Source organism: Ambystoma mexicanum, chromosome 12 (genome assembly GCF_040938575.1).
Source record: "Ambystoma mexicanum isolate Mex_15411 chromosome 12, UKY_AmexF1_1, whole genome shotgun sequence".
Classification (NCBI taxonomy): domain Eukaryota; kingdom Metazoa; phylum Chordata; class Amphibia; order Caudata; family Ambystomatidae; genus Ambystoma; species Ambystoma mexicanum.
Genome location: NC_090936.1, coordinates 1,199,531,627 through 1,199,603,715, shown reverse-complemented (window position 1 = coordinate 1,199,603,715; position 72,089 = coordinate 1,199,531,627).

Sequence of the window (72,089 nt, the reverse complement as noted above, 5' to 3'; positions counted from 1 at the left end):
ACTCAAGCCCCCATCCTGGCCCAACCCGACATTAATCGGCCATTCCTACTGGAGACGGATGCCTCTAACTATGCAATAGGAGCAGTGTTGAAGCAAGAATTTGAGGACAAATTGGAACACCCCATTGCTTACCTTTCATGATCTCTGACTCCCAGTGCGACACATTATTCCGTCTTGGAAAAGGAACTGTTAGCCATCCCCCAAGCCTTCACAGAATGGTGACATCTACTCCTGGGAGCTATACATCCAGTCCAGGTCCGCACAGACCATCAAAATCTTCAAGTTCTACAATCCTTGGAGTGTAGGAACAGTCGTCAGGCCCATTAGGCCTTCTTCTTTGCCCAGTACCAGTTCCACATCAGTCATGTCCCAGGATCACAAAACATACTTGCTGACGCCTTATCTCGACATCCTGATTACGAAACTATTGAAGATCAGGCCTATCCTAAGATGTTTCCCCCACATGATTTTTGTAGCTCAAGCAGTCAGTCTTCTGGAAGATGTTTGGATGCAAACCCAATCCTCTGAGCTCTGGAAGGATACTTCAAGGAAGAATCAATGGAATCTGAGAACCAAGGACAGATCTTTGTTCAAGGATAATGCTCTAGTCATCCCCACACAGAAATTACAACAAAGGATAATACACCTCTGCCACAATACCCTTCACTCCGGACATTGTGGCATCACGATACCCTTCACTCCGGACATCGTGGCATCACCAACACCCTCCGTCTTACACAAAGACAATTTTGGTGGCCTAGAATGAAGACTGACGTACAACTGTACATCCAAGCCTGTTCTATCTGTAGTCAAAACAAACACAATAACAAGAGACCAGCGGGTCTCTTACTGCAACCTACACTACCAACAAGGCCATGGGAATTTATCGCTACAGACTTCATTGTGGAATTGCTACCTTCCAGGGGATACACGACTATCATGGTCGCCATTGACTTGTTCACTCATATGGCTCATTTTACACCTCTGTATAAACTATCATCCTCATCAGAACTTGCTGGAATCTTCCTGGAACACATTTTCCGCCTTCATGGACTTCCTTCCAAGATCATATCAGACCGAGGACCCCAATACGTCTCACAATTCTGGAAACATCTCTGTCACATTCTAGGACTCCAATGTGCTCTATCATCAGGTTATAATTCAAAAACCAACGGAGCTACGGAATGTGTAAACCAGACCCTGGAAGAATACCTTTGTTGTTTCGCCACCAAGGTGCAGGATGACTGGTCGCTCCTAATACCCGTGGCTGAATTCGCCTACAACGATTCCGATCACTCAGCAATTAAGACCAGCCCCTTTTATTGCAGTCAAGGATTCCATCCATCAGTTTTACCCTCTGTTCTTCCACATCCCACACCAGTACCTACTGTCGACTCATGGATTGAAACACTCATCAACATACAGAAGAAAGCCAAAGAACACTTAGAGAAGGCCAGAATACATACTAAGCTATATGCGGATACCAATAGAAGACCAGGGCCTTCTTATGCAGTTGGTGATCAAGTCTGGTTGTCCTCGAAACTACTACTCCGACATTTACGGCCAAACAAATTGGCCCCCCGGTACTATGGTCTATTTTCCATCAAGGAAATCATAAATCCAGTCTCATACCGGCTCAAGCTACCAGACCCCTGGAAGAAAATTCACACAGTTTTTCACACTTCTTTAGTAAAACCCTACATCCGATCCTCCCGGAAATCCTGCAGACCCACTCCTGGGGTGGTGGATGACCAACTGGAATATGAAGTGTCCCGAAACTGCGACTCCAGGTATAAACAGGGTCAGCTTCAACACTTAGTTGAATGGAAAGGATATCCTCCTAGTGAAAGAACCTGGGAACCAATTTCTAATCTGAATACCCCTCGATTGCTCAGAAGATACCATCTCATACACCCAGGCAAACCTGGTGGAACAGGTTTTCGGAGGAGGCATGCTGTCATGACCCACAGAACGCGCCCCTTTTGGGCTTCATGGTCCCTATCACAACGGGTCTTGCACTCCTTGGTACTTCCAACATGGCTGTCTAATGTGAAACGCCTTCCTCGGTCTTCACGTCGGACGTAGCGTAATCTACAAATAGACTGTGCCCCTGCGGCCCCGCGTGTCTCAATGCTGTTGCAAGTAGCGACTAGACGTGTGCTCCGTAGTTCGCTGAACTGTCATCCTGGTTCCTGGACCCTCTAATTCTATTCCCTTACCCCTCTTCCTTCTTCCTTGCTTCCTGGTCCTGTGTGCCGTGCTTCCGCACCTTCTTTGTTTCCTGGATCCCCGGAGTATCTGAATTCCGGAACTCTAAACGCACGCTGGAGCCAGAAGAGGCTCGCGTGGGCTTATACAAGACCAGGTCTGTGCGTAAGAAGACACCGCCCAAGAAATCCTGCAAGGATCGCTCTCAGGTGAGAAAGGGGGAATTCTGTGACATAGACAGACATGGCATTGCTTTGAAGATCCACATTATCTATGGTTAATTAGTTACTAAACCATCCTAGAATCCTTGTCCTCCGCTGTCATGTGTAGTTCAGCCCACACTTAGTCCTAGAGCACACTCTGTCTGATCCTTACCAGATTCTCATAGTGTGTCCACTTTTGGTCAGTTTGCATGACTACACTTACACTTTCTCTTTTCTTGTAAGTTCAGTGAAAAGCTTATATTTTACTACCTGACAGCTTATGGTTTTTTGATTCTCCAGAAAACCTAAATTGAAACAAATGCTCCTTGTCCGTATAAAAGAACAGCACATTGAACCTGATCAGTGTCTGTCAGGGGGTGGAGACTTCTAGCAAACATCTCCCTTGCGTTCCTGAAGATATCCGGCATTGTTTGCTCTGTTGCCGATGCAACGTACCCCAGAATCTTCCTCATACCCAATCATCTCACAATGTGCTCAGAACAAAGACAGTGTGTTCCACTGATGTCTACACGTGATGGTGCATCTGCATGTCCAGAAGCCGGACTCTTCTTGCAACACAAACAACACATTGGTCATCGCTCTCTTCTCCATTAGACTGCCAGAAATTAAGAATAATCAAAGACACTAGATCATGTTATACTCTATGATGCATTTCTCATAAAGCACAAAGACCTCTAAGGTATTATAGCCCTCAGAAGATTTACCTGGATAGAGCTGTGGGAGACTGCAGCGGGCCAGAAGAACTATTGTCATGTGTCAAGTTACTGATGGAAGAAGACCGTATTTATTTCCCTTTTGAATGATATGTAATTTAGTTGATTTTTAAGTTGTGCTGGGAGCTCATTCCACAATATCTCTCCCTGAACAGATCAACTGTTTCCATCAGCTGTGGGCAAGTTGAATCTAGGAGTGGCTTTGGTAGCCTTATTATGTAAACATGAAGATCTTCAAGGTTTTCAGATGCTACACCTTTGAGCAGGGGGTTCTATGTTATTTCACTGCCTCAATAGTCATAGTGGATGTTTTGACCATGGCAATATCATCGATGTAAACATTGCATTCCTTCTTCTAAAGGGATGTCCCCCAATAAGCTTCTTCCTCCTGCCCTGCCAACCACCCCTCAAGCCCCCAACACACTTTCATTGTCTGGCCCCTGCAGACCGCCTTGCCAGATCAGATAATATATATCAGGCAAGGAGTTAAGAACAAACTGAACTGGTTGTGTGATAAGGTATTGTACAAAATGAATACCATATTATCCGGAATTAACAAACTATGGATAGTTGAGAGCCTAGCATTCTTCAGTCCACTGCTGGCCCAGTATATCTCTGTCCTAAAGACTAAACTCTGTGTAATGTCTGAATTATGTTACTAAAACAGACATGTAACTCACACCCCAAGTTAGTACACCTGTACAAATTCCTTAGCTACTTTCAGACACAAAGTGGAGCTAGACTAAGAATTAATGCTAAAATATGCCAGTGTGTTGTACAATCTGCAGAATGTCTTGCCCATCAAATATATTGTGAAGATGTACCCTTCTATGGGGGAGGTTAATTTTGTTCTAGAATGTACCCCCTCCCGAAATAGAGAAGCCATTTAGGGTCTTCCAAGTCCTTTCTCGATTATTAGTAGGGATCTATGAATAATTATCAGATAAATCTGCCACTATTCAATGGCTGGCAACCAGAAAAAAACCTATACTACTCAATTGGACTATTGATCACTCAAAAGCATTTGAAATACAGGCCCTATGCACAGCCCTTCTGCACGAGGTCAAACATTCAAATGTACAAATGGATTCATTTCTCAGGTAATTATGCGGTGCTAGACCAACTCAATGAGAAAAGTAAAGGCCAACCAGATGCCACTATCTATACCAGACTAATGTCCAGAAGAAGGGAGTCTTTGGGAAATGATGGCCATACCTATTTGGTAGGAACTTCAATGTCCACACAGATAACAAGGCCAAGAATTGGCAGCTGACAAGGAAAGGATAATATGCTGACCTGGCTTATATTACTCGAGGGACTATCTATGACTGTGGAAAAACACAGTGAATACCCAGGCTAACAAATAATGGAAGGATTCCTTCAGATAAGCGCTTGAATCTTCCATATTGCATAGGTTGGGAATGGAATGTGTAGTAAATGATTTGGCCTCCAGTTCCCTGTGCAATTTTCCTGCGGACTACAACACTTTGGACCCTAATGGATGGCCTTAGACCCTGGATATCAGGTGGTCAAGTCCTTATGTGTTTTTAATGCAGAACAAACACATTGAAAATCAATTACCAACATTGGGATCACTCCTGCACTCTCTAGCTTGGCCATAGCACCACAACGTCCCTTAAATTGAAGTGTGCCCTACCATTCCAAAGCATGGAGGAAGAACCATCAAACTCTTTAGACTGGAAAGTATGCTGTGGTATTCAGGATCTATTTCAATGGTGTGTGATTGAGGCTCACACTCACCTTTATATGAGAGAGGAATGTCCCCAACTTCTCTTCCCACGTGACTGATCTATTTTATATCAAAATACATGGGTAACTGCAGTGCCAGCCACAGATCTCCCAGAGCCCTGGGTTTTTGGGTGGCACACCCGCCATCGTTTCAGTGTGTGCATAGTAGGCCTATAATCAGGGTCGGACTGGGACAAGAAATAGGCCCGGACACCCCCAAAAAAATGTCCCACCCCTCTAAAAAAAGTGGCCCACCCTTCGCCTCAAAAAAAGTGGCCCTCAAACCATCATCCGTGAATCGCGTCAATTCATGACTTTACAGAAAATGGTACTCATGGAGGGTTCATGTATCTGTTACATTACAACACATTACCACTGTAACACATTTTCATGCTGCCTGCCTCTTGTCCCAGTTCTGCCCCACCCATGTCACTCTTGCTGAAAACTGCTATCCCTGCTCGAATTCCACCTCATGGCTGCCATTGTATTGCCCATATGAAATTCTATCGCAGGGAGAATGAGATGAATTATTAAATTTGAGTGTAATAACATGTTGGCATACAATGACTTGGATTCACCTAGTAGTAGTTAACATTAATGTGTGCAGGGTGGTTGGGATCGACCTAAAATAAGCATGCACTGGCAAAGCCAAGAGTTTTGGCATGGAATAGGCATTTGGCAGGCATTGCCGTAATGGTACTACCTGGGCATTTGATGTCAGTGCCTGGCAAATGCCTCACCAATACACAAGCCAGCACTGTTGGCTTTGGCACTGCTTGTTTTTAGCAGGACTTCAGATCAAGGAACAATTGCAAGGACAAACATTTTACTTATAAATAGCTAAAGGCACACCTGGTTAAGACATTTTTTTTACAACAGGGGCTCTTTTACAGCAGAAATTGAGTCATTAACTCTCAGCAGACTGCTTAGATAACACTAGCCGGCCAACGTTTGATGTTACTGCTTGATAGAGCTAGCTCAGATCCCAGGATTGAGTTTGGTGGGAATATACATTAGCATGGTTTTGTGCAATCAATGGGTGAGTACAGGCCATTATGCGCTGTAACAGAAAATGCAGATCATACAACGCATTACGCATGCAGCTTTCCCACACCCACCCCAGGCACTAATGGGGCACTATTACTCTCCTGGAATGCAACACCCTTGCCACTGAGAGAGAAACTCAGACAGCAGCAGTCGGGGTGGGCAGTACAAAAAAGAGAATTAACAATTCACCTTTGGTTTTGAATCTTCTCTGCTGGCAGGGATCTAAAGTAATGCGCTGGAAATTCGGTGGCTTAAATGTCTAACATTAGCGACAGCCCTGCAGTAATGAAACAAGTGCTTGGCGTCAAGACACATTCATAATGGTGTATTTGTTTATCACAGTGCTATGAAGCAAAACCAGTTGGAGATGTGTGCTATGCAAATGCCAACTAACATATCAACGGTACACAGAGGTAGAGCAACAACTCACCAGGTCCCTATTAATAAAGGTAGTTAGCATTTGCTGTGCATTATTAAACCAGCAAGCGTACATTTTTTTGCACTGCTGCAAACATTTGCATTGCAAGCAACTGTGTAACGTTCTTGTAATATGTGCATCGAAGTGCAGAATAAAGATCACTAAATACACAGTCCTGCAATGTGAAGCATGATAACTATTGGGCATGCAAATGCATGTCAAATGATGCTTCTATAACACACGGATCACATGGCTAGAATTAGCGAATCTCTTAAATGATGTGAACATGGTTTCTGTCACATGGCGCACATGACAGTGTCTATCGAGGACAGGCTATTTCCATACACATCAATTGGGCCTAGTTTACTGTGCCTTCTCCTAACCACCATCACTCACAGAGAAGCGCAGTGGCAACGTTATATTTTCTACTCTGTGTGGGGCGGCGAGAGACATTCCAATAAGCAGGCACTTGGGCAGGGCAAACTTTGGAGGAGTGGCCCACTTTCTAAATACTACAGCAAAAAAAAAGGTGTTCTTCCTGCAGCTGGCCGAGGGTAGATGCGCTCGAAACCGGGTGGCATGTTGCATCCTCACATATAGTGCCCAAGGCAAGACACACCATTGGTAGGCAGGATAGCAATAAGGGATCAATAGAACATTGCAGTTTCGGGCTACCATGGTCGCCCAGCAGGTTGAGCGACTGTTGCTGAGAGGTTATATGTTGGGAAATTGGTTAATTCTATGACTTTTGATATTAGAACAAGGGGGTATATTAAAAAGAAAAATGCGTTGTCACAGTCCAGGGGATGGGTTGGGTAGGCACCAGCAGCTTGCTTATATTCTGGGTGGAGGTGGGAGGCGGGGGGTTCTCGTCAGCATAACAGAGGCAACTTTTTTATGGTATGAAGCATTGAGTTGACAAGCAGCATATGAAACATCCGAGAGTATCAAGTTGACACTATCGGATGGATCACCCTGATATGCCTTGCACTGCACAATCACATAGCCTATAGGGTGGCTTAAAGGCAGTGTGACTGCTACTGGCAACTTGGCAAGGGGCATGAGCTTGCGAGATCGGGGCACGCACGGCACAGAGGGCTTATGGGGGTATCTGCTGACTCGATAGCGCACGTTGGGCGCCTCACTGGCACTGCCCGCGCAAAGGGCGGTGCTGCTCTGCACCACACACCAACCCTACAGTTCAAAGCATGGGTCCCGTCCAATTACTTTTGCTCACCATATGCATAGCACACTTCCTTCATGGCCTGAAAATATATACAAATGCAGGTTCTAACAATAAAATGCTCTACGTTAATAATTGCCACTGAACGCTGACGAGGGGGACTCTCGGGTCAGAGTAGATGTCTGGATGGCTCACGTTCTGCAACATTAAGGTGGCCACTTGCTTTTTCTTAACTCCCAGCCCATCCATCCATACTTTCCTACCAGGAGGTGTGGGGCCAGACTCAGAGGGTGGGAGTCGAGGACGCAGTCACGCAGATCTGTACATTCTGATGTGATGAGCAGCAGAGATCCCTGGACCATGGGCTGGGCAAGAATAATCGGGGCGCTCTCTGGGGAGGGTTGGAAGGAGGCGGGAGACTAGCGCAATGTGTTTAAGTGGGCGTGGTGATGATAATGTCTGCAGTGCAGCATTGCACATTTATTTTATGATAAACTCGAAGAAATGTTGGTAGATCAGGCCGCCTGCCTATTCACGCGGGATCTAATAAGGAAAAACATGTTAACATGTTAACAGGAACGGCAGGATTGTGTGGCATGGCAGCCTGACTAATTGAATCATTTTCCTTGGACGTTCCCCAACCCATGGAAAGAAACTATGAGGGTCAGGTGCAGAGCAGATCGCATGCAGAGGACAGATGTGGGTTACAATTACAAACAAAGGGCTGGTTCCTGGCTGACAATGTATTGCTTTAGGGGGCAGACGCACATGGGGTCAGAGATCATGGGGGCACGATTATCTTACCTAGTAGTGCCAATCCAGACTGCCTCAGGGGGTCTCTCTCCTTCTCTCTACTGCTGTTGCTGGCTGCCTGTGTGCCTGGGGGCCGGGCCAACCTGAGCGGATGCTGCACTGCACCTCGGACTCAGAGGTGGAGGAGCAAGTGCTGAGCCGGGCGGCTGTCAGGCGGGCCGGTAGAGACTGTGCCTGGCTCTGGCTGGCAGGCCAGCCACACTGCAGTCGGTGCGGTGCCCTGTGTGCCCACTACCAGTGGTGCTGCCTAGTCCTACTGCTGCACACTGCCCAAGGGCCAAGGCCTGCTGCTGCTGTGCTGGACGGCGGGTGTCACAGTCATGACTCGTGTCTTGTGGGTGGCTGCCGCTGGCCAAAATCATGTCAGGGCCAGGAAGAGGCCCAACTTTATCTTCTGGCTCTGTCTGAGAGAGAGAGTCACGTGGTAGTCCACTTGGCGTTGCGTTGGCGGCACAGAGTCTACTCAGCCGTCAGCCGCATCCCTAGCCCCCAGGCACAAGTTGCTTTCAACTTTGTAAAGTGCAAAGTTGAAAGCAACTTGTTATTATATGGCATGAACTTCTTGGTGGGGGAAGGGGGCAGCCCACCCCCAGGGCAGCTCCCAACCCAGCAGCAGGCACAGGAAGCAGCCAAGCCAAGCCAGTAGATGTTAAATATGTAACACTTGAAGCGGGGCAGCCAGCCAGCCCGAGGCGAGTACGGCAGCCCCGGAGTTAAGTGGCTGCAGCCTGAGGCTGCCTGCCACGCCTTAGTCACGGCCGCTGCCGCCCCCTGCAGTGGCGGCATGGCCGCCGCCCGCCGGCCTGGTGGCCCAGGCCCACCGACGCCGTGGCGTGAATGAATTATGCACATGCTTGCATCTGCATCTGCATGCATCATAAATTATGATGCATGCATGATGCAGATGCAATCATCAAAGCAAGGTAACATCTAATGTTACTTTGCTGCTATGATGATTGTGCTGCAGAGTCAGACAGTGCTGCCGGCGCGCGGCGCCTCCCCCTCCTGGCTCCCTGCCATGCCCTGCTGCGCAGCCCAGCCCTGATCCCAGGTGGCTCAACCACCCCTCCCCCTCCAATTCCCTCCCCCTCCCCCCATCCCCCCATCCCCATCTGACTTCCCGCCGGCCGCGAATACTCGCAACGCGAGCTCCACACGGCGCAGCTCAGCAGCGCACACACACTAGGCCGGGGCCGCTGGCCCGGCATGCCAAAAAAAAAAAGACATTTTAAAAAAACAAAAAAAACAAAAAAAAAACGGCCCCAGAGGTGGGACCCCAAAGTTGATCGGCCACGGGCCGAAAGACCGAAAGGGCCAGTCCGACCCTGCCTATAATAAAATGCAATGCCACAATATAAAACAGCTGCAGTGGCTGCATTAAAATGGCAGTCTAGCCAAGTGATAACACATACCGCGCTTGCTTTATCATAGATGCCCAGAAAAAAGAAAAGTTGTGCCACAGTAGGGAAGGGCTCGACTGGCTGCCACAAAATGCCAGCCTGGCCAAGTGATAACACATATTGTGCTTGCTTTATCATGGATGCCCAGAAAAAATGTCATGCCACCGTAAGAAAGGGATAGATTGTCTGCCACACAATTTTTTATTGTTTTTATTTTATTTAAACAGATTGTATGGTTTCCATATTTGAAACCTTTAACCTGATCATGTCCATTCTTCCATGATGTGTCTTCAGTTTGATGTACAGTATCCTGATAGCAGAGCTTGGTAACACCTTATTGTGCCTTTGTCATGTTGTTGATCACCTCTAGTTTCTTGAGAATTAGAATCACTAGTCTTATGAGTGCCAATGTTATTTTCATTTTTTCTCCTTCTACAATAGTCTTCCACCACTCATCAACATTCCTTGTCATGTGACTTCTAATGATGTCCCCCAAGCACTGCTCTCGCTCTTTCCTTAAACCAGTACACTCTAGTGTGAGATGTTTCAGAGATTCTATCTCTCCTTTTATTTTACACATTCTGTAGCTTTCACGGATATCCAACCTTTTTCTTCTTTGTAATATTTCTCCCGTTGGTAAAATGTTCAATCTGAATCTCAGAAAAAGGTCTCGGAAGTACCAGTTAGGGAATAAAGTCAGATAACACAGGATCTGGTTCAGTTTTCGTGGTTGAGCCCAGAAGTTTTCGTAACCTTTGTATTTGCGGTTGTCTTCGATCCAATCTGCCATGTATAGTTTCTTTTTAGTTTTGTCTGGGTTGATCCATAAGTCATCCTCTGATTCACTGAGGTTCACTAGGATCCCTCGACATGTCTTTTGCCAGTCTATTAAGATTATGTCAGATTGGTCTTTTAGGGCTTTTATCAGCACCCCAAATCCTCCCGTGGTGTTTTCTTCAAGACATTTTCGGTAGAAACTTAGCATTTTCCATACCGCAATTGTTTTGAGTGATGTCAATGCCAGCTCTCTCCTTATTTGCTGTATTGGGACAGATTTGGGCAGCTGTAAAGTTTTCTTCCAAAACAGGCCCTCCAGGATTGACCATGTTTGAGCTTGTAGGGGGGTTGGTGATTCTACCCCATATGTTAATATTGGCACCACTTTCATCCTGTAAAAGGATATTAGAGGTGATAAGGTGAATCTGCAGTATCTTTTACGCAGAATTCTCCCTTGGGCAGCTAGGTTGGTTGCTTTCCTTTTTAGCCCCACTATTCTTGGCATGTTGTTTTTCGTATTGTCTATACAGGCTCCAAAGTACGTGAAAGCTTCAACTTCCAAGATTCTTTTGTTTTTCAGAGACCATCCTAGTTCTTTCCCTCTGTTTCTATTACCTCCTGGGCATAGCTTCAGAATTCTCGATTTTTCTGGATTTATTACCAGATCATTTGAGTCTACATACGATTGTAATGTAGTGAGCTGTCTTTGCAAGCCGATTTGGGTTTGGTCCATCAGGACGATATCATCTGCGTAAAGCAATCTCCCAATCGGTGTTCCTGCTATTTTTGGTGGAAAGCAGCGAGAGGACTCAAATGACTCCTCCAGGTCTGATGTGAACAGGTTATACAATTCCGGAGCCAGCGGGCATCCTTGTTTTAGGCCCATTTTTATCTGAATTTCGTCTGTTAATGTACCCGCTGTGTCCAATCTGACTCTGATGCTTGTATCCGTGTACAAGTCTTTGATGTTCTCCACCAGTGACTGTGGACATTCCCAGCGTTCCATTTTCTGCCATAGTCTAGCTCTTTTTATGGTGTTGAAAGCCTTTGACAAATCTACGAACACAATATAGATTCCTTGGTTTTTATTCCTTTGTGTTCTGGCTTTCATTAAGTTAATCAGGAAGATGTTAAGTGCTGTGCCTCTCCCTTTCACAAAACCCGATTGCCAAGGATCATGTCATCCACTTTGCTGTACCCAATGGTCTAATGCTTTCAGAAGTGTAGACGCAAAGACCTTCCCCACCACGTCTAGTAATGCGATTAGTCTGTAATTGTCAGCTGATGTTCTAAGACCCTTTTTAAAAATGGGCACCACTACTACCTTTCGCCAGGAATCCGGAATTTTTTCTGTTGTTAGTATGTAATTAAATAGAAGATGAAGAAATTTAGCCCATTCGCCTGTGTTACTTCTCAGTATTACGTTCGTCAGCCCGTCGAGCCCAGGGGCTCTCGAATCTTTCCGTTTTTTTAGGATGCTCTCAATTGCTTCAATACTGATATCTATAGTTGCCTCATTTAAATTTGTTGTTGGTTTCCGCTTTGGGTCAGTGTGAGTTTCTCCTCGCAGCTGTGTGTAGTGCTTAACCCATGAAGAAGCACTCATTGGGTTCATTTGACTTATTGCTTGAAGCTTCTCCACTTAGTTGATGATTGCCCAGATTTCAGCTGTATTTTTAGTTGTTATTTTTCCCAGCATTCTTTCTGCATCCTGATTTAGCAAGGTCTTCTTGTGTAAATGTAACCAGTTTCTGTATTTTTGTTTTAGCTTATGAATCTCTTTACTCCAGTTGTCGTGTTTAATCTTTTTTAGTCTTCTGATGTCTCTCCTTTATGCTTTTTTCTTTTCTCGTATACGACTGTCGTACTGGTGTTGGTCGGTTGATATTTGATGGTTACTTCCAAGCTTCCTTTCTTTAACAAATGTTCTGAAAAGCGGCGTGTAATCAATCCTTTTTTGGCCTTGTTCGTTTTCAAGCGTCGAGATCATTTGTTTTAGATTATGGTTTAGTTCTCTTGTGTTCTCTGGTCTGATCCTTAGTTTGATACCTTTTTGGTCTGCGACCAACTTCTGGTTATAGGTTCCGGTCTTGTTATTGCTGATGTTTTTGCATGTCAGTTTTAACAAGTTGTGGTCACTTTCTACTGTTGAGATTACTTCCAAGGTCTGGATGTTCTCCGACAAATTACTTGAGATGCAAATATAGTCCAGGATCTCTACTGATTGTGTTCCCTTCCAGGTTGGTTTTTCTGGTTGGTCCCCCTTCACCTTTCCGTTCAGTACTACACAATCCCTTGATTGTACCATACGGTTCCACATTGTACCTCTTTTTTCCTTTATTGAAGCTGTTGTTATGTCATGCTCTGATCGGTCGTCCTTGTTCAGACACAAACAATTTAAGTCTCCTACCAGTATGAACATAGGATCAGTCCACTTTTCTCTCTGTTCATCGATTAATTCTGCTATTTCATCTGGCAGGTTTTCGGGTAGTGAGTTTGCTGGATTCCAATATATGTTGATCAGTGTTAGTACTTTACTGGCTTTTTTATCCAGCTGTAACGCTACCATCTGAATGAGTAAGTTTGGATTAGTCTCCTCCAGCACTTTTGATGGCTACCAATAGACCTGACATAGGTCTACCTTTTGGACCTTTGACTGCTGGGTTTAGCAATACCATGTATCCTTCCAATGTCGGTGGTTGCACCAGCCATGTTTCTTGTAGGCACAACACACTACGTTTCTCTTTTTGAAGCGCTCCATTAGTAAAAAGGTGGTTAGAGCCTCTGGTGTTCCAACTTCCCAGGCTCCATGAACCCACGCTTTTTACTGTTTTATATTATTGGGTGTTTGTTTTGTCATCAATCATGTTTTTCAACCATTTCCACCTTGCTGCTTCGTTTTCTTATTCTTGTTAATTTATTTTTTTTGAGCTTTGTGTATTCTGGGTGCCCCTTCTCGCTGATGTTGTTCTGTTAGTCTTGGCACTACTGGTCTCTCTGTCTTTTCTGTTGATTTGTCTCACCGAGTGTTTCTTTACTCTCTCCTGGGTTTTTAGGACTTCATCACTTTCTTGTAGGTCAAAACCCATTGGTCTTAATTGCGGAGCTTCTTCCAGTAGCAGTTGTCTCACCAGATTTGATCTTGTATGCAAGATTACCTTGTCGGTGCGATCTTCCTCGATGAATTCTACGATCGCCAAGTCGTCTGTTGTAATTAGTCTTAGGGCCGGTATGTGGTGGAGGAGTCTTATTACGTTGGTTCTGTTGAGGATTAATCGGTCCTCATAATGAAGGATCCGTTCCAGAACAAGCCCTGGTTGCTTGGAACTGTCAGCAGCACTTGTTTTGCGTGTGGGTCTGTGCTGTAGATCTCTTCCCCCCTCTTTTGTGTACTGCCGGTCTCTTCTTTCCTCCGTCTCGATTTGCTTGTTGCTGTATCTTGTTTCACTTTCCCGACTGATTCTGTGGTTTTGGGTCACAGACCGTCCCATGAACATTTCTCGACCTTGACGTTCGCTCTTCTGACCTCTTTCACTTGATTCCTGTTTTTTTCTCGGTCCATCCTTTTCTGTATGAGTATTTGGTACTCTTTTGTTTTCTCTCTGTGTCTCATTTGTGTTGACATTATAGATGAGGTGTCACTTTTGCTATAATCTGTGTGATCCTCACTCGCGGAATCATCAGCCCCTGTGTTTACCTCATCGCTGCCTCTTATGCCCTGTTTGTCTTCATCATCTGAGACCTGGTAAGTGGAGAGGTCCAGCAGGTCATCGTCAGAGCAATCAACTTCTTCGATTTCTAAGATCTTTTGTTCTTCAGTCTTTTGGTCTGGTCTCACCTTTTTCTTGTTGTTTCTTAGCTGGTCAATTATACTCAGTTGTTCTTTTGGTATTGTCAGGTTTTTAATGAAAGCTCGGCATTTACTACTGCTGGGGGCTTTTGCTGGTGGTTGATTTTTTTGTTTTCTAGAGGGCCCTATGTTCTTGTGGTGGCCCCCTGATTTGTTATCTGCGGTCCCATTGTTCTTCGTTTTTGTTTGGCTGTCTAGTTTTTTATCTTCTGTGTTTATGTCTCTTGTTTTGAAGATCTCGCACATATTCCCCTTTTTCTTTCCTTTCTCCAGACATTTGTCCGTAGTGATGGAGTCTCCAGGCCTTCTTGTCGGTCTTTTACTAGAAATGGCCTCCACTGTTTCTGTTGAGTTGTTTAGCCCTTCCCTAGCGCTTCTGTTTAGGGGACTTTCTTCCACCTCGATCTCTGATGATTTCATTGACTCATTTCTTGTTCCTGGTTGAGACAATTTGCTCTTTGGTTTTTTTTTTGGAAGAATGTTACTGGTGATATCCTCAGTCGGGGGGGTCTATCTTCGTTTTGTTTTACCTCCCCCTTCTCTTCACTTTGAGTTGCTCGCAGTTCCATAACGGTTACACTTTGGGTTTCTGAGTCCTCTTCTAAATTTACTGGTGTACCCATGCTCCTTTCTCCTTTATTTTCTTGCTCGTTAGATTCAGCATTGTTTTGTTTTTCTACACCTGGAATAACCTCATGTATGGTCATTGTTCCTGAGTCTTTTCTTATAAAGTCCTTGCCTTATTAATTTAACCTCCCTAGTTTTCTTTCTTTTAGTATAGGTTTGATTATGTCATGTAGCAGTTGGGTGATATTGGCGGTGCTGTTGTCCAAATTGTTTTGGATTGCTGAAATGAAACCCTCTACAAATATTGTTTTGGTATGTCCATTGCAAGTATCATAGAATGGTCTCTTAATGTGTCCGCGATGTCCTCATACAGTTTCATGAAGGGTGCTAGGATTCCTGACATAGTTGTGACCATTAGGAAATTGTCTTCCGTTGTTCGACCTGATTTACCCTGGTCTTCATTTCCCACTTGGTTTAATGGCAACGTTTGCGTCAATTTGTCTTCGATGTCAACTTTGTCAGTCATTCCTCTTTCTTTGTCAACGTTTTTGGTGCCTATGGTCTTGTCTTTTAGTGTGTTCTCCATATTCATTGACGTCTCCAACAAAACTGCATCTGATATTTCGACTCATGTCATTTTCTTCATTTGATTAGTGCAGGCGGGGTTCCGTCTGCCAAAGCTGAAGCTTAGTGTCTCCCTAGCATTTGCTGGGGTTACTGTGGTTCCTCCATTTATGGTGTTTGGAGTTTTGGGAGCCCCTGTTGTTAAATTTGTTGGCAATGGTCCTGCCGTAAATGGTTTCCATATGATGCTTCTGGGAGCACCCTCCTTTTGGTTGTTTGGGTATTTCGTCCTCTTAACTATGTATCTAGATGGGGGGCTGAACTGAGTTCTTGGATTAGCCCCCTCACGGCCTTCCGACTGTGCTAACTCGTTCCATGGCATTTCGTCCTCTGCCTCGGAGTTTGAGTTTTTTCTTTTCAGGTTGTTCAGCATATGGCGTTCCCCTGTTGTTGGTAGCTTTGGTTTTTCTATCCAACTAGATACAGTCGCTTGGCTTGCATTGTGACCTGTTCTTGCCTCCTTTGGGCTTACCCAGGGCTCAATAGTAGAGACATTCAATGCTGTTAGAATTGGAGAACTGACCAGATTTTGCATTTGGTCTTCCACTGGCTTGTCTGTGATTTTTTGTGTGGCCTGTTTTGTCGAATGCTCTGCTTCCGTCTGTAGGCTTCCAGCTACAATTTCAATTTCATCTGTGGCGGCTCCCATGGCTTTGGGTGGTTCTCCGGTATTAGCGGCCGCCTGCCCATTGTCTATGTATAGCACAGTGCTAGCTCCAATTTTTACTTGAATATTGATGGGGCAGAAACTTTGATTTAATAAGGGGTCAGGGGTCGCTGGCTGGAGTTCTGCCTCCGCAGCCCAAGAGGGGGTGGAGCAAGTCACATCTGTATCCCTCACTATGCCCTCTGCCCCTTCAGTCTGTTCATTGTCTCTCTTTAAGTGCATTTTGTGTCCTTGCTCCCCTTCATTGAGTCCAAATGGCACGTGCAAATAAAGCTTACCTTCTTTTATGTTCTGCAATTCTTTGGCGGCACTGTGGTCTGGCACTCCGCGCTCCGCCCGCCACCTGACACCGGACACTCTGACACACTCCGCTACGCTTCGCTCGACTTCTGGTTTTTGAAGTAAGCGGGTGTAGGGAGGTGGAGCGTCAGGCAGGTGAGAAGGCAAGTGAAAACAGACTCCTGTTTCTTCAAAGTGAAAGTTAAAAAAAAAATTAAAAAAATAAAAATCAGACTCCACGTAGGTTTTGCTTCAAAAACGTCTTCCAGTCTTCCAGCAGCAATTTCGCAGCAATTTCGGGCAGCAATCCAAAAGTAGTGGCACAGGCTCCACGGCACACCGGACACTCTGACACACTCCTTTTATGGCTAGAAAAACAGCTTAGAAACGAGGCATCTTCGTGGGGAAACGATTCAGCGAAATGGTCTCAAGCTGTAGCGGCTTAGCTTCTTTAATCGCCCCCAGAGTGTGGAACAATGCCAGTCTAGCCAAATAATAACACATACCATGCTTAGTTTATCATAGATGGGAAGAAAAAATATCATACCACGGTAGGCAAAGATAGACTACCTGCCCCTAAATTCCAGACTAGTCAAGTAATAATATATATCATGCTCACTTTATTGTAATTGGTTATTTTTAAGCACTTACTACCCAGACGATTCTAAGCGTGGACGTGGGGATCGAATCAGTGTTGCTCGACATCGTCTTGCTTCCACGATGAGCATATTGCCCCTGATCTTCCTCTTGAGACTTAGCAAAGATGCCCTGAAAAAACATAATGCCATAGTAGGAAAGGGATGGACTGGCTGCCCCAAAATGCCAGTCTAGCCAAGTAATAACACATACCATGCTAAGCCTATTTTAGATGCCAACAGAAAATGTCATGCCACAGTAGGAAAGGGGTAGACTGTTTGCCCCTAAATGCCAGAGTAGTCAAGTAGACTAGTCAAGTAATAACATATATCATGCTCCCTTTCTCAAAGATGCCCAGTAAAAACATCATGCCACAGTAAGAAAGGGTAAGACTGGCTACCCTAAAATGCCAGCCTAGCCATGTAATTATACATATCATGCTTGCTTTATCATAGATGCCCAGAAAAAGTCATTCCACAGTAAGAAAGGGCTAAACTGGCTGCTCCTAAATGGCAGACTAGTCAAGTAATAACACATTTCATGCTTGCTTTACCATGGATGCCCAGAAAAGAAGTCATGCCACTATGGCACCACCCCCATCAACTGAGACCCACCATAATCTGCTCCTCCATAGCTTGCCTAGCATGAACACATGCATGCAACATTCACATGCTCATTTACTCAAACCATTCACTCGCGCACCCACACACCATACACTTGCTCATCACACAGGTACCCAGCCACCCATATATCATACAATCACTCATTCACACACATACATTACATAATATATAACACACCCTTGCATTCATGCATGCATACATGCATACAGACATACATACATACATACATACATAAATACATACATACATACATACATACATACATACATACGTATTAAACACTGAGCACGAATAAACACACACAAAACCTTTTGTCTTTTCTTACCTCCTCCAGACCCAAATCCGTCTTTGGCAGACCACCCCTCTAGCAAACTACCATGCTTGGCTGACCCCCACGCTGTTAGGCCGTTTAGTTCTAAAGTGCGAGAGCATGCACTCTGATTTCAGAAAACTTGATGGGGTGCAGGGCCTGCTTAAGGGAAAATGCAGTGCATGCTTTATTTTTAATGTCCCTTTGTTTGATGTGAACTAGTAACACATATCTCATTTACTTAATGGAGTTTTGGCTATTCCTACAATCCAATCAGAAGCCACAACCAGCCTCTCGAGAGCCCTCAGAATATTAGTCTGCATTGCTAGGTATTTGAGAGATTTCATAATTTTGAGGGGGGAGGTAAATGGTGAGCTAATATACCTACTTTTCATTGCCATCCAAGATTGACATTTCACATTGTCATATATTGGTAAACTATTACAACTACTGAAAGAGACTGAAATTTACCCAGATATTAAAATTATAGTATAAAGTGCGGTAAAAAGTTGCCTTCCACAAATGTATGTAAGGGATTAATAAAGCACACATGAAGGCAGGCAAACTGTCCATTATCTTCCCTTTACATAGTGGTGTTTCACAAGGGCCTGTCCTTGGTCTCCTTCTTGTTTTCTTATATACATCCCCTTTTGTTTCTAGTTCTGTTTCTATTTTTGATTCCTTCCGTCTATCATGACACTTTTATGATGATGACTCCCACAATTTCACTCCCTTTGTCGGTTGGCTGGATGCATTCTCATTTTCTCCACCGTAATGTCTCTAAAATAGAAATTCTATTTTTACTTGGTCTGACTGTTCCTACTATGGTATATTTTCAGCCCAGGAAAATGAACAGTTTGGCTAGGTCAGGCCTCTAATGTTAAATACATTCCCCTTATGAAAAGGCACATTGGCAGAATGAAAAGCCAGCCTGAAACTTTAACTTTTCTAAGGTGCCTAGTGAATGCAGAGTGTGTGTCTTTATGCAAGTGAAACAAGGAGTGTGCTGAAAAAGAAATCCAGATTGCAGAAAGTTATTGATAAAGCACATTGTGAATGACACAATGAACAGCAGGGTTTCACTTTCAGTTGCCACATTGAAAACAAATGCTGTGTGCATGAGCAATTGATTCACAACGGCCTTGCATGTGCATTTCGCAGTGGGAAATAAAGTCATGGGGAAAACGTTGCTAAGAATGAACATATCATGATAAAATGAACAGTGATGTGAGAACATGTTAAAAATAACAGTAAGGAGATCGGCCACCAGGGGCGCACAGATGGCATTACTTTCCGTGTAGGCTCCGTGCAAGGGTCCCGAAAAGTGGATTGAACCCCTACCACGAGACCCCCCCCGGCCACAACTTCGACAGAAATAGGCGTTGGAAGTGTTCAGGACATACTGGGAGAAAACCCGGACTGAAACAGAGTTTTTTTTGTGGAGAAACCCCCTTTGCAAGATTGGGCGTGCGTATGAAGGGCAGGCCTGTGAGATCCCGCTGCTCCCTCCAGCGTTTGCAGAGCCGTGATACGCGTGGAACCAAGGAGAATTCAGTGACGCACACCGCTTCCTGGGCCCAACGACAAATACAGGCACATGGGTAAGCACCCCCTCACCCCTGTGTGCCGGGGACCCGGAGGGAGCCCGACTGGGCACCGGGTGCGCCCGTGGGAAGACTGCTGAGGAGCGGACCCAGTTTACGCGGTCACCGCTGTCGCTTCATGCACGAGCGTGCGCCCAGGTCACACTAGAGGGAGACGACAGGCTCCATCCGCTCGAAGCTGTCCCGGCCCATCACGAGTGGACTCTCCTCCTATGAGCAGGGAAGGTGGCGGGCCCTCTGCCGAGTCGCAACTTGGCTGGGGGGCTGCGCAGGGCACCTTGACCCCGGAAAGAATAAGCAAGCCGATGCGCCTCGGGTCCTATCAAAGGCCCTAGAAGATTTTGACCAGGTCACGCGAGAGGATTGGGCCCCTGACAGTCAGGGCGTGTGCCCTCTTTGGAACCCACGCATACTCCTGAACCTGCAAGATCCGGGGACGGTAGCCGGGGGTGCGCTGCGCAGGCCTCAAACTGAAATCTCTTTTTCTTGGGTACTGCCCCGGAGCCGCGTGCCGTCCTACACCACAGAGAGCTCCCCAGTTGGATAAAGCAAGAAGATCTGAAGGGCAATTAGTTACATAAGTGGGGCTAGCTGTTTTCAGAGCTTTTAATATCATCCCCCCAACACACTTAGCCACTGGAGGACGGAGCCCGCATACACAAGCATATACCTCTCAATAGACCATTCCGAAGGGGCTCTCTGTTTATGGCTGTGACCCACGCACCTCGCCATTGGGGTCCCGCACCGATGGACCATAACGGCAAATTGGCAAAATATAGGTTTCCACTAACCCACGACTCCCTGAGGCCACCCGCCGAGTCCAAGATGTCGACTGTAGGATCTGACGCCGCTGCCACTAAGGCAGATGTTGCTGACCTGCTTTCCGAGATGAGAAGCATGAGAGCAGATATAGGCAGCAAAATCGATCAAATCACACAAAGAATGGACAAAATGGACGACAGGCTGGAACAGGTCGAGCACAACCAAACCTCTCTGAACACGTTGGAGGTACAAATGGATCACTGCATTGCAGAAATAGAACACAGGGAAGAACAAATACGCCTAAAGATTGATTATCTCGAAAATAGGGAGCGCCGTAACAACATTCGTTCGGCGTGCCCGAAAAGGAAGGCGAAACCGATCTTGACCTAAAACAAACCCTACACAACATACTTAAGCTCTTATTTATGGATGAATTAGTGGATGAACCAAAAATTGACCGCATCCATAGGGCTGGAAGCAGACCACGAGGCCCGAGATCAATACTGGCTCGTTTTCACAATTACGCGGACAGAGCTAGGATCCTAGAAAAGGCCAGACACGCACCACAGCTTTCACTGGGCGAAGCAAACATCTCAATCTACAAAGATCTATCATCGCTCACGTTGGCAATGAGGAAGAATTGTTCCCCAATTACACGGATGCTGAAGGACAAAGGTATCAGGTACCGGTGGGGTTATCCGTTCTCACTCACCTTTGATTGGGAGGCCTCGACAATGAAACTAGTTTCAAAAAAGGACATTGCGGACTGTATAGCGGACCTGCTGGATCCCCAGGGAGAAGGGCCCTCCCTTGCTGAATCGAAAGGAGGTGAGGGTGAATGGCGTGTTAAGGGCCTGTGGCGCAAGAGGTTTAAGGTATCCAGAAAATTCTGGAGAATGAACAATTCACAAGACATGGAACACTGACCTGGATTCCAGGCTGTCACATTACGCAGCACATGGCAAATGTACAATGGAGTGATGGTTGAAGCTGAGCGCTCGGGCGCTGCCTGCGAGAAAGCGGAGAGTTTTCAGTATGTTGGTGCGGGGAGCTCACGCGCAGCATGCGCCAGCTGTGCACCCGACCCCGGGGTCAGACTTTAGATCTAACTGTTTGATTTCTGTTACACGTTTGACAAACGGGGGCCTGCATGTTTAGGGTGCTTGGGTGGAAATGTGGGGTAAAATGGACACTGGAACAATGCCTAAGAAGGGGGTCAGAATTGACACTTGTATGTTGCTTTTGCGGTGTATAGATTGCACGGTTGGGGGCTCACTGTTAAATATGGTTACGTTAGGATAGGACCGCTTGTTTCGCAGTTTCCATTGGTGGTCCGAGGCCGACCGGGTGATGTCAACCTGGACGGGTCGGACGCTGAATGTTGGGGAGGGAAAGGGAAGGAGGAAAGGGTGGGCTGGGAAGAAGACACACGATCCATGAGAAGACGGACCTGGGGGGCGGAAGTACACAAAGTGGGATCATGAGGGGTCAGGGTGCGAATTGGAGGGGTCTCTACTTGGCCTCTTCAGGAATCGCGGAGACCAGACGCACGAGTAATGGACCATGAATTGCATTACCGAGCATGACACGGACCATGATGCAGACGACATGATCGATTAAGCACTCACTTGACGCTCAAGATGGCGCCTACACTCTTTAACGACACACTACGAATATGCACACTAAATATGAAGGGGATTCAGGAGGTCAAACGTAGATGTCCTTTTTCTGCAAGAGACACAATACCAAAGGGTGGAGGAGAGGGTGATTCCATCACTTGAAGTGGGTCCTTCTTACTGGAGTTCTGGTATTTCAAAAAAAGCGGGAGTGGGGATTTTAATTCACAGGGGCCTTAGGATGTCGACCCTTGAGACTCGGTCAGACAAGGAAGGAAGGGCGCTCGTGGTTGTGGGAAACATTCGAGGCACAATTGTCACCCTAGCCATGCTCTACGCACCTAACGAAGGGCAGAATAGGTTCCTCCACAAACTTACTGAAAAGGTTTTTAGTATGGCCAAGGGACACATAGTGCTAGGTGGAGACTTTAATACATGATGGACAGCTCTGTGGATTGACAGACTAGGTCCGACGCACACGATCCACCACCTCCCGAGATGAGGCTGAAATCAAACTAACCCTGGACCTATATGGCCTCACTGGCAGCTGGCGCCATTTGCATCCAGCGGATAGGGGCTTCACCTTTCACTCCCTCCCTCATGACACACTCACACGCATTGATTACATTTTCCTCTCCGTTGGCCTCCTGCGAATACTTCGCGCCGCGAATATACACCCCACGGCATGGTCGGACCACGACATGGTTACGGTCGACGTATACTGGAATGATCTAGCCCCTCGGAATACTAAATGAAGATGTAATGACTCCTTATGGGCAGACTCGGTTTTCAAAGAAACTCTTGAAACTGAGATCGAACAATTCTTTGCCACAAATGACACGGGAGAGGTTGGGAAGACGTCTGTATGGGAATCAGCCAGGGCCACTTGGAGGGGGGTGCTCATTAGGGAGGGGGCCCGAATAAAAAGAGCACATGCACTGATAGAAAAGAATATTAGGGAGAAGCTCTTCACAGCCCAAAAGTTAGCACAGTCCTCCCTATGTGAGAGACACAAGCCTCTTGCCGAAGCTAAGAAGCTCAGGGAGGAGCTGAAAATACTTATCGTGGGCAAGACAGCTCAAACCCTACAATACCTCAAACAAAAATATTATGAAAAAGGCGACAAGGCAGACGCCCTCCTGGCGGCTCGTCTCCGTACACAGAAGGCAGAGAGGTGAGTTGATCTCATCGAGAGGACTGATGGCACCCTCACAGAAACGACAGCAACATCCCCCGAAGGCATACAAGAAGCATTTACCTTCTTTTATGAAGACTTATATACATGTGACCCACACCCTCCTCCCGAGAGTATCGACACATAACTCGAAGAAGTGCAAATCCCCACGCTCACATCCGTGGAGGCCGAATCCTTAGACACACCAGTCACGGAAGAGAAAGTCTTGGATGCCATAAAACGCCTGAAGACGGGAAAGGCCCCTGGGGACAATGATTTCACACCTGGGTTTTATAAGACATTCTCTGCACTCATTGCCCCCTTTCTTGCATCCTTGTTCAATCACATCTTCGATACAGGCCAAGCCCCCCCGTCCTTCTCTCAGGCCCTGCTTGCTGTCATTCCAACGGAGGATAGGGACCCCAAATATTGTAGCTCCTATCGTCCCGTCTCTCTTCTCAATATTGATGCTAAGGTATATGCTAGAGTCATTGCGGCCCGGCTTGAATCACACTTACCTCGGCTAATACACTCCGATCAAGTTGGCTTCGTTATTGGGAGACAGGAAGCGGATACCATGAGGAAAACACTTCACCTGATTCATGAAGCACAAGGAATGGGTGGGGATCCGTTTCTTCTGTCACTGGACGCCGAGAAGCCCTTTGATAGGGTGTCATGGGAATTCTTAGAAAGGGTTTTGGTCTGGAACGGGCTCGGGCCGAAGCTTCGCCACACCATCAAAACACTCTACACATCCCCCACAACGTCAGTAGCAGTTAACGGGGGCTATTCACGCTGGTTTCCCTTGGAAAGGGGAACAAGGCAAGGCTGCCCACTGTCGGCAATACTATTTGTATTGTCCCTTGAGCCACTGGCACAGAGGTTAAGGAACGATGGTAAGGTTAAGGGAATCATAGTGGGTGATCGCGAGTATAAACTAGGTCTCTACGCGGATGACATATTACTACACCTAACTGACCCCCTGAATTCTGTCCCAGCTGCGTTCGAAATAATCGATGAATATGGCGAACTGGCCGGCCTGAAAATGAATACTGGAAAGTCAATCCTCCTCCCAATTGATAAAAGTAGAGACTCAGAGTCGGAGCGCTTTGCCCCTCTGGGTGTAAAAGTCAGCTTCTCCGCACTCCGATATCTAGGTATCAATATTACACGCGACTTGGATTCCCTATATGAGGCTAACTTCCCTGCTCTGTCACTTGTCCTTCAAAACGACATCCAAAGGTCGTCCAGACTTACCATCTCCTGGCTGGGCTGTCTAAACGCAATTAAAATGGTGATTCTTCACAAAATACTTTATCTGTTCCAAATACTCTCCATCAAAATGCCCCAAGAATACTTTACGGATACTAGAAAGTCCCTCCTAACCTTCCTGTGGCAAAATCAAAAGCCAAGGGTCCCCAGATCTTTGCTCCAGCTTCGAAAAGACAATGCATGGATGGGCCTCCCGGACATAGAAACATATTATAGGGCAGCCCAACTGCATGCGCTTGTCCCGCATGTCGGGCAGCAGTCAGAGCTGCAATGGATAGCCTTGGACAATTACAATCTCCGCCCTTTCATTCTGGGTGAATGGCTGTGGGTTCCGGGTTCCCAGCTACGCAATAGTGTCAAAAATCACCCAATTTTTGGAACGATATGGGCAATATGGAAGCCAGGCAAGAAAATGGTGGGAGTTACAACATGGCCCTCTGCGTTGGGACACCTCTGGTCGCCAGGGATCCGGGATGCAATCCCGGACCCAGGGAGCTATGACACCTGGTATGACGCGGACTGGAAAGGGCTGGTCAACTCTGGAGGAATGGCACCTTCATTACTATTCAGGAGCTTCAGGAGGCACTTGGCATAGGCCCGCTTTCAGTCTTCCTCTACCTTAGACTCAAGGGGGTGATTACAAGGGCGATATGGAAAGATCAGCTACAAAGAGACCTCACCCCGTTTGAGAGAATTCTCGACACCTGTACGACCTCTAGAGGTTTAATTAGTGCAATATACTCGGCGCTGATTGAGGTCGATATTACACCATCCCTCACACTCAAGAACAGATGGGAATCAGATATGGGCAGGCAGATTTCACAAAACTTATGGTTACAAATTTGTAGACGAATGGCAAAATCATCTATATCCTGCCAATACAAATTGCATGCTGTCAAGTTGATGTATAGATGTCAGTATGATCTGACACGGCTGGCCACAATGTACCAAGGGGTAAGCCCACAATGCTGGAGGGGCTGTGGGAAGCGAGCAGACTACTGGCATATGTGGTGGGGATGTGAGGTGGTCCAAGCTTATTGGTCAGAAGTTCTCTTCTGGATCAAGGAATTGGATGGAGATGTATGGGAGAAACAACCACTCCTGATTCTGTTCGGCCTGGTTGAAACGGACGACACGACCTTGAAAGCACCCATAATGATACAAGGCCTTCTAATGGCCGCAAGAGCCTGTCTCACCATGGCTTGGAAGAGACCCAAGCTCCCAAGCAAAACAGAGTGGTTGGGGGTCGCATTGAACATATACAGAATGGACAATCTGACTGCGGCCTTGCAGGGGGATCGCACCACAGTTGAGAATGCATGGTCTGAATTTCGTGCTAAGTATGTCACATAAACAGAATGTGTGCAGAGCGTTACTATACCCAGAGATAATCTATGCAATGGTTCATGTTGTCTGCTGTGTAGCTTTCAAAGGACATTTTGTGCTCATGTGTCCCATGTTGTGTGTATGAAAACGGTTCTAATGTAACATCTGGTGTCTTCTAGCCCGTCAGTCGGCGACATGAGAATTGGGGGGAAGGGGGCGGGGTATAAGCAATTGGTTTCTATATTGTTATTGCAAATGTGTGTGTTCCGCAAAGACCTTATACGTTCTATACATGGTTGCTGTTTTGTTGGTTGAAAATGCTTGTATATGATTATCAAATTGCTATCTTTTGAAAACTAATAAAACTGAAATTTGAAAAAAAAAAAAAAGAACAGGAAGGCCTCATGTCTAAAGATAGATATTGTGACGTGCAAAGTACAGCATTTTGGTCATTGGAGCTGAATTCCACACTGAGATTCAAAGCCATCTTCACCCATTACATGCCATGCTCTGCTGTACCTCTGAAAGACAATTGCTTTGAAGTTCAGAACCTCAGATGCGCAGCACACCTGCCTGACGGACCCATGAATTTGTGTGCTGCATAAACAGAGACTTCTATTAATTGGAATTAACTTTGTAAAATGCCCCACATTCAGGAAATTTTGTGGACTCACCCTGGACCAGCTTGGGGGTGGCCTGCAATTAAGAGTGCCACATGACTTCAGAGACCCATTTGTCTTGAGAGATACAATCTCTTCAGCACCCATTAAATCAGCCCTTTTCACTACACAGGAATTATTGATTATTTAACTCCAGGATAAATCAATATTTCAGCACAGAGGCCTGGACCACTTATTTCCAGAGAAATGAAACCTATATGGTTCAATGCAAGTGAGATTATGCTTATCTGTTTGAACATTTCCATTAGTTTAAATTGACTGTTATAACTGATCAATTTCTCAGCAATGATAAGTCGCACCAAGTCCATCCCTGTGTCATTTTAAAGCTTGATATGAGCCCATTATTTTGATGTTATTTGTATCTGAATCTGATTTTTTAAAACCCTCTTACAACCTAGAATGTGTTTCTAGCTTTGTCAAAAATGTTCTAAATTCGAAAATTGGGAGCGGTGGTTCATTAAATTAGATATCTGGGTAGAAAATGTCACATTTATAACTTTTATTAATTGTGTGCAAATGGCAAAAAAAACACAGTTCTCACGTGCAATATCCTGCTGAAATGGGAGATATTATGTTAAATCCTTCATTATTAGGGGAACGTAGATATATAGATATTATGATGTTTATTTGTAAATTGCACAGCTTTGTCATGTAGAGACTTTTTAAGTGAAAAATCGGCAAAGTGTATATAGTAACTATAGTGTATAGTTTCACCAAATTGGTGGGATCATAGTCAATTGGCATGTAAGTGTTTGTGTCTTCAAGTAAGTAGAGTCAACTGGTGGTGTAGAAATGTGTGTCGATTATAACAATGGCTCCACCTTTGTCTGCTGCTTTGGTCTCAATAGTGCGATCTTCATATAACTGTTTGACAAGTTAAGTTGGTGTTTTCATGTTATGTTATTGTATATCAAATTATTTGACAGTCTTGAGGTCTTTAATCATTTTAGTCTCAAATAAATCAAGAGCTGGGTTATGTACCATAGGACTAAATGTGCTGTTGGGTCTCATCTCAAGATAGTCAAATGTTTGTGATATTTCTTCTATAGAACAAATGGAATCAAAGAATGTGTTTAATCTCATTGTTCTTATGAGTTTAGCAATGTTAATCTCTTCCTTAAACAGATTAGTATTATTTGTGGGTACACATGATAGGCATAAACTTAATAATATATTGCATTGTCCCATCAATTCCACTTCGGAACTCCAAGAGCCTGTTGGTGGGAGAAGGGTTGGACCTTGGGGAGGATAAACTTCCAATGAAAAGTCAGAAGCAATATGCAGGCACCTTCTAATTTTAATATTTGGAGGTGTTGCTTATAGGGTTAAACACCATTACTCTATGGGGAAGGAGGGTGGCTTAAAAATCTTCAATGAGACTTACCTATAATCCCTCTGGGTGAATCGTGACACAGCTGTCTGACATTACCTGGGTTGGAAAGGACTAAAGATTGCTGCAGGATTATTTTACATGATAGACAGCAACTGGGAAAGCCTAAAAGCTGACTTGGCCAAATGATTAAGGAGAGCCAAATGCATGACCCATGTGCTTCCCCAAAAGAGGAGCACTGATCACCAGAAAGCAAGATTTTCAATTTAAGTAGCTTAATCCAAACAAAAGCAAGTGTGTGGAGGGTCTGCCTGCTTTAATATTTTGCCAAACTGTGTAGAGCTGTAGCATATTTTACTGAATGTTAATTTAATTCACTCCCATATAGATTGACGCAGGAGGAGCTGGGGGAGTTTGAAACCTCCATCCTCTTTCCTAGTGGGTAGTTAAGTTATAGTAATTTAAAGTAATTGGTACATCAATTTTTCCTGTCAACCGCAGAGCTCTTTCTAGAAAAGGGGGGTCATTGCCCAAAAACAAATTTCCTAACTATCCCCACTCCCCAGACATTGCCTTTAAACAGAGGGGTGCTGAATATAACTGAAGCCTAGGTTTTTTGGTGCTCGGGAGAGAAGTATTTTTCCAAGTGAAACCAAGTATCTCCTACATACATTATTTATTCGAGGAGAATGGCATGAGGGTGAAGCTAGGATCTGGTAAACTAGGCTGATGCAGGTGGATCCCTCATTAAGCAGTGACATTTGGCTTGAAGGTGGGATGTTACACAAAGCTTTAGAGGCATTTCACATGACCCAAGCTGATGGCAAAGAACAGATACAAATGTATCTGCTCACGGCTCATTTATATTTCCATTTGCAATTAGTGGAAGAGCGATTGCAAAACAAAGAGGCTTGCTCGCTGAATCAGATTGAGGTCCTGAAAGCAGCCCAAAAAGCACTCTAACAGAAGATAAAGCACAGCAGAGCCACATGTTTTTAATTAAAACAAGGAAATCTCATCGAATAAATTTACAATGAGGTGAAAACCCAACTACAGGACAGTGCAGAGTGAGAGATAGAGTATGCTGCAATGCAAGATACATGCAAAGAGAGTGTAGACACTGTAAGCCACCTCCTATGGCCAATCGAATGACCAGACTGGTCACAATAGAGCATTGTTGGATGACATTATAGCCTTTAAACAGACCATAACTTGGTTTGAAATGTGAAAACAGTCAACTAAAAATAAAAGAGATTGTCTTACAACAGGAGTTTGATAAACACATGTCAGGCTTGAAATATATTGAAGCAACAGAATTTACAACTGATCAAAGATCAAGATGCATTAACGTTGAAAACGGATGCAGAAAAGGGTCCATTAGATTCTCATGATCTGACCATAATTAGGGACGAGAACATGGAGCTTGTGGAGCAGGTGAATCAAGCAGAAGCTGACCTATCACAGGCAATGCTTTGTAGGGATGCTCAAGATAAAGAGATTGGTCTTTTGAAAGAAAAGCACCTTTAATATGCAAGAATAATACATTGTTCAAGAGGACAAGAATTCGCTGACAGGCCCATTGGTCAGCACTCACCCTCTAGAACTTGTAAGACAAGATAGCTGCACCATGTGAGGACAGAGGGTGCAGGATTCACATACTCCAGCACGACTCAATAAGGAAGACTCAGTAAATTGGCAAAGGGAAGTCCGTTTAATGGCAAGTACATCAAACAGGGAAACAAACAGGAATCATCAGCATTGCAATCACCTGTCTCGATCCGACTTCCTCGAACTTCAGTTGAACAGTAATTCTTATAGGCCATATTCGTCATCATTGACGTCTAACTTTACAAAACTCGACATGCAATATAATTGGTTAGGAAAGGTAACTTAAGTATAGGTGCTATATCTGTATATGATAATAGGGCATGCAGATTGGATAACTCGTATCTGGTGGGCCTCTACGCCCATCCCACTACATCATACGTGATTGACGCCATCACAAGTACAACGTCTCATTGGTTCTACTATCTATAGGACTCCAGATAACTTGGTCTATTGTGATTGGTCAGGTTACACCCCTAGACATAAATCCACATTTTAATTAGCAGCATACAGAATGGACACCTAAGGGCAAGGTGTACCAAGTTTCACCCTGCCTCCCTTCCATCAATCAGTAACTTAGGGATATTTGTCAATTAGTTGGCTGGGTTTGGCCTCGAGACTGTAGTCTCTTATCGGGAAAAGTTATGGCATCCTGGATTCTGGATGACATCAGGCGATGGTACCTCTTCGGGCCTGGCTGGTCATGCATCTGTTCACCATGAATTTGCTTCAGTTTCCAGCTTTTATTTATTTAATTCTGCTTCGGCCCTGCCACCAGCCTGGGCCTCTCTTATCTTGACCTTCACGAGCGAGCTGGTTCTTGTGAGTTGACGCTCTCCTCCCTTCTCTGGGTGACCTCGATTTCCCCGGCACGAGCCGTTCTCTGTTGAGTTTCGATTCCGCTCTTTCTCTCTGTTCAGGCTGAGTTGTGAAACCTGCCTGCCAGGTCTCTGGCAGCATGGGCCCATGTCTGCTTTACAAAATGGAATCACACTCGTATAACTTGTCTCTTGAGGTAGCTATATAGTTGGCGCATGCCGCTTCTAATATTCTACTAAGCATTGCAAGCAGTATCGATGTCTTAACATCTTGCGTTCCAAGCCTATTTACACACGGTTAACAGGTTGGTTGCTTCCATCTTGTCTCGTGGCTCTGTTTCCTCACGTTTTAACATTGTCTCTTCTCTGTGTCCATTACATTCATTTTTGTATTTACTTACGCTGGCGTGTTTTAGTCGATAGTGACTTTTGTTCATTCATGAGTCTGTCAGGTCCTTGTGTCATTTCCACTGGCCTTCCATTAGGTCCCTTGGGGTCTCTTCATGGACCGTATGTAGGCACTCCTCATTTCGTATTGGCGGCAGGTATGGCTGTCTGATAGGGTACCGCGCTGCCCAGTATTGTCTGGTTATGGGCGCTTCAACAGGTACGGATCTTTTAATGTATACTGGGCAGAGTCCTAGTGCAACTCTCTGTTGGTTCATTTGCTTCTCATACGTCACGTGCCTTGGCGAGTCCCATCCTGGTTGCTCGAAGTGAGGGGCAGGGGTGCAGGTTATGTCTGGGACCTCCTTTACACTGCCCCCTTTGGTCGGTTCATCGACCACTTCTGCTTCATTTTTTATCTCTATTTCCTTTGATTCTTCAGTGTTTTGTTCATCGTCTTCAGGGTTGGCACATGATGGTGTGAACATGTGCGTCTTTGGAGTCCATATTTTTATCACGCCTTTCAAACTCCCTGCTGTTTTCACATGTTCATCTTTGTTCCAGATCATCAGCTGGCATTGTCCATTTGGACTGCAATAGATTCATTTTCCTTCATACCTGCTTCGCTTTTTAGGATATGTGAATTTTGTTCCTTCTGGCGCAAATTTGCTGCCCATCACAAAGTTTCTTATTTCATCATCAGTCAGGTCTCTAGGCTTCCATCTTGGCTCGACATCAACCATTATTTTCATCCCTATGGCTTTTTTTGCAGTTTTCTGGCATTGTGTAATGATTATCTTGATAACGCAGAATCCTAGCAATACCATTGCTAGGAGAGCTTCCAGAAACTTAAATATGTCTACCATCCATTATGGGACACACGAGAATAGGTCTCCAAACCAGCTGTCATCATCCACATCACTTTCATCGATCATCTGGTTTTTCAGGCTTGTCAACATGCTTATGGCCTCTGTGAGGGTTCAGCTTTCTTCATCGTGTGATGGTACAAATGTGCAACATGATTCTCCGATTTTTGCGCAAACACCTCCATCCATCGCTGTGATCATGTCAAGCACATATCTGTTTTGGAGGGTCATCAGTGTTATTGCTCTCAGCTCTTCTTTGATCATGTTGAATCCTTTTATATTGGTATTTATGGTCTGTAATAACTCCCATCTGGTTATCTGCAACCATTTAGCATTCACTCCGATTTGGATGTGGGGCAGGAGTAATGTTGTGAATACTGTTGAGGTAAGGCTGAACAGCCTGTGTTCGTACGGGATTGTATGAAATGCCTCTTCTGATTTGGTAGAAAAGTAATTTTCTCTTTTCATCCTGGATACCAGTTCCGCAGATCTCCTTCTCCTTAGATGAGCTTCTGCTTTTGGGAAACTGCCAAATTCAGGTCATTCTTGGGGATTACTAGTGCAGGAACATTGACATTCACTATTGTGCATATGCCTCCCCAGTTTCCCGGTAGTCTTATGTATGCCTTGGATCCACACGCCCAGTAGTGATCCATAATCACTGCAGTTCCATGTACCATTCCTCGGGCATCAAAGACTCGTCCACAGTTCTGATTCTCTCCCATCTTCCTTGTACCATTGTTTCTGAAGCATAGTTTTGGGTTCTCTAGTGGTACTTTTTGCAGGGGTCCCTATCTGTTTGACCCATGTGAGTAATCTTGTGAGTTTTGGCCATAGTGGCTTGCATCCGTTCCGCACTATGTTCATAGTAGTTCGTAATGTCCGGCGACCATCCAGGCTCTGCAGATCACCACTCCTTTTTCCCATCCATCTGGTGACAGCACTGTTCCCCAAATCTGCATCTGGCCCCTGTTCTTCCAACTTCGGGCTTCTTCTGGAGTTTTTCCTCAGATATTTAGCTTCTGGTTCACTTCCCATCTAATTCCTGACCCTTTTACATCTGGGTTCTAATACCTGATAAATGGTTCCTAGTATGAGCTCTGTTTTTGTCTTGTTTTTATGTCTTGAACATAATCATCCTCATCAGGATCTGTTGCTTCTGTTTCCCATTTCAGGGAGGCATCGCTGCCCATGAACTGGCCTCTAGTTTTGCACATTGCTACATGCGACATTCAGTGTGCTGCCTGGACATCAATTTCTACAGCCACAAAGATCTTGGATTTTCCCATGCTGTATGGTAGGAGTGCACAGACGAAGCATTCTCCTTCTGACTTACTTTGTCCTACTTCCTTCATGTGTTGGTACCATATGTTGTTTCCGAGGTCGGCTGTGCTGTCCAGGTAATCATCAAGTTCATTGTTATCTTTGTGTGGGCTTCTCTTGATTCTCAGCGGTCTTCTGTAGTTTGCTATGACTATGTCTCTAAATGCGTCTGTGCTGCTCTTCCTCTCTGGGTATCTCGGGTGAAGCTGGCTGTCTCGACAGCATGGCTGTGGTAGGAGCAGGGTTTGTTTCTTCTTTCCTTCCTCTTTGTATGTTGTCATAGACTTCCCCTACCCGCCATTGGCTCCCCAGCTCTTGAATGCTTGGCTGTGTCGTAGATTTGGTCCTTATTCCTTGTGTTTGAGCTGGTGTGCTTGCTGTTGTAATCTCTATAGTCCTGCCTTTCAGCTCTTCGCGCAGTTTCTTTGCTCTGAATATAAATGGGAAGAAGTAGTCTATTAGCATTTGTGTCTTCTCTGTGAATTCTTCTGTGGCCACTTCTGTTCTTTTGAGGGATTTTGCAATTCCCTCCTTCTTTGGTATTTCCCTCGGCTTTTCTTGGTCACTACCACTATTCTCTAGAATTGAATGTTCAGCAGGTAGTCTCTCCTTCTCTGCTGCCTTCGTTGGAGGCCTTGTAGCCACTGACACTTGCCCTTGTTTATGTGCATTCTGTGTGTGGGTGCGTGCAGTGGTCAATGCTACATTATCCTTCATTCCATGCTGACCCTGTCTCCAGCCTTTTCTCTCATTCATCACATCATGTGTATACGTATTGCTGCTAATTACATTCAACTTTAAGTCATTTGCTTCATCATCAGCTTTTCTTGGAACTGGAATCACTATATAGGGTCAGGGTGCTTTCGTAGGCCCCTGACGTTCGTTATCCAGTGGGTCTACTGATAGGGGGACACTTCGTGCACCAATAAAGGGCAGTTCTGATTGTTAATAATAGAAAAACAATAATGATCACTGTACATATGCACATAATCGTTCTGAGTGAAAGTTTGCAGCATTTCCCTCCAGGAAAGCGGGGGCGTCCTTCTGCTGGGGGTAAAACTATATGGCTGGGCCCCATATCGATCGAGTCCATAATCAATTATTTATTCTTTTCTTGCTCCGATCTCACAGTTCAAAAGTTTGTTATAACTAAAGTGTCGAGTGCTTTACAAGTGTCCCCCCTCTTGTGGGTGATGACAATAGTCTCTGGGTGTGCAGCACGGTTTTGTTTGCTAGGTTATGGGAAAAAGGGTTAGGCTAACAATTCTGGTACATCACCTTCATTTAAACACATCGATAATAGGTGAGGTCCCAATGCACGCCTTGAATTTGCTTTAGCGCTGAGGGCATGCTGGAACTTGCTTAATGCGAAAGAAGGAAAAAATGCAACTGCTAAAAATCACACAAAATAAAATGCTGTAAAAATAAAAACAAAAATACAAATAAAAGCGAACATATGAAAAAATAGGTAAAAACGAGAAAAATTAAGAAAAAGGAAAATAAGACGGGGAAGTTTTTGTGTCCGCTCCTTTTGCTTGGTCTCTCGACGACAAGTTGAAGAACAGTGTCTTTCTCCTTAATCTGCTCCACGGTGGACAGAGACAAAAAGGATAATAAAAATAGAAGAAAAATAAAAATAATCTAGGGACAAGATGTCGTAATCCTCGTTTCTACTGTTCTAGATTTGTCCTCAGCGGAAGAATGAAGAACTGTGTCTTTGTCTCCTTGATCTGTGCCCGAAAGAAAGTCTCACTGGAATCTCCTTAGGAATTCTCGCTGGAAGTTGGACAGCTCCACTTGTAGCATTATTCCATGGAGAAGTGTGCCCGTGTGTGGGGCGCTGGCTGGATCTCTAAGGAAGGTGATGACGTCAACATCTGCAGGCCTTCCTACCATTTCTGGTAATCTGTGACTAATCTAAGCAGGACGTTCTGTGCCAGCCGGGTGTCCTCGGGTGATAGGGACATTTGCCCTGTTTGGTTGTGTCCTGATCATGAGATTTTCTTTTGATTTGCACAGTCTTTGCACCTTCCTGATGCATGAATCCCTTCTAAATAATTTAATTTCGTCCACAGCTGGTTTAGTTGAGCTAGGTTTCTTGGATCTCTGATATAAGTGCGTGCATCAGTAGTTCTCCCGACGAGTCCTGGGCATTTCTCGATTATTTGGAAGAACAAATTAAATTTAAGTTCATCAATGTCTATTGGTGGTGGAAACATTTGTGTCCCTCTAACTATGCTCGGGTAACTCAACGAAGACCTCTGCGATGATGGTTAGCAGTTGCCTGAATACTTTTTTGTTGACTGGATCTTGAATAAAGTCTGTGACACTGGCTCCTCTCCCTATGAGTGATGAGTATGATAACACCACGAGTTGAAAATAGGTTAGCACATCCCACTTGAGACTTCTGCTGGAATGTACCATAAATTCTGTGCACAAAGTCTTTATATCGGATGCTTCAGGATATCGTTTGGTTCTCAGAAATGTCTTATTTACAGTCTATCAGAGTCGTGATTCTCAGTACTACTTGGGTATGTCATGCTTTTAAAAGTCCATTTTATCCATGTTGTTGCGGCTTTAGATGTGATTCTCTTTACCCTGCAACTGGGATGTACAGAGTGTTCATTATGTCCTTATCCCCCTGCGCTTGGGGAACCTGTCCAGTTTTATGTCACAACTTGCATCAGGGTTCTTTGCCTTGGTTTTCCTGCTCATGCGTCCTTCTTCCCCACCATGGATCTTGTCTGCACGTGCTGAGATTCTTCCCCGTTGTCTGTAGATTCTTCGCAGTTAGATGTAGCTGGAGGTCTCTCTCCTATGTAGGGTTTAATGTCATTTAGGAAGATCCATGCCCTTCTGCCATGGAGCTTTACAGCGGATGGGGTGCAGTCTTCTACGATGAACGGGCCATTAAATCTTGGCTCATCCCACCTTTCCCTGGTAAAGTTCTTCACCAACACGCTGTCACCAGGGAAGACGAGGGGTGCATGGACACTTTTCTTGGTGTCTGCTTCAGCACTTCCTGTTGTGTTTCGTGCTGCGCTGCCCCCCTTTCGCCGTTGCTGCAACTGGCCTGTAATGACAGAGGTACTGGATGTCATACAGTCAATGTACTTTTGCATCTCTGTTCCCAGAACCTCTCTAGTTGGCTGGGCATCACAACTAGCTCTATCTCGGAGGGGGTGGGGTAAGAGGGGTCCTCATCCTTCTGCCTGTAACTATCTTGTGCGGCGTAAGGTGATGGTCGGACCCTGGTTGGTTCCGAAGTGCATACAGTGCCAATGTAGACAGTGCAGCCATCCCTTCTTTAATGTGAGCTTCAACTTGGCTATCCTTTCGTTGAGCAAGCCGTTGATTCGTTCACATATGCCATTCCCCTCAGGATGATACGCCGACGAGAACTTGTGCTTTATACCAAGCAACAAACTAATCTGTTTGAAAACTGAATTTACAAAGTGGGCCCCATTTTCTGATCTCATTACTTCGCACACCCCCCATCTAGGGAACACTTCCCTTAGCAGGAACTTGGTGGCACAGGTAGCGTCGGGGTGTGTGCCGGGACCTGCTTCTATCCATCTAGAGAATGGAAACACACCACAATTAAGTACCTGTACCCATTGCACACTTGAATCATATCGATATAATTGATATGAAGGTGCTGGAACGGTCCATTTGGTCTGGGAATGATCCCTCTCACTACTTTTAATGTGTGCCCAGCGGTGAACTGCAGGCAGATAATGCAGTTTACCATAAAAAATGCTACTTGCTCTGCTAAATTTGGTGTGAACCAGTCTTCCGCGAGCATTGCAGCTAAGTTGTCTTTTGACATGTGGATGGGGTAGTGCAGTTGTTCTAGTGCTACCTTTAGGAGGGCGACAGGCATTTCTGGTTTACCAGTGCTGTCTTGCCTCCACAATCCGTCAGAGGGGTTTAAAGAACACCCTCGACGCTTCCATAAATTCTTCTCCTCCTGAGGTGCCTCCCCCTGAAGCTCCATTAGCTGAGTCTGTCCCATATTACTATTGGCTTTCGGTGTGGCTTGCGCTACCATCATTCGCTCATGGGTACGTGCCACCTCCACGTCCATGATTGTTTCAGTTTTGGATGCCATGCACTTGGCTTCCGTGTCCGCTTTATGATTTCCTCGTGATACAAAATCTGTCCCCTTGGTATGAGCGGCGCATTTTACAACCGCTATGCAAACTGGGAGCTGTAGTGCTTTTATCAGCCTGTCCAATAAGGCTGTGTGTTGCACTGGCATGCCGTCTGCTCGGTAGTACCCCTCCTTTTCCAGCGTGCTAGACCTGCATGTACTGTGGACGTCACATAGGCGGAGTCACTGTACACCATTACTTCCTGGTCTGCATGATTCTGAATGGCGAGTATCAGTGCCAATAGTTCTGCAGCCTGTGCTGAATAATGAGATGGTATTCGTGCACTAACGAGCACTTGAAACTCTCCATTCGCTAGGTGTTTTATCACTGCAACGCCTGTATACCTTTGTCCATCTTCTTGGTCAATTCTCGAAGACCCATCAATAAAGACTATCTCTCCACCTGCCAGGGCATTTTCTTTTACCCTGGGGATCTCATCATAGAAATCCTCATAATTTACACAGTCGTGTACAGGTTCTCCCTCTGCGACTGGCTCTGCTATGAACGTAGCTGGATTCACAGTTTTACATCGCACTATTTTGAACGATGGGTTGGAGATAATCACCTCATAGGAGGATGCTCTTTGATATGTCAGTGTGCCCTTTGGTTTCTCTAGTATGGCAAACAGTGAGTGCTCAAAATACAATGTCATGGAGCATCCCATCACAATGGACGATGCCTTTTCGATAGCGAATGTGGCAGCAGCTAGGTTTTGTGCGCATGGGAAGTGGCCTTTCAGGACTGGGACCAGATTCCCACTGTAATATGCTAGGGGCTTGTACCCCAGTGAGGTTCCCTGCGCGAGCACTGCAGTCATAAAATTACCATCGGAATGTGAGAACAGGTAGAATTCCTCTGCATAATTAGGTATCCCAAGGACTGGGGCCTTACAAATTGCCCCCTTGAGCTCTGTGAACCCCTTTTCTATAGCCTCAGTCCATTCATTATCTTCCCTTGTCGCCTGGGTCTTTTTTAGGGCCTGAAGCACGGGCTTGGTGTATGAGCTGTAGTCAAAGACCCATGCTCTGACGTAATTGTGCAGGCCTAAAAAGCTTTGCATCTGTTTTATTGTGCGCTGCTTCAGCCCTTTCTGGGGTTACCTTTTTCCCTTCATGAGAGATCAGTTGGCCTATGTATAACACTTCTGGCTGACAGTACTGCAACTTCTACTTATCAATCTTGTATCCCTTTTCAGCCAGTATAGACAATAGCTGTACAGAGTCATGCCTGCATTGCTCTTCAGTGGTGCTGCAGATCAGAATGTCATCTACATACTGCAAGATAACATTGTCCACCGCAATGTTGCTTAGGTCCATTTGCAGGACTCTGTTGAAGATTGATGGGGACTCGCAGTACCCCTGTGGCAACCTCATGCTTTTCAGACGCATTTGTCTGAAAGTAAATGACGTCTGATCTTGTGAGTCACGGTGCAATGGAATCGAGAAAAATGCATTTTTCAAATCGATCACCGTGAAACATTTTGCTTCAGTTGGTATATTGCATAATATTGTGGATGGATTAGGGACTACAGGGAACTCGGCTTCAACTATGTCATTTAATGCTTCGAAATCTTGGATTAAATGCCAAGACCCTCCTTTTGATTTCTTGACAGGATAAATCACTGTGTTGCAAGGTGATTCTGACGTCACTAAGATGCCCTATTCCATCCTGGCGGAAATTGTCATTTCCTTCAACCAATACCACTTTCCCTCGCACTGCGGCAGATTGTATCATTAAGGGAAACACTTGTCCCTTTTCTTTGTGCATGGGCATTCTTGGTCTGAATAGAAACTCATCAGGGGTTCTCATAGTTTTGTCTGCGAGGCCTGGCAATCCTGCCATGAGCACCCGCAAGCCGTATGCAAAGACTTCTGGCTCTAAAGGTACAGGTCTCATAGCTATACATCCTGAATATGCTCTGACCATTCCGCACACGTTTGAATAATGCATTCCTGGGGTGGACGAGATGGTCATGTTTAATTTAGTCATCAGGTCCCGACCCAGAATATTTACTGGGGTCTGGCGTGAATATAATAGGTGTACATTCATTTCACGCTCCCCCACTGAGACTGGGAGTGCGTCTGTAAAGGGACCTCGACTATGAGCTCCAGTAAACCTCTGGGTAACTATGGCCTTGCCAGACAAGGAAAATGTCCCCTCACGTATGCATGAGCGCATTGCATCCGTGTCAACTAAGAAGGAATATTATTTCCCACCTATGGTGAAATTCACCCTTGGTTCCCTGTTAGGGTCTGGTGTCACTGATAGGATAGAACACATCAGAGTCTCCCGTGAGGTGTCCTATTTTATATATAAATTCGGCCCACTGTACACTTGTGGGTTTCCCCCATTTCCAGGGTTAATTCTCCCTCTGGGATTGTTGCCCTGAGCCATTTGCGGCAGTGCCAGCTGGGGTTGTCCCTGTGGCAAATTCCCCATGTTCGGTGGTTGAACTGTTTGCTGTGCACCTTGCTGCACGCCTGACACCTGCGGCTGGACTGCATAATTTTGTGCACTGTCCTGCTGCGGGGCGGCAGGTTGATTCACCATGTCTGTCCCCATCCCTTGGCTGTTTTGCCACATGCCTTGGCATCTGCACATGCGCGCCACGTGTCATGTCACTCCACACAGCCAACACACTGGCGGTGGTCGGGCTATTTTTCCATCCAGCATAGCTGGACCGCCCATTTGTGCATTCTGAAAGCCACCTTGAACATTCTGAAAACCTCCTTGGTTACCTCGAAACCCTCCCTGATTACTCTGCCATCCTCTACTTCCAAAACCTCTTCCCCTCGGGTAAAATCCCATGTTACCATGATTATTCTGTGATGGGTCAGTCGCTTGCTGCGCGCTTGGTTTGGCTGGGTTTGTGAGCATGGCCCCCTCGAGAGCATACTTCGAGAGCTTCTTTTGCACCAGCTTTGCCTCCTCTCCCTTACGAGTTTCCTCTTTTTTGAGATTTTTTTCTTGTAGCAATCTACAATAGTGCGCAATGGTTAATTGTATTTCGGCCCATGGCTTAGCTTCTATTCCTACCAATTTCTTAAGCTGTTTTTGCACCGGCTCTGGTAACCCTTGGCACAATATATGGTAGAATACAGGGATAGATTTTGTCCAAGACTCATGCGTTTTGAGTACCCACGCATCTTGGAAATTCTGGATATAAAACAAAGGATCCTCAGATTCCTTCATTTTTTGTGCCATTATAGCTCCCATATCTGAAGTGTCTGGATATAGCGTACGCAGCGCTTTCCACACTGCTGCCCTACAGTTATTAAATGGCGCTCCAACATGGGAGGTGTTAGTTAGAGTTACCCTAGGGTAGCCTGTCCATTTCCATACATCATCGGCTCTTTCACCAAGTATGGCGATTAGGAGACCCTTTATGTCCCCTATAGTTAAGGTGACACCCCCCATCATTTTCTCTAACTCATGTATCCACTTTCCGGCTCCCGATGTCAACATTGGAAGTTTATTTTTAAGGTTCTCTCGGTCCATGTGTGGCCATGGAATATATTGTGGTCTTGCTCCCCCCCTTTTCTAGCAATGGGAATTAGAAAGCACAGCCCTCCTTCTCTTTTCCCATAGTTCTCTGGCCTACCGCCGGGGTGGCATTCCCGGCTACCTGGCAATGCCCTTAATCTGTCTGCACAGGCAGGTGCTGACACCCCCCTCTGACCATGGGGTGTTTCTTCATATCAGCTGGACTGTCAGGCGGACTTCGGTTCCCCACTTGTGGGCCTGCTAGTATCTGACCATCATTCCCCTCGGTCCCCTGGGAGCTGTTTTTCGCACCGTCTCCCTTCTTCATGTGCCACTTCCTCTGTTTCCCCACTGGAGTCAGATCCTGAATACTCCCAGTTTACACAACTTCTTGCATCTTCTTCGTTCTGCCCAATCTCTAGCCAGTCTAGGGACAGTCCCCTGCTCCCGCTGCTTCGGGGGACATCCTCAGTGTCATATAGCTGAGTGCTATCTAAGCGCTCATCCTCCCTTCCCCCTTGGGAAATTAGTTCCAGCCCCATCTCGTCATAAATTGTATCAATCGTTTCCACAATGCTTTTGGTGTCAAAATCATCTTCAATATTTGTCCCGCTTGTACCTGGTATCGCATCACTTGCAGGAAAGAATTCTTCTATGTCTTCCTATTCTACAACAGGATTGGGATTTTTAACTTCCCGTTGTAAATATTCTAGATCTCGTGCCCTCTGTCTGCACTTACGTTCTGCTTCCTCATCTATTTCCTTTCGCGTCTTCGGTTCTTCTCTAGCCTTTTCTACTTCCCTCATCCGTTCATTTCTACATTCTTTTGCCCTTCTACTTTCCTCGTCTTCTTGCTTCTTTACTTTTCTTTCGTGCACTCTCCTTTCCTCTTCCGGTTTTAGCATGTTCTGCCTGTACTTCTTGTAGGCTACGTATTGTGTGCGACTGAGTGGTATTCCTTGCTCTTCGCGATCTAGTTGTTCTCGCCTTAACCTATCCTTCTTTCTTACCCTCTCATCACTCATTTCCTTTTCTTTCTCTTTTTCCCTTCTCTGCACCTCATCAGACCTCTCCCTCTGTCTTATGTCATCACTCCCTTTGCCATCAAGTTTTAGCAATATCTGACCTCCCATCCACTCATCCTTTGCAAATGCTAACTCGCTACTTCCTTTTTGCTTCTTTCTCTTTCTCTCTCGAGAGATGCATTACTCTGTGCCTGATCCTCTCCTTCATCACCGCGTCTCTCCTTGTCCCTCGGGACTGCAGAGGCAAGATTACTTTCCCTCTCTTTTTCTTTGATGTGATCACTACTGCATCCAGGCGACTCAAATGCCGGGTTGCTGTTCCCCGTGGCTGCCTTAAGTTGTCTTAGCGGGTAAATGCACTCTGACTTAGTCCCTTCGATCTCTGGCTCAGGTGGGGCACGTGGCGCGGGAGGCATCTCACCCCCCTCTGTACATACATTTAATATCCAAACTGCGGGTGGTTCTTCCTCCTTCGTCTGCTCAAACATTTTCCAAAGTTCGAGGATGTCAAGGCATTTCTCTAGCTTCTTGCCAGTATATGTGGCATGTATGAAGGTGGTCATGTGCTGTAAAACAGCCTTAGAGAGTGACCCGTTCTGGGGCCATGGCATAAACATCTTATTTGCGGTGCCCTTAACCCACTCCTGGCTATATTTCTTCAGCTTTGTTGAATGCTTGGGCAGTTGCTTGCATAAATGCGCAAGCGGGGTAACTTCCTCCATTCTTAATTTCGTCACCACAGTGATCATACAATTCTATGACCTCTCAATAATATGAGCGAGCACCAAGTACGCAGGCTCCAATCCAATCTTTTCCCGCCAAATTTTATACCAACAATTTATTCAAAACTCATCAATTCAGTAGCGATTCCCTCTCAGTTACAGAATCGTGTAAATCCAAAATGCATTTTAAACAATCACCAATACACTTATTTTACATTTGACATACAACATAACACATATGACAGACGTTTGACAGACTCGACAGACACCAGCTGGTCATACGTATACCTGCCTTCTCATTAATACCCCATCATGGGATGTGAACGAACCCCCTTAATGACGTCTTTAAACGTCATCGTAGCCTAATAGTCCCCCCACTGTGGGCTCTGGGTTCACGTTCCTTCTGATTACTCTTTAAAGCGCAGGAACAAGGCGAATCCTCTTACTTTTTCTCTCGGGTGTCCTCCGGGTATCCTTACATTTTCTTTTGTGTGCCCACCTGGTATTCTTTACGTTTTCTCTTGGGTGCCCCCGGTATTCTTTATGTTGTATCTCTTATGCCGAGTCATTAACCCCCTATATATATGTATACATTCTTCTTCTACTTCTAGCTACTTTATTATTTTTCTTTTTTCCCACCGCCCTACGTTACCTTTCCCTTGCTGGCTCTAATGCCTACACGGCATATGCCAAAGTAATGAGTTTTATTGCTTCACTCACCGATTGCATCGTTTCCTCTCTGGAACCTCGAGATCCCAGCCCCTTCCTGCTTTTAAGGTTTTCGTCCGATCCGCTGCCCGTGGGAATGAGAAGGGTTATGCTTGGAAAGGCGGGTTCCTTCAGACCCACTGCAGATTTTTGAAATTTTACTCTATCATTGTCCATGGGGAGCTTCTCAGTCTACTCAGCCGGAATGACGAAAGGACTCGTGATCTTACCGAAGGCCCAGAGTTACTTCGTGCCTTCGGTTTAAAGGTGTCTTATAACTATATCAATCGATAATCTATGATCGAAGGCCGGAACCATCCTCACGATGCCAAGTGTTCAAGAGGACAAGAATTCGCCGATGGGCCCATTGGTCAGCACTCACCCTCTAGAACTTGTAAGACAAGATAGCTGCACCATGTGAGGACAGGGGCTGCAGTATTCACATACTCCAGCAAGACTCAATAAGGAAACAAATCGGAATCATCAGCATTGCGATCGCCTGTCTCGTTCCGACTTCCTCGAACTTCAGTTGAACAGTAATTCTTATAGGCAATATTCATCATCATTGACGTCTAACTTTACAAAACTCAACATGCAATATAATTGGTTAGGAAAGGTAACTTAAGTATAGGTGCTATATCTGTATATGATAATAGGGCATGCGGATTGGATAACTTTTATCTGGTGGGCGTCTACGCCCATCCCACTACATCACACGTGATTGACGTCATCACAAGTACGACGTCTCATTGGTTCTACTATCTATAGGACTCCAGATAACTTGGTCCATTGTGATTGGTCAGGTTACACCCCTAGACATAAATCCACATTTTAATTAGCAGCATGCAGAATGGACACCTAAGCGCCTGGTGTACCAAGTTTCACCCTGCCTCCCTTCCATCAATCAGTAACTTAGGGCTATTTGTCAATTAGTTGGCTGGGTTTGGCCTCGAGACTGTAGTCTCTTATCGGGAAAAGTTATGGCATCCTGGGTTCCGTATGACATCAGGCGATGGTGCCTCTTTGCGCCTGGCTGATCACGTGTCTGTTCACCATGAATTTGCTTCAGTTTCCAGCTTTTATTGTATTTAATTGTGCTTCGGCACTGCCACCTGCCTGGGCCTCTCTTATCTTAACCTTCACAGGTGAGCTGGTATGCTCTGAAGTTTGGTTCATGTGAGTTGACGCTCTCCTCCCTTCTCCTGGTGACCTCGATTTCCCTGGCACGAGCCGTTCTCCGTTGAGTTTCGATTCCGCTCTTTCTCTCTGTTCAGGCTGAGTTGTGAAACCTGGCCTGCCAGGCCTCTGGCAGCCTGGGCCCATTTCTGCTTTACAAAATGGAGTTGCACTCGTATAACGTGCCTCTTTAGGTAGCTATATAGTTGGCGCATGCCGCTTCTAATATTCTACTAAGCATTGCAAGCAGTATCGATTTCTTAGCATCTTGCCTTCCAAGCCTATTTTCACACGGTTAACAGGTCGGTTGCTTCCATCTTGTCGCGTGGCTCTGTTTCCTCACGTTTTAACATTGTCTCTTCTCTGTGTCCATTACATTTATTTTTGTCTTTACTTACGCTTGTGTGTTCTAGTCGATAATGACTATTGTTCATTCATGAGTCTGTTCAGGCCCTTGTGTCATTTCCACTGGCCTTCCATTAGGACTCTTGGGGTCTCTTTGTGGACCGTATGTAGGCACTCCTCATTTCATATTGGCGTCAGGTCTGGCTGTCTGATAGGGTACCGTGCTTCGGAGGGTTGTCTGGTTATTTGCACTTCAACAGGTACGGATCTTCTAATGTATACTGGGCAGAGTCCTAGTGCAACTCTCTGTTGGTTCATTTGCTCCTCATACGTCACGTACCTTGGCGAGTACCATCCTGGTTGCTCAAAATGAGGGGCAGGGGTGCAGGTCTTGTCTGGGACCTCCTTTACAACATGACTCCCAGAGACAAAATGAAGTGATTCAGGATGAGATACAGACAACAAAGGATTGATTAGTGGCTCAGAGCAGGGTGCTTGAGGCCAGTTAGGCCTTGGTGTCAGAGTTAAAAATTCAGCTCTCTGAATATAAATGGAAAATAAGGACAGAGAGAAGCAGGTGTGGGAGTTTAACAAATGAATTTGAGAAATATAAACAGGCCTTGAAGCTCCCTGACCAATCAGTGTATGGGATAGAGCCCTCAGATCAAGGAGAGATGCCCCTGCCATCAGGGTCCTTTTGCCTGTTAACCCCACCCTCCCATGTGCAGACCGGGACTGACCTCATGCATACCACATATATAGAACACATATAGAACAGGGAATCATGAGGCAGCTGGACTTACCAAGGATGATCCAGAAAGCCAGTCTTTGTCAGACATAGATAAGAATTCATCTTTACCACACAGATGGGAAGGTGGACAGACCAGTGCATCCTGGGAGAAATAATCACGTGAGTACTTCTAACCCTGAAAACCTCTATGGTGAGAAAATCAGGGAGTTAGATTTGCAGAAGATGGAACATCATGAGCAAATGATTTCATCATTTGAGATCAGAAATTATGTAAATTGCATAGCATTTGCCAAATGGACATTCTCCCCTGAGTACTCCAGTTTCTTTGCATGACTGGAGGGCTGGGATCATTATAAATGGTCCACCTATAAGTCAGCCATTTTGAAACATGTCTCTATGCATATGAACCCACAAGAGGCCTGTAAGGCTGCATATCATTTGCAATGTGTGGAAGATCAAGCACCTAGGGAGTTAGTGCAGGAATTCAAATGTGCATTTGCGCAGACTTCTAGGTGAATGAACCCAAATAGTAGCGAGTTTGAGACCACCTATTTCGATGCGTTCCTCAAATACATTATTACAGAATTAGTTTGTGATTTTCATGAGCGCAAAACACTGGATTGGGTAATAAAGCAAACCACCAGGCACTTTGAGGTCCAGAAGCCCACTGAAACTTAAAAAATAAAATGTAAAAATATCTTCCACTCCTGCCGTTGCAAAGGTGTTGGAGGTGAGAACTACCCCTCATGTGGACCTGGAGACAGGAGTGCAGCCTAAAAATACACCTCTTGCCAACAAGCAGAATGAAAGGCAGAGAGGACCCCCGAGCCCTGGCCAAACCAAACGGTAGTCAGGTAGAAGTCCTGAACGAAGACCCCTCTGACCCTGCCGCCTATGTAAGCCTTTGGTATAAGTGTACCAAACCAATCCTGGTATAGTTCCACACTTCCCCGACACAAAGGGGGTGCCCAACCAGGTGAGTACTCCCCTGGGAACCTTCTCTCCAAATGTTCCACATTAGAGAAGTACCACTCCACCTCCCAACCTGAACTTCTTCAACCGGTACCCTCACAATCAGAACTTGCTTAACACTCCTCCTTGGGAGAATCAGGATGGAAAAATATAGGGAAAATGTCCAGTACCTGAGCTATTCCGGGAGAAGGGGCAGTTACCTTTTTCATGAGCAGCAGAAGTATGTATCGAGACCTCCCTACAACCCAGAAAAAGTCTCACATCTGGAGCAATCAGTCCAGCAACTGCGATGATCTGGGGTGCATGCTGAGTACACCGTCAAACCTTCAACCTAACCCTGTCTCCCATAATTCCCCAACACCCGGGTCTAATACCCAGGGGGAAATGACAGCAGGAAACGTCCAATTGACCACAGGTTCCCGAGGTGGGTCCCAGGTAGAGGGGAGATGCCATACCCTAGAGGAAGCTTCCTTACCCTCCCCAACATAACCCATGGATACCTCTCAGCTTGAAAGTGAATCTTCTCCCCATGGGGAAGTTATAACACAAAGAAGAGAGGGTAAGTAGAAGAAGTCAAAGGAAAGCTGCTTTGCAGAGGAACACTAGGCAAACTCCTTCAAAAGAGAAGAATCCTGGAGGATTCAGGTAAGCAAATCTTCCCATTCAGGAATGGGGGGTTCCTCTCAAAGAACAATGGGTTTCAAAAAGCCCTGAGTTAGACAGTGAAAGTATGGAATCCAACTCAGATCTAGAAATTTTTAGATCCCAACAATATGAGCCAGATAATACTGAAAATGAAGAGGTATCCTCCTGCCAAACAGGTTCTGAGAACTGTCTCCAGGTAATGGGAGACAGCCATAAATCGAGGAAGAAAGAAAATCCCCCAACGACACAAATTGCCCATGGTCAACATTTTCTTACAGTGTCCTGATCTCCGACACAGGAAATCACCCAAGATCACACAGTTATGATGTTCAATCTCAAGAAAAGACTGCTGAGCTGGCAAATAACTCACACTTTCTTTGCACCCTCGAGGGGAAAGACGGTAGATTGTATGCCCCGATCAAGCTGCAGGGTCAGTGTGAATTATCAGCTCTGGTGGATACTGGATCCCAAGCAACTCTCCTGTCCGAAAAAGCCTTTGACCAACCAAACACAGGAAAGGGGAGGAAAATCATATTCCCCTCACACCTCTCCCCGGACAAATCAAAATTTCAATGGGAATGATATCACCATTGAAGGGAACTCCGGATCTGGAAATCACAATTGGGTGACATTGGTTATCACCTCCGATCGACTGTGTAAACAAGATTAAGCGGCCTATAAAAATAAAAATGTGTACTAATTATGTATTTTTGAATGGTACCTGCCATTTAATTGAATGACGGTCTGAGAAAGTGGAATTCCATTTCCAGAATAATCAGTTCCCAGACATCACTGTCATCTCTGTAGGAGAACAAACTGGTGGAGGGAACCCATCTCCATTCTTGAAAATCAACCTTCCTCCCAGTTTTAATTGGCATTCTACTCTGGAAGGGAACACCCAGGAATGCTACATTAGGCCAAAGTCAGAAGAAACATGGAGCCCCATGAAAATAGACTATGAAGGTCCAGCTCAAAGTCTGATGGACATCCAGAAAAAGGGCAAAAAGTTATTTTTCCCCATTCAGATAAAAGAAGGTGAGGAGCCTGTGCTTGCCAGAGTATGTCTGAATACGGAAAAAAGGTTAATCAGCAAAGGATTATTCAGGAAACTCCCAAAGATCAGAATATTCCCACTTTTAAATTGATTGATAAATGGGAAGGAGGTCTGGAAACCCCAAGTTCCAAGCATTTCCTGTCTAGCAGGTGTATGCTAAAGATGTCCATTGGCAACAAAAGCACAGAACATCAATTATGGGTTTTGAGAAATGTCTCTTCTGTCTTCTATTTAGGTAGTGACATTTTCAGCAAATTTGTAATCAATTTGGATCTAATTGATAATAAAGTCAGGTCAAGACTGGGGGTTAGCCCCATGGGCTTTGACAACACTGAAAAAGTATTCTGATCAGCTGCATTGCTGCTTATGCGGTTGAAGTTGCAGTGCGAGAAAAGCTTACTATCCCTGGACATGAGCAGCAATTCACGAAAAACGCGGACAGAACATCAAACATCAGGGCATCTATACATTTGACTTTCCATCTCCAACAACAAGATTTGTATTTACCTTTGACACCTCTAGTAGATCTAGAACAACACTATTAGAACATTTGTGTCTAACAGCAACCCTCTAAGTATCACTTTGGGTGCAGACACCATTATTAGAATGGCAGTTAATGCCCAACATTATTCTATTGATTTAGGTAATAAATTCATTGGACCAATTCCAAACAGCTGTTTCCTTCAGAGAAGATTTTTAACTGTCATGGGGGGAATTTCTTGGTGCACTCATCATGCCCTTATGGGGTGTAAGGGGGGACCTGTGACATCAGAAAGGACAAACTGGTATTTTGAGTGAATAACAACTACCTCGAATCCATGGAACCTCCAGGACAGTCCAGGTTAACACCATAAAAAGAGATCTCTCCACCCAACTGGAAGATACTGCTGAAATTGCCAAGCCCAATGTTTTTCCAGGTTTCAAGTAGATGGTCGACGAATTGATAAATTCTGCCAATGCCTGTGAGACTGAGGAGCTAAGACAAAAGCTGAAACTGGTGTTCATGCACTTCCAGGATATCTTTTAAGTGGACTCATATGACTGTGGACGCTCATCTATTAATTGAATCACCATAACATGGACCCAGAGTTGGCTCCAGTATTTGTGAAACAATTCCAGTTACCTATCACATCGATGGAGTTACTTACGGAGATTAAGAACTTAGAATCTTGTGGGATAATGTGTCTGATCCACAGTACCATTAACAACCCAGTACTGGGAATACTAAAACCAAACAGCCAATGGGGACTATGTGCAGACCTGAGGGAGTTGAACAAATGGGTCCACTTGTCAAGACGCACTTCCCATCATCGATCATTGCCTGGCACAGATCCAGTGGTCAATGGTGAACACAGCCATTGACTTAACTAACAGCTTCTGGACAGTACCCGCTAGTAGGGAATACCAATGCAAGCTTGCCTTTACCTTCGGGGGGCAGTTATAAATATGAACACAAACCCCCTTTTTATACATACACTCTGGCAATGAGTTCAACATCTTTATGCATAAGCCCAGGCCCGATTTGGGCAAAAAGGGAAACCTGACTTATGAAGATGATGTTTTGATCAAGAGCTCAACAGTCAAAGAACATATAGCAGAACTCCACTATGGTCTGACCCAGTTGCAGAAACCCGGAGCAAAACAGTCCTTTCAGAAAGCACAGTGTAAGACCCAAGTGAACTTCTTAAGGCATGAAATCACCCCCAAGGGTCTTAATCACCAGGCGAAGAAGGTGGAAGCATTATTGAAATTGAAAGACCCTAGCACTGTGCGAGAATTAAGAAGTGTTCTTGGGCTCACTAATTATAGTCGAAAGTTAAGTTCATTGATGACTGCACAGAAATCACTCGGCCAATCGGACCAAAGGTCGGATTCAAGTGGGAGTGGTGTCCCGAACCACATGAGGCAGTTCAACAACTGAAAATAAGTCTTTGCCAAGCTCCTTGTTTGGCATACCCCATTAAGAGTAAGGAGTTCTTCTTGGAGACAGGGTTCTCATATACCTGCCTAACAGTGCTTTTGTACCAAAAGCACAACAAGGTTAATAAAGTTATCTCATACTCAACCAAAACATTGTCCTCTTTGGAGGAAAAATTAAAAAACCTGCAAAAAGGCACTCCAGGCAATGGTGTGGGCATTGACATACTACCACCCACTTGCCCAGGGGAACCAGATCATCGTAGAGACTCCTCACTAAACCTTGCAATACTTTGATATTACAACCTATTTGAATTTTCTATAGGGTCTGATGTGGAAACAGGTATTGGGGTTTGCTAAACCCATTCCTAATTCCTGTATTCGGATTGAATTGGGCCTATCCAGTTTAGCTTCCCGTTTTAAATGGAGACAACTTAATTCTTATGCGAAAATGTTAAATCCTCCATTGAATTCCTTATATCAGGAATTTTACCCAAATGATTAACAAATCTAATCCTAGTTTGCTGACTAAGTTTCAGGAAAGAATAGAAGCGATTTTGTAAAAAGTTGGCATAACTAGGGCTGACCTTTGGCAACGTCCAGCTTATTCTAAAACAAAATTGTATGAGTATGACTGGTGTATATCTATGGATGATATTGGTACTCACAGACTATATAAAGAATACGCTGGACATGCTCATAAACAAATTCCCAGATTAAGATACATTCTTTGTTTTCCCTGTGATAAGATCCGAGTCTTGTATATGAGGCTTAGAATGAGCCAGTTCCATACTCTCGAACGCACTCAACACTAGGCTAAAAATCCCTCTGTTTCCTGTAGATTTTGTTTAAATGTTCAACAGCATGAAACTTTAAAGCATCTGGTAATATATTTATTTTATTTATGTACATTTATATAGCGCGCAAGCAGCCCAAGGGCATTGAGGCGCTGTTACTTCCATGAGCTTAGTTACAGAGGTACAGGCGTGGTAGCAAATGGCACATTGTATACAAACGTAGACATAGATATCATTAGAGCTTATTTGAATGGTCATTGGTCATTGCAGCTTAAGCAGTGGGTCCTACGGTTGGTATTCATGCCGCTACGACGGACTATGAGAAGAGGATGGTTTTCATTGCTTTGCGGAAAGCGAGGAGGGAGGCCTCACTTCGGATAGTGGGAGGTAAGGCATTCCAGTGCGTAGGTGCGAGATATGGGAAGCTGTATCCGCCCGCTCTAGCTCTTTTTTGCCAGTGGCACACAGAGCATGTTGGTATAGGGTGATCTGGTTGGTCTTGTAGAGGCGACTGGGTGGATTCTTTGCGAGAGGTAGTCCGAAGCAGTGAGATGGGTGCAGTTGTGTGTCAATGTCAGAGCTTTGAACACGATTTTCTCTTTTATTGGGAGCCAGTGGGCTCGTTTTCTGGCCTCCGAGATGTGGTCTCTTTTAGCAATGCCTTAGGCTGCATGGAGAGCACTATTCTGGATGACTTGTAGCCTCTCCAGGTTTTTTTTTGATGTTCCTAGAAAGAGTACATTGCAATAGTGTAGCCTGGAGCCGGTGATGGCTCTGGCTATGTTGTGCAGTTCTCTTTGGAGAGAAAAGGCCTGACTGCATTGATAAGTTTAGCATGATATGCAGCTGAGGAGGCAATTGCGTTGACTTGTCTGTCTATGGATAGGTTGGAGGCCAAATAGACTCCAAGTGTTTTGACTGAGTCTGAGACAGGTATTTTCATGGAGTCGATGGTGAAGTGACTAAATTGGGAGTCAAGATTTTTTAGCGTGTCGGGGGAACCTACCAGTAGGGTTCGGTCTTGTCAGAGTTGAGGCATAGTCCATTGTCTGCCATCCAGGCTTGGATGGTGTTCTAGAGGTTGTTAAGGGTCAAGGAGTCAGTGTCATAGTTGCCGGTGAGGGTGAGGAGGATCTGGGTATCGTCCGCGTAGTTAGTGTAGGAGATACCTATAGCGTCGAGGATGAGGAAGAGGGGTCGTGTGAAGATGTTGTAGAGGGTGGGGGAAAGGCATGAGCCTTGGGGCACACCACATAGTATGATGGTGGGTGAGGCAGAAGCTAAGTCACAGAATACTTGCATGGTTCTGTCTTGTAGGGAGGAGGTGATCCATGCTGTGGCATCAGGGGAGAACTTGGCAGTAGATGAGAGGTGATGGCAAAGGACGTCATGATCTACTAGATCGAACGCCGCAGATATGTCAAGAAGTAAGAGAAGTGCTGGTTTGCCCATGTCTCTGGCATCGTCCATCTGGTTTTTCAGATCAAGTAGGGCGGTTTCACTCCCATGTCTGGGGCGGAAGCCAGATTGGCGGGGTCCCTGGAGTTTGTTCTCTTCGATGAAGTGCTGAACCTGCAGGTAGGCTGCAGTATTTTGAGGAGGAAGGGGCAGTGGTGATGGGTCTATAGTTGTTCGGGTAGGTGGGATCGAGAGTTGTTTTTTTTAAGAGGGGGCGGACCCATGCTTCCTTAAGGGAGGCAGGGACTTTCCCTGTTGCAAAGGAGGCATTGACAAAGGCTGTCAGGAAGGGAGCAAGCGCTTCAGTGCATTCCTTGATGAGAGTGGCTGGGCAGGCATCACCTTTACAGTTAGAGGGTTTAATATTCCTCAATATATTAATGAGGTCTTTTTCCTGTATGGATCTGAAGGAGAAGGGTTGGGGGAGGTCCGAGGTTGGTGGTGGGACAGGGAAATGCGTATTAGGCATAGCTTGTTTAGTAGCTAGTATTTTGCTTTGCATGGCTCAGTTTAGTTTGCATGGCTGTTTGAATTTCGTCGCACCAGGCTTTGTCTTTGGTGAAGTTCTGGAGGGTGGGCATGGGAGTCTTTAGCTCCCTAAAAATGGCAAAGATTTCGTTTGTGCTAGATTGGGCTTCCGAGATTCTGGATTCGAAAGATTTGGCTTTTGCTTGGCTGATTGCTTTTTTGCAAGCCGTAGAGCGGGCTTTAAAGATCAACTCATCTTTGTGAGTGCGGGACGTCTGCCACTGTGTAAGAGCGCCTTTTTTCATTCCGGAGTGTGAGCAAGTCTGGGGTGAACCAGGAGTTAGAGTGGGTGGTGGGTTTGGATTTACGAGGTTTAAGCGGGGCAAAGGAGTTGATAGCTGCTTTGATGGCAACATCATAGTTTTATGCGAGAGTTTCTGGGTCTGTGGAAAAAGGCGGTCTGAAGGCTGGGCCTTGGAGGAAGGGCAGTAGCCTTTCCTTGGTGAGCTGATGGGAGCTTCTTGCGAGGCAGGCTGGTAGGGGTTGGGGTGGCGGAGTTGAAGAGCTGGTGGTGAGGATGCTAAAGGTGATGATATGGTGGTCAGACCATGGGGTGGGAGTGTTTCCAGTGATGATGAGTGGGCAGTTGTGCTGAGCGATCCAGTCGAGTGTTCTGCTCTGGGTGTGAGTTGGGCTAAAGATGGTGTTTTTGTAGCCTAGTGTTTTTAGGGCTGAGTCAAGGGATTTGGCTGCTGGGTCTTTTCTGTCCAGTCGGCCTAAGTTGACGTCCCCAAGGAGAATGGCTTTCAAGTGTTTTTTGAGGTTGTCAGATAGGAGGTGGATGAGGGAGGCTTGGAAGTCTCCTGTTGGGCCTGGAGGGCGATAGATAATATGAACAGTAATGGTACAGTGGGGAGAGAGGTTGATTTTGACTTGGAGATAGTGGTTGTTGTATAGGGATTTTTCTACCTTTCTAATGGTGAGATAGTCTTTGGCGATGATTGCTACACCTCCAACTTTAGTGGTACGATCTTGTCTGGTTATGGAGTAGCCAGGGGGCAGTGCAAGGGGGAGCGCAGGGCCAGAGGCCTCATGTAACCAGGTTTCTGATATCATGAGCAAGTCTAGGTCAGGTCATGGGTGGTTATGAGGTCATGGATGTCCAGAGCGTGGGAATTGATGGATCTGGCGTTGACCATGGCTCATTTGAGGTGGGTTTCTGTAACGGATAGGGCGAGGTCCGTGGGAGGAGTGGGTGAGGTGGTGGGTATGGGTGGTGTTGAGCAGGGGGCATGGGTGGTGTTGTGGTGGGGGGCGGTAGAGGAATTGCATATCACATATTTTGCACTGGGGGGCTCATTTTCAGTGGTGGTGGACACAGGTGGGATCACATTTGGAAAAACAGCATTCGAAATGGGGGTAGAAGAATTGCATATCACACATTTTGCACTGGGGGCTCGTTTTCAGTGGTGGTGGACACATGTGGGATCACATTTTGCACAATAGCATTCAAAATGGGGGTAGAAGATTTGCATATCACATTTTGCACTGAGGGGCTCATTTCCAGTGGTGGTGGGCACAGGTGGGATCACATTTGGCACAATAGCATTCAAAATGGGGGTAGAAGAATTGCATATCACACATTTTGCACTGGGGGGCTCATTTTTAGTGGTGGTGGACACAGGTGGGATCACATTTGGCAAATAGCATTCAGAATGGGGGTAGAAGAATTGCATATCACACATTTTGCACTGGGGGGCTCATTTTCAGTGGTGGTGGGCAATGCAGGATCACATTTGGCACAATAGAATTCAAAATGGGGGTAGAAGATTTGCATATCACACATTTTGCACTGGGGGCTCATTTTCAGTGGTGGTGGACACATGTGGGATCACATGTTGCACAATAGAATTCAAAATGGGGGTAGACGATTTGCATATCACACATTTTGCACTGGGAGGCTCATTTTCAGTGGTGGTGGACACAGGTGGGATCACATTTTGCACAATAGCATTCAAAATGGGGGTAGAAGAATTGCATGTCACACATTTTGCACTGGGGGCTCATTTTCAGTGGTGGTGAACACAGGTGGGATCACATTTGGCAAATAGCATTCGAAATGGGGGTAGAAGAATTGCATATCACACATTTTGCACTGGGGGCTCATTTTCAGTGGTGGTGGACACAAGTGGGATCACATTTGGCACAATAGCATTCAAAATGGGGGTAGAAGAATTGCATATCACACATTTTGCACTGGGGGCTCATTTTCAGTGGTGGTGGACACAGGTGGGATCACATTTGGCAAATAGCATTCAAAATGGGGGTAGAAGATTTGCATATCACACATTTTGCACTGGGGGCTCATTTTCAGTAATGGTGGACACAGGTGTCATCACATTTGGCAAATAGCATTCAAAATAGGGGTAGAAGATTTGCATATCACACATTTTGCACTGGGGGCTCATTTTCAGTGGTGGTGGGCACATGTGGGATCACATTTGGCACAATAGAATTCAAAATGGGGGTAGAAGAATTGCATATCACACATTTTGCACTGGGGGCTCATTTTCAGTGGTGGTGGACACAGGTGGGATCACATTTGGCACAATAGCATTCAAAATGGGGGTAGAAGAATTGCATATCACACATTTTGCACTGGGGGCTAATTTTCAGTGGTGGTGGACACAGGTGGGATCACATTTGGCAAATAGCATTCAAAATGGGGGTAGACGATTTGCATATCACACATTTTGCACTGGGGGCTCATTTTCAGTGGTGGTGGACACAGGTGGGATCACATTTGGCAAATAGCATTCAAAATGGGGGTAGAAGATTTGCATATCACACATTTTGCACTGGGGGCTCATTTTCAGTGGTGGTGGGCACATGTGGAATCACATTTGGCACAATAGAATTCAAAATGGGGGTAGAAGAATTGCATATCACACATTTTGCACTGGGGGCTCATTTTCAGTGGTGGTGGACACACGTGGGATCACATTTTGCACAATAGCATTCAAAATGGGGGTAGAAGATTTGCATATCACACATTTTGCACTGGGAGGCTCATTTTCAGTGGTGGTGGACACAGGTGGGATCACATTTTGCACAATAGCATTCAAAATGGGGGTAGAAGATTTGCATATCACACATTTTGCACTGGGGGCTCATTTTCAGTGGTGGTGGGCACATGTGGGATCACATTTTGCACAATAGCATTCAAAATGGGGGTAGAAGATTTGCATATCACACATTTTGCACTGGGGGCTCATTTTCAGTGGTGGTGGACACAGGTGGGATCACATTTGGCAAATAGCATTCAAAATGGGGGTAGAAGATTTGCATAACACACATTTTGCACTGGGGGCTCATTTTCAGTGGTGGTGGACACAGGTGGGATCACATTTGGTAAATAGCATTCAAAATGGGGGTAGAAGAATTGAATATCACACATTTTGCACTGGGGGCTCATTTTCAGTGGTGGTGGACACAGGTGGGATCACATTTTGCACAATAGCATTCAAAATGGGGGTAGAAGAATTGCATATCACACATTTTGCACTGGGGGCTCATTTTCAGTGGTGGTGGACACCCATGGGATCACATTTTGCACAATAGCATTCAAAATGGGGGTAGAAGATTTGCATATCACACATTTTGCACTGGGGGCTCATTTTCAGTGGTGGTGGACACAGGTGGGATCACATTTGGCAAATAGCATTCAAAATGGGGGTAGAAGATTTGCATATCACACATTTTGCACTGGGGGCTCATTTTCAGTGGTGGTGGACACAGGTCGGATCACATTTGGTAAATAGCATTCAAAATGGGGGTAGAAGAATTGAATATCACACATTTTGCACTGGGGGCTCATTTTCAGTGGTGGTGGACACAGGTGGGATCACATTTTGCACAATAGCATTCAAAATGGGGGTAGAAGATTTGCATATCACACATTTTGCACTGGGGGCTCATTTTCCGTGGTGGTGGGCACATGTGGGATCACATTTGGCACAATAGAATTCAAAATGGGGGTAGAAGAATTGCATATCACACATTTTGCACTGGGACCTCATTTTCAGTGGTGGTGGACACATGTGGGATCACATTTTGCACAATAGCATTCAAAATGGGGGTAGAAGATTTGCATATCACACATTTTGCACTGGGAGGCTCATTTTCAGTGGTGGGGGGCACAGGTAGGATCATATTGCGTATAAAGGCAGTACAGTTTGAGGTGGGGTAGAGAGCATCGTTGGCAGCTATAGTGGAAGTAGTTACAATGGCTGTTGGCTTAATGGTTGTGCTGATGAATCTGGCCATATAGGCAGGTGGAGTGGGTTGCTTGATATGGGAGCATAGCCGCGCATTGCGGGTGCTGGTGGGGAGGGGCTTGGTGCTGATGGTGGCCTCTATAGTGCGGGAACGTAGTCTGGAGTTCCTGGTGGGCAAACCTGGATGTGGGTTGAGGTAGCAGTAGTCAGGCTCCTTACCTCTAGGATGCGGCATAGCTTCGTGGCAAACGGCAGACAAACAGCGAAGAGCTGCAAAGAGGAGTACAGGCCTTGTCCTCTGGCCTTCTCCTCGCGGCTTCGCCTGGTGGTGCACTCCCTCTCCCTTTATGGTGGGGGGGAGGAGCCAGCAGGGCAGGGTGCCGTATCAGGCTGCGGGCTGCAGGCGGGAACGGGCACAGAAACGGCGTGAGTTTCAAAAGATGCTTTCTTTCCTGATTCAGACACGGCGACCGGGCCTTCCATGTGGAGGGGCTCAGCTGTGTGCGCAAGGCGCGCTGGGGCTCCAAAGCTGATCTTGTAGGCAGAGATCAGCTGGATCAGCTGATCGGATGATGGTGCTCGCAGCAGAGCTGCAAAGAGGAGTACAGGCCTTGTCCTCTGGCCTTCTCCTCTTGGCTTCGCCTGGCAGTGCACTCCCTCTCCCTTTATGGTGGGGGGAGGAGCCGGCCAATATACTGTGGCTTCTTTGAAGATTCTATGATTGCTCGTTTAGGCACATTATTGTTGGGCTTACCTCCACGGCTAGGGAATCCTTATGGCAAAAGTGTATGGTCAACCCTAATAATTCTTTTGTGATTAAACTTTGCAGATTTATATCGATAATTCAATTCCAGTTACGGTGTCTACTGGTCTCAGATACCAATGACGACGACTCTTGTCTTAAGTAGTTTCATTTATACTGGAATCAAAATAAAAGGGAAGGGAAAGGAAGGGAAGGAAGAGGGAAGAAAAAAGAGAGAAGGCAAGGAGAAGGAGAGGAAGAAGGAAAAGAGAGAAAAAAATATATATATTTTTTTGTGTGTTTACGGAATTGTGATATGCAATTTTATGTAATGATTGATGTATGACTTGTAAAATTGTATAATTGTTCGTCTCATAATATGACTGAAATTGTTTTGTAATAGGATTGAAATTGAATTTGAATGTAATGTGTAAAAAGTTTATTTTTTTAAACTAAAATGTGCAACATTTCAATAAAAAAAAAAAAAGAAAAAATCTTCAATACTTACAAAGTGACAGCATCTAGGCAGAGAATGTAAGTAATTCCAGAATGACTTCCTGGACTCTGTCCATACAAGGCTTTCCTGTGGAGGTCAGATATGGCCAAAACAAGAAGACTCCTCTAGTTCAAGGATTGGCTGACTTGCATGATTGTGCGCAAAAAAACTGTCTTTAGAACGAAAGTCTAATGACCCAAAAAAATATGGTGGCGTACCTAACTTTCCTGCACCGGTTCTGTGAAGAAGACACGTGTCAGGGGATACCCACAGTTTATGTGGATGGGTGCTCCTACCATGTTGGTAGTCACAAGGGGAAATAACTAGTAGCTGGCAATGGGAATCCCTGGGTGAATTATACCCCACAGCCTTCTGCTGGTTATAAAATAGGACCCTGAAGCAGTCAGGTGTTCATTTATCAAGCCATCCTGCAGTACACACCCAACTCAAAGAACTGGCCATAATGACTGATTATGTTTATGTCAGGAATGGGTTTGTGGAACACCTGATTAACGGGAAAAATTGAGGCATGCTTTGTGCCAACGTCAAATTCTAAAGCATGGCAATCTGATCCAGTTGATTGATGATCTGGTGACCTCTAATGAGATGACCATCTATTGCAAGAAGATAAGAGGTCATACACAAATAGAGGGAGCCAGATAAGAGTATGAATGACCTGGATGACTTGCTGGCTAAAACAAGAACTCTGCAGGGGCATTTCATAGACGCAGAATCCCTGCTGGGTAAAATCAAAGTCACTGCTGTCACCAGGTCACAAACTCGTGCCAACAGTGAACTCTGTACTGCTGTGAGATACCAGAAGGTGTCTCACCTACTAGTGCCCGGAGATCTGTCATACAGGTGGCCAGGTCACGGCCATCGCTTTTGGATCCAGGTCCTGGGGTGGACCAGTGCTGGAGGATCACCTGGGTGTGGGGTGTTCAGGGAGTGGGAGTGGGACACTGGATGGTGAGATGCGGTATCCCCTTCCTTATAACAGCTTTACCACATCCTACCCTGTAGGATATTTAGGAACTTCAACCCCTCCGTCTTTACAACACAAACACTTTATCATGGACACCTGCTATGAGAGAAATCAGACTAACACCCGAGCCACATATCTAACGTGTCCCAATACAATGGTCAGGCAATTACTTACCATCACACACACCTGACTTCCATTAAGCTTCCCCACATGGATAAAGATCAGAGCATGTGAGAATACTCTGAGTGAGGCAAAGCACACAAGGAAACAGCAGTTCCAAGATGCAGTTTAACAAGAGGAGAAAGACGGTAGAACAGAGGGGGATTACAAGGAGGGAAGCTCCCTTGACCTTTTCGAAAATGAACCCTTGCTTTCATGAGTCCTCGAGATTGGAAAGCGTAAGACCAGGAAAAACAGGCTGAAGAATTCTGCATTGTGTGTCGAAGATACTCAGGGCCCTCCCACATCAAGAATCAAGGAGGGTAGAATTCTCAGCCACCATTGTACTGTCCTTGGCTCCAAGAACAAAGCAACATCAGTGAACTCAAAACAGCCAGTGAGTTGGGGAGACCGACATAAAATCGGTCGGTGTTGAAGCCAAGGTTGCAAGCCGCAACATTACATGGCGAGCACTAGAACTAAAATTGTTGAAACACGTGTGATAAGAGACACAAGTGAAGTTAAACTGCTGATGAGTGATTGAATTTTAATACAAGCTACAATACCTTTGGCAGAGTGGTCTGGCACCGCGTGGGTGCTCAAACGAAGGACTCTGTAAGGTATCCAGCTGAGAAGTAGCGAAAATAGATACATTTGATCCAAGCCCGGTAGAGGGAAATCATTTGAAAGTGAACAATAACTGTGAATTGAAGTGGGCCTGCGGCGGTTCAAGCAAAATCCTCTGCACAGTCAAAAGTCTTCGGTTTTCATGAAGTAGAGAAAGTCTGGAAAAGCACATGAATCTGGACCGAGCCCAGCAGAGGGAGACCAATTGAAAATGTTGTGTAAAGTGGGTCTGAGGGGGACCTGGGGTGAACCGTGACTCATCCAAGAAAGCTTGGTGTTAAAGTGTGTCTGAGCACGGTCGAGGTGGACCCGTGGTGAATCGAAAGTCACCAAAGAAGTTGTAAATGAGAATCCCGAGGAGAAATTTTTAAGGTTTGTCGTATCAGGCCCTCTGAAGTAAGAGACTTTGAATGGCAAAGAGACTTTGGTACAGAAGGCCCTGATACTGGAATTTGAATTGCATCCTTGTGCTAGAGAAGCCAGAGAGTGTGATAAGCTTGAGTGTGCCACCTTGTCCTGTGCTGAAAATGTGGGGAAGGGAAGCCAACAGCTTGAATATCCTGACATTTCATTTCTTGAACACTGAGTAGGGTAGTCCGGGGAGTACCCTGAGGACTCAGAAAAAAATGAGGAAACAAAACAGATGGAGGCGTTCCATGACCTCCCCCCGGAACTCAAAAATAAGGAGTCAGAGCACCCACTCCCTAAGGAAGGAAAAGCAGCTGGACGTGATCCAAGGGAAAAAAACCTGGGAAATAAATCCAACCCTTCCATGCACTGTTCCAGATGGGAATCAACAGACAAGACTGTGTGTGTGGAGGGGTGAGGGGGGTGGGGTATACATTGTGGGATATTTTCAGTCCAGAAAAATGAACAGAAAGGTCAAGTTAGGCCTCTAATGCAGTATATATTCTCCTTATGGAAAGGCACACTGGACGAATGGCAAAACACCCTCAATCTCTAACAAACCTAAGGTGTCTAGGGAATGCAGAGTGTGTGTCTTTCTGCAAGTGAAACAAGGAGTATTTCTTTTTGTGTATTTATATAGCACTACGAACCCTCAGGCATCTGAGCACTGCTTATTTTTTCACACAATGTGTGGAGATCATTCATCAACCTTGGAAGGATGAAAGGCTGACTTTGGCCTTGCTGGGATTCGAACCTACATCAGCAGGCTCTGCACGGATGTCAAAGCGAGCGCTCTACTCACTGTGCTATCTGACCGTGGAGAAATAAATCGAGACGGCAGAAAGTTATAGAAAATGCTACATTATGAACAACAGAATGAAAAGCAGTGTTTCACTTCAGATGCCCCATTGTAAAACAAATGCTGTGTGAATAGGAGAAACTTATTCAAAAGGGCCTTGCATGCGCATTTTGCAGTGGGAAATAAAGACATGGGGAAAAATGTTGTTAAGAATGAACGTATCATTATGATAAAATTAACAGTGATGTGCAAACATGTTAAAAATAATAGGAAGGGCTCATGTATAAAAAAAAGATATTCTGACATGCAATATACAGAACTTTGGTCATTGGAGCTGGCTTCCACACTGAGATTTAAAGCCACCCTCCCCCATTACATGCTATGCTCTGCTGTCCCTCAGACAATTGCTTTGAAGTTCAGGACCTCAGAGGAGCTGTGTTCCTGCGTGAGAGACCCATTTCTTGGTGTTCTGGATAAACAGAGAGACTGCTATTAAGTGGAATGAACTTTGTAAAAAAATCAAAATTCAAGAAATGTTGTGGACTATTCCTGGACCGGTTTGGGGGTGGCATGCAATTAAGAGTGTCACGTGATGTCAGACACACATTTGGCTTGAAAGATCAAATCTCTTCAGCATCCATCAACTCTGCCCTTTTAACTTCACAGGAATGATTAAGTATTTAACTCCAGGCTAAATCGACTTTGCAGCACACAGGCCTGGATCACGTGTTTCCAGAGAAATGAAAGCTACATGGTGCAAAGGAAGTGAGGATTTGCATATCTATTTGAACATTATCATTAGTGTAAATGGACTTTCATAACTGGTTATTTTCTCAGCAATGACAAATCGCACCAAGTCCATCCCAGTGTAATTTTAAAGCATGTTACGAGCCCGTTATTATGATGTCATTTGTTCTGAATCCGATTCTTGAAAACCCTGACACAATCTAAAACGTGTTTCTAACTTTTTGTGAAAATATTCTGAATCTGAAAGTTAGGGTGTGGGTGACTTATTAAATTAGACATTTGGGTAGAAAAGTTCACATTCATAACTTTTATTAATTGTACGTAAATGGTGAAAAATCACAGCTCGCATGTGCAAATTTCTGCCGATACAGGAGAAATTTCGATAAATCCATCATGATTAGGGGAACATAGATATATAGATATTCAAATGCTTATGCAATTATGCAAAGTTTTTTCATGTAGTGACGTTTTAAGTGATACATCTGCAAAATGTAAATGGTAAATAGGTGTACATCTCTGTCCCATAAAATTCCACTTCAGAACTCCAAGAGCCTATTGGCGGGAGCATGATTAGATTTGTAGGGTAAAAAGCCCTAGCTCTATGGGAAGGAGGGGAGAGACTTGCCTATAGCCCATCTTTGTGAATCCTGACACAGCTGCCGGACATTACCTGGGTTGGAAAGGACTAAAGGTTGCTGCAGGATTATGTTACATGGGAGACCGCAACTGGGAAAGTCTAAAAGCTGCCTATGATTAAGGAGAGCCAAATGAGGGATAGATGCTGGTGACTATCTTTGTAGTGCCTGACCAAACCCCTTCGCTTCCCCACAAGTTGTGTCCTGCTGACTTTCCTGAGCACCAAAAACGGACGTTTCCAATGTAAGTAGATTCTCAAAGGTCTGTGTAATTTCAAAACTGCTAGCATTTTTAAGTGTGCAAAGAAACTAAAATATGCAAGTGCTGCATTTGTAACCAAAATTGTGCTTATGTTTTAAATCTAAACCTTATCAAGTAGTATTCATGCTCTAGTAATGTTACAAGGTATTTCTTAATTTTGACATAAAGGGGGTTCATTGGTCAAGAGTTTTGACATGCTTATTTGACCTGTGTTCCCTGTACCTGAGACAAAAGGTAAAAGGGTGTGTTTTGTATTGAAGCCTTGTTTTCTGCCTCAGAGAAGGTGGCGTGTGTAACCATTTAGTGCAAGTATTTATTGAACCTTTAATTTAAATAAATATATATTCTTCTGTAACCCGGCCTGCTTCTTGGCTCATCGTTGGCACAGAGGGAGGGATCTATGTTGCTCTATATGAGTCACAGATAGGGCTAGCTGAACAAAGATTATCGATGTGCTGTGGGCCACCTTGATTGGGGGATGAAACTCCCCATGTTAAGCATGGTCTCCCATTATACTAACGTTCATTTTCCCTCCTCCATCTCTATAACTGCCTCCACTCTTCCTTTTTCATAACCTGCCCGCAATCTTGGTTTCATCTTTGACTCCTGACTCTTCTTTGCAGATCACATCTCTAATATATATTTTTTAGCCTCGGCTATTGTCCCACCATACTAATTGGCCTTCCGGCCTATCAACTTGCTCCCTTGCGTTCCATCATCAACTCAGCTATCCGTCTTCTTTTTTGTCTTCCCTTTCGTACCTCTTCCTCTCCCTCTCTTTTGTGTATTTCCCAGCGTCCTTTTGAATCCCGTCTTGTCTTTCCTTTCCTCTATTGTCTTTAGATGTATGTATAGTCTGGCTCCACTCTATTTCCACTCTTATCTCTATATCTCAGCTTGCACTGGATGTACTCAAGCACTTTCATTTGGCATTTCCTGAGCCTCGCCCTCGTCCATCTGGCATTCGGTCTTTCTGATTACTTACACCTAAACATTGGAACTCTTTACTTATTTATATTTCATAGTCACCTTCTCTTTTGACAACATCACTAATGTATTTCTGTATTGTCAGTGATGCCTAACTCAGTACTGCTTTTGATTGTTCAGCACTTTGTCGAAAGCACTTTATAAATCGATCTGTACAAATACAAATTATAAACATAATTGGAAGAAGGTAGTTTGCCGTTTTCATGCTAATTGGTATGTACATTGTGTGTAATAAGTGTGCTCATATGTCTGTGTATGTTGACATCTGTCTATCAAATTCAGTTGATGTTGATTAAAAAACTCATCAAACATACAAAATATTCACATTGGACACATACTCTGATCCAAGACTAGAAATACATCCAAATAAAAATAGTACATTAAAAGGACTGCAATAGAACACGTTATGCACTAAAGGTTTGCACATACACATGTATATTAATTATTTTTTGTCTTTTCTAGTTTGACCAAGTGTTTTCATATAGTTCGTATATTTCTTTCTTCTGTAAATTAAAAAAAACCTACCCTCTCAGAAAATATAACGTCTTCCATTTTGTTTATGCGTCTCTCAGTAAATGTGATCAGGGGGGGTTTAGGGGATTGGCTGAGCGCCCAGTTCCCGCCATTGGCAGCTCTCCTGCTCACAGAGTTAATTGAAGTCGACTGCTTGTTTTAGAATGGAGAAATAGCCTGCATTCTGGATTGCCTTCATAAACGCTGAAATAATTGCGACAAGCACAATGAGCCAGTGCTAATCTGAGCAATGTACACAATGTGTAGGTTTGCTCAGCAAATCGACCAGCTTTAAACTGACCCTTTAAATAACACTGTGAAAAGATAAGTCTGTGATCAGTAGCAACATATGGTGTCCTGGGAGAAGAGCATGCCGGGAGCATAAGGACTGGAAGGAGGCACATGTTATAATGATTTGTTAATATTAATTAAGCACGATATTAAGGGACTGCAATTCGGACTTGAAGGGGCCCGTGCACATTTTGGGAGACATCCCATTATCGCTGAATTAAGCGCCTCTTCTTCTCTGTCCCCAGTTATGTTGACAGCCTCTGTTTCCCTCTGCCAATACATATTTAATAATCTTGAAAGCCAAGGCAAGGCAGGTGTGCTGTCCCTTAGATCAATGGCAATAGCCATGAATAAAACCAGCCCAATGCAGGCCTGATGTAACCTTGGAATCCTAGAACTAAGACCAGCCCCAATGCAGGCCTGATGTAACCCTGGAATTGTAGAACTAAGATCAGAACCAAAGCAGGCCTGATGTAACCTTGGAATCCTAGAACTAAGACTAGACACAATGCAGGCCTGATGTAACCTTGGAATCCTAGAACTAAGACTAGACCCAATGCAGGCCTGATGTACCTTGGAATCCTAGAACTAAGACTAGACCCAATGCAGGCCTGATGTAAACTTGGAATCCTAGAACTAAGACCAGCCCCAATGCAGGCCTGATGTTCCTTGGAATCCTAGAACTAAAACCAGCCCCAATGCAGGCCTAATGTAACCTTGGAATCCTAGAACTAAGACCAGCCCCAATGCAGACCTTGGAATCTTAGAAACAGTGGCACTTTATAATGATACCTTTGAGTGCTGGTGGAGTGTGTTACTATGTGAGAATTCTACACAGAAGTCTTTCTGCAGTGGCTGCTAGATTGGAGGCTTATCCAGTGTGATCCTGAACACTCAATACACCCAGCCCCTGAGCGAAGCGGAGCGAGTGCGGATGGAGAGTGTTAAAGTGTTTCCCGGAGTTGATGGAACACACGGTAAGCCTTGGTCTGCTTGGTCTGCGTAATCAAATGGCGTCGAAGAACAGAAGACGATGGAGCAGCACCCGACGAGCGACATGGGTGCCGTGGCTCTGTCCCAAACGCAGAGCCAAGCCAAATTGCTAAGAGAAGGTAAGGGGGGAGGAGCTATAGACTTGGATGTGAGCCTGAGGTCCTTTACAAAACCTAACGACCCCAAAGTATTGGCAAGCATCTCCCTCCTAGCCCCTCGTGCTCCCTACCCCCGGACCAACCATTGTCAAACCTGGCTAAAGAGTAGCTACTCACAGCTAACAATGAGGACCAAATGGGTTCAAGGTTGCCCTTATGCCTAAAGCAAGGGGGCATTTTAAATAACAAGAGAGACACTGTCATTACTGATGTTGCCCCTAAAAATGTTCCGACCCAGCAGGCATGTCACCACCCACCACGGGTCCTTGACAGAGGTGGCTCTATGCCCAATTCACCAACGGCAGAAACGAGCCCAACTGAGGGGCAGCGGGAGATGGAGCAGGACACAACCCTTACAGAGGAACCTGGGGGGGGGGCCTGATAAGGGGTCTACCAAATATGATGGAGAAAAAACACAGGGTGGGAACACTTGCCGCATTGGAGCCCCCACCCCTGTTAACCCGGAAACAGTACCCCTCTCTTCTAAAAGTCTCAGGAGCTCCTAAAGTGAGAAAAGTGCTTTGTTCCTTCAAAAACAGTGTATCAAATCCTTATCAGAAAATAAGACTATCCGCTGGCACTTTAAAACCAAAACCATGACTGCCTCACAACCGGACAAGAAGCCCTTGCAGAATGGAGATGACATCTGGGCTAACCTTTCAGATCTGGATTTGCTGGGGGGGGGTCATACCTCTGCCTGCTCCAGCAAGAGATTCTTTCACAAGACCAATAACCAGAACCCTGTCACTGTGCAAAAGAACTATCACCTCTTTTAGGCATTCAACTTGAAGAAGGAAACCTGTCGCTGCCTAACGCCCCTGCCATGCCTTTTGAGCCTGTTCAGACAACTTGCCCAACTTTAGACAAACATCTTATTGACAGCCAAAAGAAGACTGCTGAGAGCTTTGATGTTCAAGGGAGGGGTGACAGCTCCTGAACCCCATGAAAAAAGAAGCCAGGATTCACCTCTTCAGCTCAGACTACAAAAGGAAGACGAACATCTACCTCTGACAGAAGAAAGAAACTGGAAAAGCACGTGGTAACTGGCTCCAGCCCCGCTCCAACGAGAAATAATGACTCAAACAGAGGGGAGATGAGATGTATGATTGAATCTTAAAACGAGGAGAAAAGAGTTGTGAGTACCCCAACAAAAAACAAAAGAGTGCATCTGCAAACTCTCCACTGAACTCATCCTCCCTAAATTATAATGAAGAAGTTCACATCTCTGGTACTTTCTGCAAAAAATCTGTTCCAAAGAAAGCTGTGACCCAAATAGAGACCTCAATAGTAGAATCGGAAGACTCAGAGTCAGATAAGGAGGTCTCTCGTAGGGCACATAGATCTGCACAGGGTGGGACAAATATTACAAACCCTGTGCGAAACCCTCAGGACGCACAGACCCAACCCATACCAAGTATCCATCAAAACTGGGAGGATCAATGTGCCCAACCTCAAGCTTCAATAGGATCTATGATCACCATTACCCTCTCTCCTTTCGTAAAACTGTACAAAAATCTGAGCGAAAGCTACAAGGACCAATCTACGTTGCTTGCTTTAATGCACTCGAAATTAGTTTTCATTGAATCGTACATTGGGGCTTCTAGAGAAAAAAAGATCAAGGAAAAGGAGTCAGAAGGGTAATTATTGAAGCACTCATTGACCTGATAGAAGACGCCCAAGGAAATAAAACGTTTTTTCTGGCATTCTTCAGAGAAACAATCACCTTGATGAAAGCACAGGACGCAACCGGGGTGGACCAGTCTTCCCCTCCCAAAGTGCGGCCCGATCAACCTACTCAGCAGCAGCTCGCCAGCACAGATCGAGAGGACAGCATCCCAGAGAATACTGCGTGATGTAGGAGTTCGACTGTGCTCGCGGAAGAAGGGTCTGGGCCTTCTGGAATAGGGGTACAGAAGGGTTGTTTGGAACAGTGCCCTTCAATTCGGGTGGAACTCTCAACTCCACCCACAAGCGAACAAACACCATGGCAAAGGGCTGACATAAGAGAAACCTCTCGAAGGGGTTCTGAGAAACTCTGAACATTTCTCTATTTTTGTAAAAGACGGTAATAGACCTGCTAAAGCAACAACTAAGACCAAAGGCCTAAAAACTGTAATGGTAAAGAAATAGAAAAACCTCCCCTCAACAAAGGAATCTAGAGGAGGAGGAGCCAGAAACATCATTCGCAACCTGCTAACTGCGCACCTGACTCCCCAGGACCAGGTCTAACATCCACAGCAAAATATACTCAATGTAAACGTCGATCCCTTATTGAGATCAATATTCACAAGGGTTAGGGACGTTGAACTGGATACCACGTCGCAGGAAGCATCAGGGTCGTCCGACATCGAAGTGGAAGACTTGATACTGCTCTCTCCATATGAAGATCACGAAGACCAGGAAGAGGACTTCGTCCCCAAGCAAAGTTCACTCACGAACAGAAGCGCCCAGATAATAGACTCAAGTGACCATTTTCAGAACTACAGATTATTTGAAACCCTTCAGGAGAAGAGATGTTAAACAATAGTGTAAGGTAAAACTGTAGTGGGACCAAACATCTCTGAGGAGCCAAAAGTTAAAAGTGATGCCAATTAGAACTCCCAACAAACTGCAATAACAGGACCCATTAACGGAAACCTGTGATGGGAAAACCCTTCCCGGAACAAAAATTCATTGCAGTATGGCTCCTAACATCAGTACAAGCTACTCTCGGAACGGGATTTGAAAGCCGACGACATCCTGATATTAAATTGCGCAAACTTAATGACCCTGTTTTACAACATTCCTCAATTATGGGTGATCACATCAGAGGATATTAAGATATTAAGATTGTGCCTTCCCGTCCGAGAAGGAGTTTGATCGAGTCTTACTGCACATGACACCTCCATCCCTTATAGCTCTCCTGCTGTACACAGCAGACGCGCTCAGGGCTCTCGGCTTCGACACAGAGGAAATAGAAGGACTGATTCACGGGCCCGGGTCACCCTGCCGAAACCTGTCAGAACCATAGAAAGTGTAAACAAATACCTACTGGATATGACCAAGGAAAACTCCTTAAAGCCAACCTGGGATACTCCTTTTGCCCCCCAGGGACCAGAAGCATTAAAAATAACCATTAAAGGCATTGCAAGAGGAAATCTTCAGATCCAACTAAATAAAAAGCAGATAACCAAACCTTGAACACAAAATTTCAGGGATGGAGTCATGGAGTTGGTTGGCGGGAGCTCTCACAGAACCCAGGAGTACCTAGAATGAGATAGGACCCGCAGAGGATGACTTGCAGCTGGTTCCTGGAACACCAGAGGACATTCCCACCTGATGAAATCAATTGACACTAGGTTAAACAACTTAGATATCCTTTGCTTCCAGGAAACTTGTTTGCGGAACCCCCCCTTTTGGACGGCTACACCGGATGCCTGAATTCTGCCAAAAAATGTTTGGAAGGGCAGATTGACTTCAGGGTTACTCACTTTGATTAAAAATGACTCCATGTGCCACGTTACACAGAGTATCCACCCTAACTCTTTAATTCAAATACAGGTAATCAAACTGGAGGACACAAGCGCTGAGAAATAGGGAACCTTAATCCTGTTTAACTTGTACTGGAATCCACAGGCTAGAGAGGCCGACACATTTATTCAAGAAACAACAAAGTGGATTGACAAACTCAAAGCAGAATTCACGGGCCATTGGATTATACTATGTGGGGATCTCAACATAAACTGCCTCGCTGTGGCCCTAAAGAGACCAAACATCACTACGACAGAACTATGCCAGAAAGAAGGGCCCAGCTAAGGAGGGACCTCAAAAGCCTGGCTCACCTTTCAACGCAACCCAGAGAAAAAGAAACTAAAGCAAAAAATCAGAAAATGGGCCGCTTCTTATAGAGCAACTCTCTTGCAGAGGGACTCGGAAAGCATGCTACGGGCGGCTTTATCGAAAAACGGAAAGAACCAATGGGCAAAGCTGAACGTAAAGGAAGAACTAAAAGACGACCTTCAACTTAACCCCATACACAAAACAGGGTATATCTCCCACTTTGAGTCACTATTTGCTGAAACACCTAAAAGAATGGATAAAAGATTCAACATCCTACGACTTGAGACAAATGGGTTTTTTGAGTGGTACGGACTATGGCCTAAATCTTTTAATACTAAGTTTGTTAAAAGCAAAAACATTGAAAGCAAAAGAGGGCCTCTATATAGCCTGTGTCGACATGGAGGCAGCATTCGATTCCATCCATAGAGATCTTTTATGGTCTAAACTGACAAACAAAGGCTGCCCAAAAGACCTTGTGGCTGCCATCAAAGACCTCTATTCAGGCACAACACTACAGATAAGACTGAACAAACAGGGGTGCCTTACAAAAGAAATTGAAACCACCAAGGGCCTAAAGCAGGGATGCCCCTTGGCGCCGATATTATATAACTTCTTTATCAGTGACACAGCCAATGTTCTAGATCCTCCGAGATCCTGCCCACCAAAAATGTACAGCAAATCTGCGGGCTGGCTACTCTACGTGGACTATTTAGTCCTGCTGGACAGGACCCCTCTAGGCTTCCAGAAAAAGCTGGATGCCTTGGAGGCAAATGTTAGGCTGAACAACCAAAAAAAAAATGAAGAGAAAACGGAGATCCAGTTAATCCGAAACCCTGGACGCAGAAAGAAAATACCTTTTGGATGGAGGTTGGGAACCCCTATACTCTGCCCAGCAACCTCCACTAAATACTTGAGAATCATGATCAGTGCCAGCAGAACAGAGTCAGCATGGATAGCAAACCTAATTTTGAAAACCGATCAGCTGATGACCCAGGCCATAGTAATCAGCAGAAAATACAGCAAATTTTCTCTACCACTGGTGATTCAATTCTACAATCAAAAGGTTGTGCCTGCCTTAAATTATGGTGGCGAAGCGGGTCTGGGCCTTGCCAGAGATCATGGGAAAAGCTTGAAGGCATGTTTTGGAAATTATTACTAAGATTGCCTAATTCCATACCCATAGAAATCATAAAACACAAGCTGGGCCTATAATCTATGCACGCAAAAATCGTCTGAAAATCTATTTCGGTTCTTGGTAAACTGAATTCCTGGAACTACCCTCCACAATGTGACATCATCAAAAAAAGGAATGACAGATCACGCAAATGGATCCTGAGTGAATGGGCCACAAGCTGGCAGGAAATACTGGCCCAATTGGGCCAGTCAGTAAAAACACTAAGTGAAAACCCGCTTCTGGTGAAGAGATTGCTATGGTCCACCGATCGGTCAGTAACAGAGTCAAAAAGATCAGCCTCAAAAAACCATAGCCTATCAAAGTCACTAAATGTAGTGCCTATATATCTGAGGTAGTACCCAAGCCCCAGCTTCTGTGACGTATTCCTAAGATTTAGCCTCAATGCCCGCCATACAAAAGCTGTGCTGTCCCGCTACGGAGAAAGGGGGGGGTGGACAAGAGCTGCAGGTTATGTAACGTCCGAGAAGAAACATTGCAGCATTTGATACTTTTTTGCCCTGAGCTCAGAACAGAGAGAACTTTAATCTTATACGATAAGCTAAAGAACATGGGGAGCACCGACCCCAATCAGTTGTAGGAAACCCTGTATGGGGGCACTAAACAATCAGTGATCAGATGCATGGTAACATTTTTATAGAGAGTCTTTAAGAAGAAATTTGGAGACAACCCTGGCACATATGAAAAACACCACACGCTAAACTTGCAGGAGACCTGATGCCCCAAGCCTAAAACTAACCATTGGAACATTGGAACATCAGGATGAGCTTGAACTATGGTCTGGATCATCCTGCTCTTCTTTTGGACGGGCGGACTTTTCGCTATTTTCTGCTCTTCTTGAATCCCATCTGAGAGTTGTCTCCTTTCTCTACCTTTTTTTTTAAAACTCTGGACATCACCCTGGGATTGAATTGTCTACTTGTATTTCCTTACTTCTCTACTCACATTGAATGCATTTTCTTTTTCTTTCTTTAATCTGAGGACATCGGACAAACAAAAGTTGTTGTATTAAAACTGAACGTTTAATAAAAAATAAACAATAGAAAATAAAAAATAATGATACCTTCTCAGTTAGAGAAAAAAAAAAAGGTTCTTGGTTTACATGCAACTAACCTCTACCAATGATTTTACTGTTTCTGGAAAAATGTACATTCCTTAAAAAAATAATATATCAGATGCAACCTATATGTGAATTCTAAATGCATGTCCATATGACATTGGAGACAATATTAACTCATAAGCACATGCCATCTATAGAAAAGGAGCCAGCAACGTTGGACTCGTCAGGTGGTTGAACTACAAATCCCATCAGCCCTAGCCAGCATAGTTATAGAACAGGCAGCAGCACCTTTGGCTCTAACGATGTGTTGTTCGGCAACTCCCATCAACCCTTGCTAGCCGAATGAAGGGTCTTGGGAGTCATAAGCTGATTGATGACCCCTGCTAAAGAAGCACCAGCCTTGCATTCAGCTT